This window comes from Pogona vitticeps, chromosome 5 (assembly GCF_051106095.1).
Source record: "Pogona vitticeps strain Pit_001003342236 chromosome 5, PviZW2.1, whole genome shotgun sequence".
NCBI classification, from domain to species: Eukaryota; Metazoa; Chordata; class Lepidosauria; order Squamata; family Agamidae; genus Pogona; species Pogona vitticeps.
Genome location: NC_135787.1, coordinates 151,818,170 through 151,890,258, shown reverse-complemented (window position 1 = coordinate 151,890,258; position 72,089 = coordinate 151,818,170).

Genomic DNA, 72,089 nt, shown 5'->3' with positions numbered 1-72,089 from the left:
GAATATTTTAGACAAAGGATGCAGAAACTGCAACCCTCCAACTGTTGTTGAAATCCAGTGCTTTCCTACCGAACTACCAAGGAATCTAAGTCTGCTTAGCTTCTGAGATTAGATAAAATCACCGTGTTCAAAATGTTACAGCACCCCTTCAAAAATCAGTGATTGTAGGAGTTATAATACCAAATATCTCAAGGGCCATAGATTTTTTTGGTCAAGATTTGATATTTTTTGTGTTAAAATAATTAAGGGGTGTGCAAAAAACTGCAACACCCTTATAATATTGTTTGGTGTTTGAGTCTGTAGTCCATCACATCTTGCCCTATTAGTGCATTGAAAATATTGTACCAAAAGCTGATATTTTAAATAGGGGTAGGAGCAAACTGGACTTCCAGGTTTGGCTATTTCAGTAAGTAACAAATCAATAGCCCCATTCCCCATTGTTTAAGTAAGTGTCATGCATGATTCATTTTTCAAAGTGAGGAATTCAAAACTCTGTGGTCCAAAGAAATGGGACTGGGTTTTAGCAGACAATATAATCAACAGCTCTGATGATAAGGCTCAGAACACTCCATTCTGCTCTCAAGCAGCAGTATGATTATATGATATGACCAGCCATTAGAGAAGAATGAGAAAACTCTCTTATCTTCCTTTTAAACAAAACAGAGACACAGACTTTAATTCACCTTAACAATATGCCAAATGCTATTTTTAAAAGCTTAGTTTAAAATGCCAAATACTGTTTTTAAAAATGAACATTTGTAGACTTTTTAAAAAGTTTACTACGAAAAATAGACACCGGTGATGGTGAGGTGTGTGTGTGTGTTTCTTTCTTTTTATTTCCTTTACCAGTTTTAGTCTGGGTGAATTACTGCCTTGAATTACATACAGTACTTGTGAAAATGAAACTGCCAAAGAGACTTTAATTAAAGTGCCATTATCTTGTGCCACTAAGATAAATTTAACATCATAAATTGTTCTAACAGATTAGAGTTTTGACACAAATCAACAGAAGGATGAAAACCAAGTGGAGGCCTACTTTTCACCTGCTGCTGTGACAAAAGAGAGATTATAATATCTGAAGTTTTATTTATGCAAAATTCACTACAAAATATAAAGCAGAATAATCTGAATTGATTTCCCATTCAGATTCTTCTTCTTTGTCTTGAAGCAAATAATAAAAAGAGATAATAGCAAAGTTAACCCTTTCATAACGTCAAACTTGTTATCTAAAACCTCTGTAACACCAAACATAATGAGTCCCAGGATGCAATGGTACGGTGGCCTTGACTCTGCTCATGAACCGAATTCTGTCCCAGTGGATTTAGGTAGCTGGCTCAAGGTTCACTCAGCCTTCCATCCTTCAGAGGTCGGTAAATTGAGTACCCACCTTGCTGGGAGTGGGGCAATGTGTAGCCTCCATAACTAAATTGTAAACTGCCCAGAGAGTGGTTTAAGTGCTATGGGGTAGTATAAAAGCAGCACACAATAGTGGTTAATGATAGTTCATGGTTTTTCAGTATCCATGAAAGACAAATCACATTGAATTTGTTTTTAAAAAATGAACTGTTTCATGGTTAGTTCAGTTTGAGCCCGTCTCTAAATGAAGAGGGAGCTTTTGTGTATATTCAGCTATACAAAATGTCTCCCTTCATGAGCCTCAGAACCTACCTTACTTGCTTTGGGCTTCCTCCACCACTACAGTACTGCCGAGCTGAGTAGAACAATAGGATATCTGGGCCTACTTCCTTCCCCCAGGAAGGCTTAGGGTATTGTGGGAAGTGCAGTTTAGTGAGGGTTCTGTATATATGTCCAAATGGGCAAGGAAACTACACTACTGTCATTGCCTTTAGTCTTCTGATTGTCAGGCTGAAGGTACAGTTTGAACCCCTGAGACCAAAACCGATGGGGTGTTATCACACAGGAAGTAAACTGCAGTTTAGATACCTTGTGGAGCAGTCTGGTACAATCTATTTCATGGTGATCAAACAACATACAGGGAAATGTGCTCCAGCCTCATCTGGATACATGCTGTAGGGCTTCTACCTTTGGGGGTCGGACTGGAGTAATTCCCCAGGAGGCAAAAAGATCACTTTAAGGGATACCACTCCTTCTAAAGCAGTGGTTCCCAACCTTGGGTACCCAGAGGTTTTGGACTAAAACTCCCAGAAACCTTTACCACTAATTGCGCTGGTCAGGATTTCAGAGAGTTGTAGTCCAGGAACATCTGGGGACCCAATGTTGGGAACCACTGCTCCAGAGTGACCCTTTTCCATGTTCTCAGGCGTGTGCCTTTGCAGCCATCTGATCACACCCTAACTGTAGAGTGGAGAACTACAGTTAAGCCATTGTAGAGTTAATGATGATTAAGCAGAAAAGTGGAAGTATCAGTAGAAGAGGCTGTTGTCACCATAGGAGAAGACAAGTGCCAGCTGAATTCCTCCAATAAGGCCCAAGACCTCTTCTGGATGCTCCACCCATTGTGGCACTAGGAAGGCTTAGACAGAGGTAACTCTGCACTATATATCTCCTTTCAGGAAATCTATTACCCATTTCACATAGGTTTAACACAAAACCAAATATTTTGATCATTGTTGCTAGCTAGGTTTCCTATTCTAGAACATCTTTTTTGGTTTCTCATCTAGCTTACTTTAAGAAGTTTGCTACTAAGATTGATTGGGTGTGACAGACTATGGATACATGGCTATGTTCCTCTTGTATGAGGTTTTATGGCTAGGTTAAAGCTGGTGTGCTGTTATCTTGCTTTCTTCCCTTCACCTCTGCTTTATGGTATCTTTAGATGGTGGAAATTATAACATCAAACTTGTTATCTAAAACTTGCTGGATTTTGTACAATTGCTAGAAGCGTGTCTGTCTGCTCACCCCCAATGACAACTTGATGAAATCTCCATCCTGGTCATAGCTGTTGACAGTTTCTCATTTGGAAGATTTTATTATTTCCCTGCAATCCTGAAGCACACAAATAATGCCACCGATGTGGGTAAGGACTGAGTTAGAGTGTTGTCAAAAAGAGAGAGAACACAATGTGGAGTCAGTCCTTATCTGTGCATACTTATTCAGGTATGGACTGGGTCAGGGGGTTGTGCACACCCTTAATGTTAATGCAGGAATGTATCTCATGCTCAAAGTGCAGGGCAGATCTTGGATCTAGGCTGTAAGAGACTTCTAACTGGGAGCAAATCCCTAGTCAGTCATTACTTTCCCAGTTGTAATTAACAGACTTAGAGAAAAGTGGCTAGTCCTTCCCCTATCTGTTGTTGATTTCTTCCTGTGGATCATGATGTGTCCAAAAAGGAGACACTCCTGCTAACATGTAGACTTTATACCCAGATTTTCCATAGTTTCTGCTCTTATGCAGAATCTAGAACTAGAAACCCTTACTCTTCAGGTGCATCAGTCATCACATGAAAGTGCCAACAGGAAGAGGAAGGACTAGTAACTCCTCTCCAAGCATGTTAGCAGAGATAATGGGGAGATAATGCCTGAATAGAGGTGAGGAGAATGATGAATCAAGTCAGGAAATAGATATTGCAGTGGCCCTGGTTTCTTCATTCTCTGTTCTGCTACCTGACCAAACTTTACTTAGAAAGATATAGACCACATTCATGTAGCTCCTCAATTTCTGCACTACATTTAATAACCAGGGATATCATAATCCATTTTCATCATTTTCAGGTAGAGCGTCTTCCCCTTGCTATCTGCCTGGTGCAATCTCTTACTTACAAAGGATCATTTATTATGGTTTTCAAAACCTCTCCCTTGACACTTTGAGAAGATGTTGTAATTTCAGTTCTTTTGCAGAAAAGCCTAGGGGAAAAGTTATATCTTGCAAACAAAATAATGTGTGCTTCCAGACAGATGCTTCCTTCAGCTATCAGTCAAAAAACCTTGCACAGCTATTCTGTTTTTTTTCCTTCTTAATGGATTATTTTGGAAGGGAGGGGAAGACAGGGGAGGCAACAGGAATCCCTGGGGGATTCCTAGTGGAAGCCTATGATGTATGGAGGCCCTGTAAAATTCCAGACATGAAGCTAGGCATTTGCATTATAAAAATCTCATCTGGAAACATCTTCCCAAACAGTACAGGGTTAAGATTTCTGATAAATCTTTTAACCTAGAATGTGATTTTCCTCAACCATATTATCTTGCATTTAGTGTCCTTGGTTTCAGCCATCTGATCAGAATGGTTATTGGAAGGTAAACATGGACTTAATTTGCAAGACTGATTGGTGAGGGTGTTTATCTCTGAGGAAATCCTGTTGGAAGAGAAAATATGGGTTAATTACATGGAATACACATTACTGTTCAACATATAGTTTGTTCCAATCCAAATGTCACCGTTTAAAAGAAACTCATTTTGTTACTGCTTTGGAACAGTAGTAAACCATTATTGCTGCCATCACCCCACCAGCAAAACAAAATCATTGCTTATTGCTATTTCATTATGGTTATTGGAGCAGCCATTATAAAAATTCATGAAAATTCTTGCCAGTTCCCTCAAGTGTCCAGTTTTGCTTACTATACACTTAAAATGCTATTGCTTCTTTGACACTTTCTTCCAAGTTGACTTGAACTACCAGCGCCCCCTCCCCATTGGAGATGGGATGGGATTTGCATCAAGAAAGTGTCAGGTTTGCTTAGATTTTATAAGCATGCAATTCTTATGAATATTAATTTAGTAAACTAGCTGAGCTGTCATAAAAAAGTAACACCATCCATTCTTGAACCTTTTTGTGTACATTAAACAGGATGAGCACTAGGAATTTAAAATTATGTCCATTTTGGATCGGTACCAAACTGGCTGGAAGAGTTAAAGGAGGGCTTTCCCAATAGAAACTTCCATGTTCAGAGTCAGCATATCTTGGAACACCAGATACTATGAATAGCCAATGTGGGAAGGCCTTTCACAGGGAGCCTCCTAATGTACTGTACTAGAAAGCTGCTTGTCTACCTTTCATACACTCTAGAGATTGATACGGTTCTTGATTTGATTTGATTTGCTTTGTTTTCCTAGTTTGCTTACTCCATGTATCCTATGGAGGACTTGCAAAATACATCCCTAACTATCACCTCCATTTTGACCTTTGCCCACCCATCCTGGAAATAATGATACAAGATACAGGTTTTGGCTTTAAAATTTGGGCCACAACTATAGTAACTATTTAAAGTCATATTCCCCCAAATGCAAGGGGGCCTACCATAGTGCGATATTATTCAATGTCTGGATAAGCCTAGATCTCTGGACATTTCCTATAGCAGGGCGAGCTCCTATTTCTAAATCGTGCTGTCCACTGTACAGCACACCTTCAAGTGGTCTGTGAACTGGTACCCCCCCAACCAAATCCTCCTGTCGAGCCTTGTGACCCTAAGTGGGCAGCTGGCTGCGAGATTGTACCATGTAAAATCACCTCTCATCTGATAGCCGATTGTCACAACCTGACAGAGAGATGGCCAAAATTTTGGCACCACGTGTCAATCCTGAACTCTCCCAAGCTGTTTTATCACACTATGCAAAGCTGTGAGTGAAAGGAATTTTAACTAACCATTATTCCCATGGCATTTATAACCACACCCTGTAGATAAGAATGGGATGGTGAAAATGCACCTGCAACTGACTGCCAATTAGGATGCAGGCCAAAAATTCCTATCCGGCACCAAAGACAACCAGCTAATCTCACTCTTAATCCAAGGGTTGGCAGGAGGACTTGCAGAAAAGGCAGCAAAGAAGCTGTTGTAGAGGGACCCAACCTTCTTAAAGGCACGGTCCCTCCTCTCATCAGAAGATTGTGTCACCCATGACGCTTGGCTCCGGATGGACGGGCAAAGCCTCCCCACAATGGCAACCCAGCACCATCTCAGAGAGGTCATTGATGTGACAAAGCATAAGTGGACATAACACATGATAGTGACTCTCTTTCAGTTAAAACCAACGACCTTGCCTGCACATCAATTGGCCTTAACAATGTTAAAAATGCTAATACGATACTACATTTCTAGCCAGTATTCCACCCCACTTCTCCACTGTGGAGCAGAATGCAGTGGACTCCCCACTAGCTGTGTACATATATATGTGTGTATGCATGTGCGCGCACACACACGGACTCTCACAATCTCTCCTGGGATCATTCAGTTTATTGAAGAACCTGGCTTAGGATATGATAGTCATGAAGAAAATAGTGGTCTCCATCTCCATCCAATGAAAGAGGTGGGTTTTCCTTCATTGGATATTTAATAGAAGTTGGATGGTTCTTTGTCAGCAATGCTTTAGCTGTGTATGTTTTGGTTTTGGCAGGATTTGGACTTGATCATCCTTCTAACTCTAGAAGTTTATTTGACAACTTTTCACTATCTTGGATAAATGTCAACCTAATACTATGTAGTTGCCTGTAACATTTCCATTTCTTGTGTACAATCAACCCTCAACATACAAACGGCCCTAGTTACAAACATTTCAACTTACAAACTTAGATTCGAGTTACGAACTGAAAAAAGTGCAGGAGGTGGGGAATGTGCGAAATTTGAACTTTCAGTTAACCGTTGGCCAGTGAAGAGGGTGCCTGTCTGCTTCCTCGCGCTTCCCAGCATTTTGAGAGTAGATTTGGAGACAGTCTTCAGACTGCCTGGTGCTGCCTGGTATTGCCTGGTACAGTGCTGTACGGACTGTATTTTTATTTTTTGGCTTTTTAAAAAAAATTGTTTTTTTGGATTTTTAAAAGGTGTTCCCTCCCTCCTTTGCTGCCCCTCTTTTCCCCAAAAGGTGCTTGTATTGGCTTGTCTTGATTGAAAAGGTGCTTTTCAAGGTGATCTGTTGTCTGAAAGGTGCTTGGTTTTTCCCAGAAGGTGCTTGTCTTGGCTGAAAAGGTGCTTTTCAAGGTGTTCTGTTCCCTCCTTCCCTCCCTCTTTTCTTTCCTTTTTCTTAACCTAAGTCATCTTAGGTTCAAAGGGGAAAAAAATTAAAAAAAACCTGCCCCTAGTGGTAGGAACAGATTAACCAACTTTGCATTAGTTCCTATGGGAACTAATGATTCAAGTTACAAACCATCTCTCGACCTAAGAACCAAAAATAGCCAGAACGGATTAATTCGTTTTCAGTGCATTCCTATGGGAAATGCTGATTCAACTTATGAACTTTTCAACTTACAAACTTCCTTCCAGAACGGATTAAGTTTGTAAGTCGAGGGTTGACTGTATATCTGAGATACAAAAGTAATCAGTTCCTTTATAGCAGTGTAATAATTTGAATTTCTTTGTTATTTGATCTTTATATCTCTCTCCCCACCCCCTGTTACTTCGGTGCATCTAGGAGCCTATTTTCTCTCCCTAGAGCCTGCCTCAGGTTGCTATAGCTCCACAAATGTAAAATTAGCAACAGAAAAAAGAAAAAACCCTGTGATGAATTAAAACTGAAAGAAGTTTTAACTCCATATCCAAATTTGTTTGTTGTGATGGATGGGGCAAAATATTGCACAAGGGAGGCTGTGCCTTGATTGAGTGAAAAAATTCCAAGATACTTCCAGGAAACTGACATTTTTAAACTTTTTTTTTTCCAGTGAAGGAATTAAAGGAAGGAAGGAGTGGCTTAAAGATCACTAAAATAGCCTTAGAATCATACAATACAATAGGACACCTTACCTACAGGATCAGTATCTGCTGTTTCATTTATCCATGGTTTGCAAATATTACACTAAATATTAAAAGTATTAAAAAGAAAAAATGTCCATGCTTTAGCAGAACTTGTCACTAGAGGGAGCCAGAGAGACTTTGCTATGAAGAAAACATACTCTCTGGCTGCTTAAGGCCTTTTCTCTTGCAAGCCTCTCTAGGGAGGCAGTGGAGGCTCCTCCTGCCTGCTGGCTTACCAAGAGGGAAACAGGACGGGGGGGGGGGCAGAATGTTTCTAGCCAGCTTGCTTTGCATTGAAGGAAGGACATGTTTGCTATAATTTGTGTTTTTCAAAATCTACACAGGGAGGGCTTGGAACCAATCTCCTGCTGATATGGTCCTACTGTTATTGGGTTGGAAGGGGCCTATAAGGCCATGAAGTCCAACCCCCTGCCCAATGCAGGAATCCAGATCAAAGCAAATCTAACATGTGGTTGCCCAGTTTTCTCTTGGATGCCTCTAGCATTGGAGCACTTGTTGCCCCTACACTGTATTTTGCCCCTAACTGTGTTACACAGAGAGCGAAAGATGTCAAAGTTGACAAGTAAAATTCTAATGATAGATTATTTAGTTTTACAGCATATGTTTCTGGCTTAAATCCAGTTAGCCATCCTGCCTAGAGTAACTTAAATGAGTTACTGACTGGTAAATAATTGAGACCTATGAGCTTTGCAAACATTTTTAGAACTCCTAGTCCTAGATACGGAAACAAGTCTGTAATGCTAATTTCTTTATTTTTATTTTGAATTCAGTAGTTACCAGCATCAAATCTGCCTCATCTAGTTCATAGCATTCAGATAGCACACACTGTTAGAGACACCGAAGGACAGTTTCAGCAATTTGTGAATTGTGGCTTCCAGCCCACATGGCTCTCATTCTGTATCACAGACACATGGTCATGTTTCTTGCGCCCACCTTCAAACATTCGTGTGCTTCACACATCTTCACGGGAGGCAACAAACATTATTCAACAATGACTCCCCATCAGCACTCAGATCCTTACACCTCATTGAGAAGCCAAGTGAGAATGATGGTATTTGACTCACACTCGAGGGAATGGCACGTTATGACAAATATAACCAGCAGTTTGTCCATTTCCTGAGGGCCTTTAGGCTGTTTGGCATGGATGCCTGTGAACAAAACAGGGACTATCCAGGTGAAAAAACTACCAACCTGATCTATTTATTACACTGTGACAGAGCACATAAACTGTGGCGAGATGATGGCCCAGTGGCCATCTCATAACTGTAGTGGATTTTTTTTTACCATATCCATATAGCATCCAGTAAATGTAAAGAGTATGTGCTGCTTTAATCTAGAAATGATAATGAAATTAGAAAGCAACAAGACTCAATTTGCTCAGTCAAGTGTGGATCTGCATTCTATAGCCTAATATTGTATAAATTCCTATTTTATGTTAAAGGCCTTTAACATCCTGATTCAGTTTGATTTAAAAGCCAGAGGTTCTTAATTTTACAGTGGAGTAGACAATGCTGGGAGCTATCATTGCCACAAGCACGCAAGCTCTTACCGACTACATTTGCACAATCATTATCTTGATCTCTCTTGGCTCAATCTCTTGGCAAAAATCATTGTGCTATTGGCCTACATATATAGCTAATTTTCTCTTGTCTTTGAGGCACAACCCAACAAACGGGAAAACAGAGATGGAGATAATTTAGTTTTAATTTGTATATTGCAGTTTTCCAGAATTAATGAATTTCTTTGTTAGAAAAGAAAGAACCGGAGAGTAAGAGGAACCAAAACTGGCAAATTCAACCATCTAAACCAAGAAATTGAATGCTTAGCTTTTGAAGTTCTGTTGGGTTGGGATCTATTGGAATTTGTGTGACAGACATTGGGGAAACTCAGAGGGACCTAATGATTCCCTGAGATCAGTCAAAGTGCAGAGTCAAGGCAATCCTACTGCCTCTCCATTGGTCCAAGTGGCACAATGGGCCAATAAACATGGGGATGGCAGCTCCCTCCTCAGTCCCTTTCCTCATGCCTGACTTTTTGATGTTCTGTGTTTTTGCTCAAGTATGGAAGAAAGAAAACAACTTCAGGCTGAGCCAGAGATCTCTGATGCCAGCTGGGAATAGGAGTCGTCATCTATGACAGTGGTTCTTAACCTTTGTTACTCGGATGCTTTTGAACTGCAACTCCCAGAAACCCCAGTCAGGACAGCTGGTGGTGAAGGCTTCTGGGAGTTAAGAACCAGTGATATAAGACACCTTACATACAAAAGCCAACCGTTCTCTTCCTCCAGCACTTCTGACCCTGACATTTGTTTGCCTGCCTGGAGAACCCAGGAAATGCAGCAAATCCTTGAGATTTCAACTGGCACCCTTGGCTGGCAACCCTGTCTTGGATGGTTGTTTTCTGAAAGCTTATACATGAATTAATAACCTGTAATCTGAAAGATGACATATGCATTCTAACATGACTACATGGAGTTTAAAAATGTGTACAAAATTCTTATAACGAATTTGCTGGAATAAAGAATCATTGTTTATAAAACCTGTGTGCCTCATAAAATGTTTTAAGGATCCATCTTTCACCTCCTTCCCCTCTTCTGCTTCAAAAGTCCTGCATTGCTTCTGTTTCATATGTGCCATCAGATTGGAACCAATTTATACCAGTTCTCATATGTCTTTCAAGGTAAGTGAGACATTTAAGGAGTGACTCTGCCCGTGCTACCGCTCCCATGAGTTGCCATAGTCTAGCAGCGATTCAAACTCAGGTCTCCTGGTCCATTACACCATACAGTCCCCACATGACCAAAGAATTTGACTAGCTCTAGATCAGCACCTAAGATTCCTTGGTAGGCAGCAAGATCTTATTAAGCCCACCATGTTGATATCTGCTCCCAGCCCTCAACATGAAACTGTTGGGTCTACCAGCTGCTGTTATAATTACTTCAAGGGCTCTTGAATTACCTTGCTTTGCAAACTCTGGGGCATTGGAAGAGATTAAAATGGCATCTACAAAATAGTATTTGAGTGCTGCTGTCGCTGCTGGGTACATTGAGGGGGCCCAATGAAGGCATGACACTTTGTTACAGTTCAGCCTGATTTCAGAATATATTTGTAGTGGGATAAGCACTATCATTATCAAGTGGAACTGAAATATGAAGCTGTCGTACAGCAAGTCAAGTGACGGATATGTCTAACTTTCATTTTTGTCTGTACTGTCTGGTTTTATAGAGTTTCAGACAGAAGCTTTTCCTGGAAATGCAAGAGGCTGATCCTAGAACCTTCCACAACCACAGCATCATATGCTCTACCACTGAGTCATTATACTTCCCCACAAAATAAAAGCTTCTAAAACAAACTCCTGAAGTGCTTTCTATCTGATGGTCCTGCATTTCTCTGATTCTGCACAGGGGATTACTCAGTAATACGAACCTTTACATTACAGAGCCATTGAAACTTTCTTCTACAGCTAGCAAATTTCTTTCAATCATTTTCATGGGAGCTATATTTCAGGTCAGATGAAGTAGCTTGGAAAATTTTAGATCTTGCATTAAAACCTGTCACACACTATTAGAAATAAAATTGTTTCACAATTGCCAAAGAAGATCCAAAAATATATCTCCAGTCTCTTCCAAGTGAACTTCTGGTGTCTTACCACTTCATTTTCTCAGTTTGTCCTCTAACTATACAGGCCCTTGCTAATTTTTCACTTGGATTCCTTTTCTCTCCCTCGTGACCCAAATTGAAGGTCCATCTGTTCAGCTCCACACATTTATGAGGAACTGATTGAGTGCAGAAGATGAAAGAATTCTCATAAGCTGTCCTGAGTCTGCAGTAATCTGTTTCTCAGGAAGCAAAGTTTTGCTCTCAGTGAAGCCTATACTATTCTTATTCTATTTTGAGTGGAGCATGACTCCAACATATCACAAATATGATGAACGTGTTCCCCCAAAAAGTGTGTTTTAGTTTTCTTGCATTGGCACATCCCGTTGCAGCAATTATTATGGAAAACATTGGTCAATGACCCAACACACAAGTGGCCAAAGACATTTCTCTGGTGTGATGGAAATATGTGATGAACAAAACCTGGATATCTCAGTGGTTTAAGTAGAGCCAGAGGTTGGGAGTTCAATTCCCATCTGAGCCTCCTTGACAGGGGCTGGAGTCAATGATTCATAGGGTCCCTTCCAGCTCTGCAGTTTTAAAATATGATGAGTGGAGTGCTGATTAATTTTTACTTCAACGTACTGGTGATCTGTAGTCTGAAAAAAATGAATGATTCACCCTGCAGCCTCAGAATGTAGTCTCCCATCTTCTTCCCAGCACTTGAGTCGCCACTTTTCAATAACATCCCCCATCACACCTGAGAGCAGCATGCCATTTAGAGGATCAGGACATTCCCCACATTAGCTTGGGGGCTCAGCAGGAACATCCAGAAGACTATGGCTGTTGTTCTCCAGCATCTTACAGTTGGAAAGCTCATCCTGATAAAATGAAATGCATGGGTTTCATGCTTGTTCCCTGATTATATTGATTTTTAACATTTTAAAGATAACGTTCTTCAGAATCATTTAATATCCATTTTCTCACAGATCTCTATCTGTCTGTTCATGTGATCTTAGAATGGCTGTTTTCTTTTTAGATTCATTTTATAGACTTCTGGCAATGATGAAGATGCTTAAAGCAAAGAGAAGATATAGTATGTTGACCCAGTGTTTCAGAGACATTCCCTGTGTTCGTATGCAGCACAGGAAAAGGCTCAGACATTCACTCATGGGCCTCATGTAAGCTATCACCACATCATTCTAAACATATGGCAGACCAACAAGGCTGCCTTAACTCAGGGGTAGAAACTACATTTAACGAGGTTCTGGATTTCTTTATGTGACCCACTATAATCTTCCTCTTTGCTTATCTTACAGCTAAAGCAGTGCATCAGATACCATGACTGACAGAAAATCCCCCTGCCATGAATATAATGAAGAACTTCATCTCATATGTCACCTTTACAAATGGCAATACACAAGCATCTATACTGTTAAGCATGGTTGCTTGGTTACCACATGGCTATCCCAGCACATTATTTAACCAACTTCACTGTACCTCACATCCTTTCTCTTTTGCTCTTCATTCTGTTTCAACTTTTTTTAAAAAAGTGCTTTATAGTTCACTGAAAGAGCATGAGCACACAAGCTTTTAGTTACAAAACATTTAGTCTTTGGAAGCTCTTTCTTGGTTTGGAAAATGCTTACAATACTTATACCGAAACTGTATCTGTCAAAGATTTCCCTTTGAAACTGCACAATGGCCGTGCCTTCTTTTGCTGCTTTTTATTGTGTTCTACTTTATTTGGTGCTGCCAACTACAATTTCATTCAAAGGCGATACACATCTACTGGTAATATACTGAAATATTTTATGCTATTCACCTTTTCTTCTATTCAGCTTTTCACAGGCAGTCCAGAGTTCATACAATTATCACCTAGTGAGATGTTGTCTCTGTTTTTTTTTAATATCCTTTTGTGGTTTCTTTGCCTATAAATGGCTTTTAGGAAAAAACAGACATGCTCTTTGCTCTCCTATTACTCTGTTTCTGACAAATAAACATAGTACTACTAAAGTGGCATGAAGTTCAACAGATCCTAATCACCATGGTCATTGCTGCATACATATATAGCGTAGTCAGGTTACTCCTTGGCTATTGCGGGCAAAAAAAAGCTTGTGAAGCATGCCCAGTCAAGGTGAGAGAAGCATCAATGGATTGGAATGAATTATTGAGGTTGAAACAGGGAAGGTATGGGTAAAATGCTCCTTCAGAAAAATGCAGGCAAAGAAGTGGGTCCACAGAAGCAGTTTCAAGGAGAAAAAGTCTATGCCCTCATAGGCAGTGAAAGCCTATGTAAGCCGCAGAAGGACACATATGAGAATTTTAAAAAAGGAAATAGGTGCTCACTGGCACTCTGTTCATCTGACATTTTGTAAGTTCTTGTATGGTAAGCAAAACAGACTCTAATTATCAGAGGAAGCCAGGAAGGCCAAGGGTCCACTACACATGTGGTGCCTTTCACCCCTCCAAAGATCCTGACCACATCGTCAAGCAACAGAAACTGAAATGTATCTATTCTTCAAAGACAAGCAAGGACATCAACAGGACCTGCATCAACTACAGCATCTAAGTCAAATCAGATGCAAGCAACTTTATCTGCAAAATGCCCTTCGAACTCTTCACAGTGAGCCATCTGGTTCTTGTCTGGAAAACAAAGCAGATGGGAATCGATCACAGTCTCCTATATTTCACTCACCAACACAAACTGTAACACAAACACATCTATACAACATGTACTGGTCAGAATTCTAGTGGTGTTCCTATATGGCTTGTGTAATTTGCCACAGCTAACTGCAGATAATTGTTGAGATGCCAAAACACATCTTGGTTGCTTGATTGATGATGAACCTGAAATGTATCCTAGCACCTTGGCAGTTAGCTGCAGTTAACCACAGCAGGATATTAAAAGGTTATCCAAACACCAAGAGGATCCCAGATACTGCTTATATAGGTACCCTCTTTCCACGAAAATAAGACCTAACCTGAAAATAAGCCCTAGTATGATTTTTCAGGATGCTCATAATATAAGCCCTAGTTAAGTGAAACCCTGCTCTCCGCCACTGTGCAGCAACCAGAAGATGACATGACTGTAAAATTTTTAAAATTGTATTCACGAAGGCTTTCACGGCAAGGATCTAATGGTTGTTGTGGGTTTTTCGGGCTCTTTGGCCATGTTCTGAAGGTTGCTCTTCCTAATGTTTCACCAGTCTCTGTGGCCGGCATCTTCAGAGGATAGGAGTAGCACTCTGTGCTCTGTGTCACATTCCTGGGGGTTACAACAGCAGAGTCCGATAAGCCAATCCTATGTCAGAAATTCAGATAATGCAGAGCTGATATCCAGATATCAAAGCCAACTCACACAACATAGTCCAGGGTCAGAGTCCAAAGCCAAGGGTCCAGAGATCAAGGTTCAAGGTTGTCAGGAGCATGGATGCAAGCCAGAGGCTAAACTTTTTGCTTCCATGAACTTTCAGCCGTCTGGGAGCTGCTTATATAGTAAAAACAGTCCTTAACTATTGGAAGCCTTTTCATCCTGTCAGAACTCAGGACTAGTTGATCGGATGTTTCTGCGGGCAGCCTTCAAGTGATCCTCTGACCTTTTCATCATAAGTCTTCCCCGAACCCTGGCCCTCAGCCAGTTTACTGGGGGAGGAGAATCTGGAGGCGATTCAGTTGTTTGTATTTCTAATCGCTCAGCATTCTCCCCAGCTACAGTTAACCCTTCAGGTTCTGGATCTTCAGCTGCACTCATGACACTATCCCCCTCCCCAGGGCTCCCCCCTTTAGATGGGCCAGTTCGATCAGGATAACTGGCGTCCACAACAACCATTAAAAAAAATCCCTGAAAATAATCCCTAATGTGTTTTTTTTTTTTTTTTTGGAGCAAAAATTAATATAAAACCTTGTCTTATTTTTGGGGAAACACAGTAGCAACCTCTCTGTTCCCACTTTAGCATTACAGATGAGAATGATATAGTCTTTGCAGATAGATACTTATGCAGTACTCTGGTCCCAGAAGGCTGAGAGGGAATGCAGTCAGCACTTTGTGTCCTGCTATTGTTCATAGAAGATCCGTTCCTTATATTCAACACTCTTTCCCCATGTATCTTCCAAACTGAATAGCACTCTTTGAAGGGAAAGATTTACACTGTAATTCCATGTTAGGCCAAGTGTTATAGTGAATAACATGCAATAATATAAAAAAATCTACAACTGTGATAAGTTGAATAGCTAAGAAAATCACACAAGCCTGATTAAGTATTCTAATTCCTTCTAGATTGGGTGGGTGGGTGTAAGGCAATAGGAAAGGGGGGAAGGGATCTATTATATATTATTAAAACTGACCACATAGTCAGATGTGTTTCTGTTGAGCTATATTATTGATATTATTATTGCCATGGCATTCATAGAAACTCAGTTTAGGTAAGGTACCTCAGATTGTACTATTAGGATGCAATGCTACAGATGCTTGCTCATCTGAGAATAAGCTTTTATTGAGGATACCAAGACATAACTTCTCAGTAACTAGACATCAAATTGCATAGATGTTCCATTTGTTCCTTGGTGGCAACCCAATGTAATCCTTCTTATGCTATCTTGTGCATGCTTCATTGAGAATAAATTCAGTGAACTAAATGAAATTTATTTTAAATAATCACATTTCAGCATGCAAGAGTAATGTTCCAAAAAACTAAGTGCTTCAAGAACTGCAAACACAGTTGAGGTATGACTTGATCTTTGCCATACTTCCATGGTCTTTTTATTGTATTTCTTTCCTTTGCACCCTCCTCCATAACTATAGTCTCTTGAGCGGCTTGAAACAGTGAAGCCATAGCCCTATTCAGGCATTTAGAAATGATTCATTTTAGATCATGAGCCAAGAATTCTATCACTGCCCCTTGTTACTGTCAAAGGGAGAGGACAGTCTGATGAGGAAAACCTTTTCTATATACATGGTTTCATTATACATTTGGGGAATCTGAAAAGTCAGCATTCCCAATGCATGGAGAGGTTCCATGTGTAGCAGACTGTCTTCTTTTCAGACTGTCCATGGAACTAGAACTTTGGCTTTGCTCACTCATTAACCCATTTTGAACACCTCCCATGGCTTACATTTCTAAAACAATCTCTTTTTAAACATTTATTCCACATGTTTCTTGAGAAGTACCTTAGAATAGTGGTTCTCAACCTTTGGCCAGCTTGATATTTTGGATTTCAGCTGTCAGAAATCCCAGCTGGCATGACTAATAGTAAGAGATTCTGGGAGGTGAAGGGCAAATCACCTACAGAACAAAAGGTTGAGAACCAGAGCTTTAAGAGAAATGGTCCATGAATCATTCAACAACAAGCCACATCTGAAAAACGTAAGTTAGTGAGCAAGGCTGAAACATTTTGAATTGTTTAAGGTTCTTAGATAGTGAAGTCGGTGATCATTCTCTATCCTGAGATGCAACAGGTCAGAAATACTTCAATGAATAGATAAATAAATGATTCATGATTCTCACAATAAGAGATAGATGGAGTATTGGCAGCAGTGAGATTGTACTATTTCTGCACTAATTCCATTCATATTAATTCACATAGAACACTATTTTCATCTAGCCCATATTTCCTTTTTAGGGCTCAATTGCACATAAGAAAAGAACCCCAGTTATATTGATTATTTTCATCCCTCTGTTGTACCGATACATTTTTCTTTTCAGCAGTCTCTCTCTCTCTCTCTCTCTCTCTCTGTGTGTGTGTGTGTGATTGTGAGCATTTACATTGTTTATTTCCTTCTATTTGAATGGTTACAGAAAGCTACACTGCTCTCTAACGTTGTATTGATTCATTTTCTGTACTGTTTCTTCATGCAATCAGTGCCCCCATTGTTGTATGTTTGTTTTTTTTTAATTGCCAAAGGTGATATATTGATAGAGTGGTAAGAGCCTTCTCTTCTCATCCCTTTTCCCCTTCTCTCCTTTACTTGCTCATCCCCTTTTCCTTATTTCCCTGTGTATCTCTCACTTTCAATTTTTGACTTTCATTGTTCTTTTGCAAAGTGTCAGGAGGAGGAAGAAGGTTTTAAAAGACTTGCATAGTATTATGAAGAGCAGAACTAAAGAAAAAAGAGCAAGGAGACATTCATACAACAAAAATGTCATTTTCTTGGTTTAAACTCTCTTTATAACAAGGGAAGGGCAGGGAAGGCTGAGCAATGTTTCTAGTGGCAGCTTTACTGGTATATTTTTGAGGAAAATTTAAAAAGAGTACAAGCACAATGTCCATGAAGTGGCTACAGCACCCCAAAACTCAACCCCTTCAGAAAGGAAATAAATCAATTGCAACATTCACACCCTCTGAAACAATAAGGAATTAAGCAATGTTTCATTAGTACAATTTATAATCAAATAAACCAAATGCAGGGGCAAATGAATCAACGTTAGCTGTGGATCATGTGAATGGAAAATTTTGAAATGATCCAAATAACAGCCAAAATGGAATAAATAGGGTTCTTTCAGCAGGTGTGTCTGAGCCCGTAGGTGTGTTCTTTGTAAGAAACAGCTCCTTGAAAAACTGCTTTTATGCTCATCTGAGGATATTAATTTTTTCTAATACCATGTTTGATACTGTATTTCATTGAATGTGTACTTAAAATTATGACACCTGTTTTTTTTGGGGGGGGGCGGGGATAATCATATAGTAGAACAACATACTTGCCTGAACAATGATGCACTTGAGATCCAAGGTTGTGCCTCCTCCATTCTCCACCCTTCCTTTTCTATCTGCTTCTCTCTTTCTGTTTGAATAGCTCGGCTGCTACAGGCATGCCTCTGATATCAACACCACGAGTGGCAGCAGAAAGTCAAGGGTTAGCAGCAGCAGAGTGGAGAAGGGAGATGTTCATTTTCTGTCTCGTCTGCACTGCTTGCTTCCTGTGTAGGCTTTGCACTGAGCAGACAGGGTGCCTGGCAAAGATGCAGATGGCACTGGGAAGGCTAGAGAAAACAATGGGCATGTTGATTGCCCCGGGTGCTCTAATTACAAGATACAGCTATGCACAGAAGCTCCACCTTTCCTGATCACAGTAGCATGTACATAAGCACAAAGTATGAAGCAGGATGGTTGAGCAAGGAAACACTGGCAATCTGTTTTCCACTGCTAGATTCTGCAGTTCTAGCCATTAAGGAAAAGATAATGTTTACATTTAGAGAGAACTTGAATCCACACTGTAGATGTTTGCTTGGTGATATGAGCTAACTGTGCATTTTCCAGAAAACCAGGGGCTAAATAATCTCCTTAAAAATAAAGAAACAAGGTACTGAAAGGAAACACCAGGTTATAATGCATGAAACCCTTCTATCCACCATACATTGATTCAATATAATGAAAATTTTATTAGACATTTATCAATTTACTTTTCATATAGCAACCGTAAGAAAAGAAAGAAAAAAGAAAAGTCAGGACATCTTTGATTATATAAGAGGTATTGTTATTTAAAACAACAGCAACAGCAACAAATATCGTTTTTAAAGAAAAGTTTTGTCATGGACACAGATAAAAAGAAAGCAGTGCAAAATATAGAACTTATGCCTGGCATAGATTCGAATTAAAGCCATGTATACAATTAAAGTATCCTGAAATATGTGGCAGGAAATAGAAAACATATAAAAGCAGCAGCCTTAAGAGAGAAGCACCATGTGAAAATTAAAATATCTGGTGACTTGCTAAAATGTAATGATCTACTCTGTTATTCACAACTGGATGTAAAAAGGGACTGAATGCAGTTTGAATGAAGATACATTCTTGGTGATGGTGGGAAAACCCTTCAAAATGTTATCTAAAACATCTCCCCCCTCAGCCCTTTATATATACAGTGGTGCCCCGTATAGCGAGGTTAATCCGTTCCGGATTAACCTTCGCTATGCGAAAACATCGCTGTACGGGGCAGGAAAAGCCTATTGGAACGCATTAAACTTAGTTTAATGCGTTCCAATAGGCACCCAAACATACCCCTCCAGCGATGTTTTCGCGGTCCGGCGGCCATTTTGGAGCAGCCAATCAGCTGATCGGCGGCTCCAAAATGGCCACCGGATGCCCCAATCGTCGCAAAGCGAGTGCGGCGATTGGGGCAGCTCCGTATAGCGATCCCCAAAAAGGGATCGCTATACGGATTCTTCGTTGTACAGTGCGCTCGTTAAGCGAGGCACCACTGTATATATTTTGCAGTTGTGTTTACATAGATTGAGCAGTATGATGATATAATGTCCCAATGCAGCCAATAGAATTTGTTTGTATGGTAACACCATTGAGTCAAACCGGAGTATGATACAAGTCCCTTCTCTCAGGAATCAGCAAGAATTCTCATCTATGATTCCATTCTGTACACCCCTTAATTTTCATCAATATGAGATGGATTTCAAAGGGGGCTTCTCCCTCTCCCCTTTCAGATCGACAATAATATGTACAATGCTTTCATATCTGAAAAAAAAATACCAACATAAGTTCTGAGTGGAGTGCTGAAAAGCATTTTAAAAAAAAGCAGAATCAAGCATTTACTTTGGAATAAACCAGGGAGTCCATTATTTAAGTCTCAGTCAAGTTGTGTCCACATATAGCAGTAAATGGACATCTATGGATAAAACAGGCATGGTATATTCTTACTCCACTGTATCTTAGGAGATTCAGTATTAAGAAAGATTTATTTTAAATGGTTATCACACCCAGAACTATAGAGCTCTCAACATTAACACATATACAGATGTATGTGGTTTCATTGCAGGCAAATAGGACTAATGGGTTCAGGCCAAATATTGAGGTTATTTTATGAGCATTCATGCATAACCCTCAACAGAGGTTTTTGTTCTTCTGTTTTTGCCTAGCTTGTATGGTTTCTTCTTCTGGATGACTGCATAAGCTCTAGCTGTGAGCCAAGAGGACACCTGACAGATAACATAATCCTTGGAACAGGTAGACTGAATCCCTCCACCGCTCATTTGATTCTCCAGTGATGCTGTTAAGCAGATTCTGGACCCAAACATTTTGTATATGTTTTGCCAGAACTAACCTTACTGTTGCCAGGGAACCCGTGGGATATTATGTCCTTCTAAGATGGATAGCCTGAGTTGCAGAAATTAGATGACTGCAAACCTCCTGAGTTTGTTCGATACTGCAGCTAGGTTGTCACTGACACCAGGAACGAAATTTGCAGCTGTGAAAACAGAACCTTGAGGGAGACCATTATTGAATTTGCAAGTACAGTTGGCCTAACTTCCCTGGAGCCACCTGGGATTTCTGATTGGCCAAGGCAGGCAGATGGTAGATAAGTAATTGGATGTTATCGGCTTGAAGATGAGCCTTAAACTCCAGCAGTACGTATTTGTATACATATTTCCAGACACCTGAAATATGGAAATGATTACTGGTTCTGTAACTGGAAACATAGGAAATCAGCAAATGACACCAAAAACTTTTTTAAAAGTATTTATTTAAGGACAGGGTAGGGAATACAAAAAGTAAGGGGAAATAGGGAAGAGGGAAAAAGGGTTAGGGGGGTGGGAGAACACAGAGTATACCATCATCCAATCAATTCATATTACAATAACAAATCAACTTTTTGCTTTTTCACAGTTTGATTACCCTCCTGCTTTCATCTTATCATTTAATTTTAGTTTAATTCTGTGTTACTCCAACACTATCTGGTAACTGCAGCCATTTATACAATAAATCCCATTGTTCAGTTTCCTTTTGAATTGAACAATCTTTCAGCCCATCTGACAGAATATTCATTTTTGTCACTTCCCATATTTTCACAATAAGATTCCCTTTTTTCAGTATCTCTGCTTTCTTGAGATTTTTCACATAATGCTTTTTAATTTTGGAAGCTGCATAGGTCACTGGATAATTCTCTATCCCATGTATGTTACCTGGTGTCATGCCCAATAAAGACGGTTCTAAAGTTTGTGCAGCTTCATTTAAGTCTTGTTTGGCATCTAATGTCCCCTCTTTCATCACTTTCATCAGATCTTCTATTTTGCTGAGACCTTCAGTCACTTGCTGAAACCCTGTTATTACTGTCCTTTGCAAAGTAATCTGCCATTCCTTTTCTATTTCTTGTACCGCTGTTCCAAAACTTTGGGATTGAACAGACCAAGTCTCCATTTGTTGTCTTAAATTTTTGGAGGCCATCTCAGGCTTTCCAGTGAATGGGGTTTGTATAGATAATACTATGCCTATAACCACAATGATTGCCCCTTATATATCCTTCAACAGTTTCCACAATTTTATCAACAATCCAAACCCCTAATCATAAACCTCTCCTTAGATCTCCCTCCAATCTTTATCCAAACATTATAATATAAAAATCAAATTTTAACCCAGCAAATTCAAAATCAAATAGAACAGTGGCACAATTATTTCTTCTTTTCCCGAGTTTAGCAGGCTTCTGTTATCAGTCTCACATGCAGTCCAGCAAACAAAACAATAATCACAGAGTCTCAAACTGTCCAGTCGTTGTCCTTGAAGCCCGTATTATGATATTTCCATTAACCCCTTGATGCTCCTCAGTCCAGTCGACCACATCAGCTCCTTCTTTCTTCTCCCGAAAACAACCAGATTCTGTTATTGACAGTTCACAGAGTCCAGGAAAAGGCAAAGAGAAACATGTCACAGCCTAAGTGCATTCACAAAACTCACGTCTCTTAAATCTTGTTGGATGGTATTACTGTCTGGGATTCTTTTCCAGAAACACAAGATTTATTGTTCCGTCTCACTCTCTGGGCTTTGAAATCAGTCTGCTGTATTAAGAGTTAGTTTCGCTTTTAAGACAGACTGATAAGATACGTTCGCCACTGCTTTTCTTCTTTCAGCCAAATATTTTCATTCTTATTTTCAGCTTAATGGGGCTGTTTCATAAATCAAAGGCTTCAGCTTACTTAGTTGTTATATATTTTAAGCTTATATTGGTTGTTCTCCTCTCCCCTGGTAAAGGGTTACTCACAGCTCCGTGCCAAATATGGCTCCTGCTCTGATCTGTGCTGGGTGATTTCTTCAGAGGGAAGAAGTCCAGGTTTGCCTCCCATTCTTCTCCTTCTGCAGCTCACCACCTGCTTCAGAGAGACTTCTCCTAGACTCTCCTTTGATCCCCATTTCAAAAGGGGGATCCCGGATCAGACAGTTCCAGTTTTTCCAGAGAGAGCTCTTCTCTGGAGCTAAGCACCACAAAAAAGCCCTGCCTCCCTGACACCAAAAACTTAACTGGAGTGGGAGAGGGTGAATGAGGGAAGTAATGTTTTCTTGATTTCTTGATTAATTGATACTACTCAAGGCAGGTTAACTAATTATTATAAATGGCTAATGTAACCATTAACAAGCTGATCTCACAGAAGGTTGTGTCTCAGGGACAGCAAGTCCTGTTGCTTACTATCATCTGTGGTGTTTTTTAAGGGTTTTATTGGTGATGAGTAAGTTGCATCTTTCCAGCCCAATTTATAACTGGGTTTGACAAATGGAGATTTTATTTTAAAGAATAAAAGAAAACACTTTGGTTGGGCTTTGGTGTGTGTATTTGTGTGTTAAGAACGGATCCTGCTATGCTGTTGGCATCATCAAGAACATATCACAGGCTTCTCTCTTCCCACAGCTACTCCTTGACTGGGTCTTACCTGGCAACTGCTATTCTAGAAGCAGCATGGATAAAAGAGTTCTAACCTTATGTCCTCTCCCCTGCTTCATTCCATGATCCTGGAAATGTTCATAGTAGTAAAAGAGGAATCATGGAGAGAGGGGGAGAAGAAGAAGAACATATGAAAGGACAGCTCCACAGAAAAAGCAGCATAGGATATGGTGAGGTTCTTCTCCAGTTTGTATTAAAATAAAACCTGGGTAGAATCCTCTCAGGTTTGGTTGCACACTCAGTTGTACATTTTGCAAAACTGCCTACAATATGCACACAGTATTTTTAGTATCTACTTAAAAGTCCAGGGGATAAAGTTGATTGGGTTTATGAATTGTCGAGATCTGTATTCTTAACTGCAGAATTAGAAACTTCAGTGGAATCAATGAAGCAAAGAAGAAACCTTGTCAGCAAAGGTAGAAAACATATTGCTAAATTCCTTGTTCTCATTAAGTTAGCTCATTGTGACACAATGCTACAATTTAGTAAGGAATTTTCAAATCCTACATGATTTCTTGCCTTCAAACCGAGAGCAAAGCCTCCCTTCTTGTAGGTCTCTTGAATTTGCACAAAATGTCCTGCATTCCTTTCCTTCAAGAAACAAAGCACATTCACACAGCAAGTACAGAAGATGGACTGATTGATCAAAAAGATGAAAGTAATTCATCCAGTGCTTCAGGTTTGCATTAAAATGGCCATTCTGCACAAATGCATCACCAATGCAAGAACTCTCTCAAGAGTACCAGAACCCCATCTGCATCCTCATCAGCAAAGTAAAGAACATTACACCTCCTCTCCTTGCCTACAAGGACCAATGAGGATTTATATCCCTACTTGTTTTTAATATGGCTCTTTGGAATAATCTCACATCCGTTGTTCTCAACAGTAATGTAGAAGGGAATAGAGCTGGGGAAAATTGTACTGAAGTACACTGTAGTGAATGGAAGGAAGAGCTTGACCATAAAGAAAGCTGACCGCCGAAGAATTGATGCCTTTGAATTGTGGTGCTGGAGGAGGCTCTTGAGAGTCCCCTGGACTGGAAGGAGAACAAACCTATCATTTCTAAAGGAAATCAAGCCTGAGTGCTCCCTGGAAGGACAGGTCCTGAAGCTGAGGCTCCAATACTTTGGCCGTCTCATGAGAAGACTCCTTGGAAAAGACCTTGATGTTGGGAAAGTGTGAAGGCAAGAGGAGAAGGGGATGACAGAGGATGAGATGGTTGGGCAGTGTCATTGAAGCAACCAAGATGAATTTGACACAACTCCGGGAGGCAGTGGAAGATAGGAGGGCTTGGCATGCTCTGGTCCATGGGGTCACAAAGAATCGGACATGACTAAATGACTAAACGACAATGACATTGTAGTGAAATTTGGTACAACATTTTTAATGGCATAGATCTGCCTCACTCATTCATTGTAGAATTGTTTTAGAGGGAGTCCCATCCACCAGCTGTTTCCCTTCCCAGCAGTAGGTCCCATAGCTATCAGTTTGCTTGCTTTGCTGGAGCTTCTGCCACATGGTAAGATGATGACAGAAAAACTACCTATGAAATTTCACACTAAGGCTGATTATTGTTTTAGCACTAGCAGTCCAAATGCTTCAGATAAATAACACTATGCCTACGTTAGTTATATTCCTTCCTTTACAATTGCTATACAGCATTTATTACTGTCTTGCATCAACTTGCTAGATAAACTTATTTAAAAGGCTTGTTTTGTTTTGTTTTCTGGTCCTTTTTAGCTCATACTCAAAGACAATCATTGACTAGTAGAGAAGTTAAGAATCTGTGCTATGCACTTTTATTATGCATTTCCTCAGTCTACCCTCCCCAGGTTGGATATGGCTTTGCATTCCTGAATCCATGCAATACTGGATAACTACAGGCATATAGGATAAAATATGCAAATATGTACAGAACTCAGAACTAACATAGTTAATTCAATGAGAGAAATGCATGCAAGAACTGCATGTAGCTAGAAAAATATGAACAAACATACACACATCTTGGAAAAAAAACATACTAAAAAGGGACAGATTTATACCATTAAAAATAAAAATCAGATGGGCATAAAATTATTTTGGACCTTTAATAGATAAGCATAAGTCATGTACGGGCAGCCATATCCTATAGACTCCTGCAAGTATGGTTCAATAACTTATCAAGCAACACCAGCACATATTCTAAGTATAAAAAATAAAGAAGCACATATTTGTTTCACCATTTGTGAGTCTTCTTTGTAGCCATTGTACAGCATCTTCCTTCTGAGAATTGTCCTGTAGCAAACATGGGGATCAAAACAACCGTAGGAGTGACATTTTCCTGCACTGGTGAGAAGGCTACTGTGAGAGTGCATATTCTGAAATCATACAAACTGTCCATGAGCATTGGATCCAAAATTGTTATTTTTTAAAAAAATCTGTCTCCTAAACTACTGATTTTTTTTGAAGAAGTAAATTAATCAATAGAAGAAGTAATAGATTGCACTGATATTTGAAAAACAATCCCTTGGGTTTTTTTTTCCTTCCTTGTTGAGTGTTTGTAATATATAACAATTAACACATATGGGCTTCAGTTTGCAGGAGATGAGCAGGGCAGTTGAGGACAGGACATTGTGGAGATCATTTATTCATAGAGCCTCTATAAGTCAGAGGTGACTTGATAGCACATAACAACAGCATACAATATACAGTACTCAGCATACAGTTGAGTGACATAAAAGTCAAGGGGAAGAGAAAAAAGTTATAACACTGTTGCCTACTCCATTCCCTTAAAAAAAGATTATTATTGCATCTGTGGAGATTCCATTTGTAAAATTAAATTTGCCTGTGTTTAAAATTGGATAGATAGGATATGTTTAAATTAGACAGTTGAAAATGCCTTTAAAACTTGGTGTTTTAAAAACAAAGAAAGGATTCATGTAATCACATTTTCTTTTGCTTACTTCAGCTATAAAATGCATAATCTTTGTCATTTGGACATATAATCATCAGTGGGCCATAGACGATGGATCACCTGAATACAATATTTGTTACAGTCAATTGCGCATCCCATCTACTCACCAAACAGCTTAGGGTGACATAAATGGCATCTACTGATGTTTTCATGACACCCATGGACAACCAGCCTCTATTTGTTCTCCCCCCCCCCCCGGTTGCCCTAGAAACACAAAAATTCCTCCCAACCCTGGTTTGCATTTACACATTTGTCTGAAGACAGTGCACATTGCCTAGTTTACATGCAGGAAGTTTCTGTTTCTGCCACTGGCATCTTTGGTAAAGAAAGGTTGAAGTAGCAGGTGAAATGAATGGCATCTGCTAGAGAGCCTGCAGATGCACTGCTAGTCAGCGCTGGCAATGATCAATACGATGCCTTGAGCTCACTGAAGGAAAGAAAGAATAGATATGTCGCATGCAAACAAAACAAGCAAGCAAACAGAAAATAACAGGTCTGTGCCCACTTTATACTAGGCAGTTTTTTCTCCTATGCAGTCTGTAGTGGACTTCACACAGAGACTTAAGGAAGTTAACTTGTGGACTGCAAATCCCAGATTCCTCCATTCAGATTGTAGGAATTATAGTCCAAAAAAGTAACACGTCAAAGCTTTGATGTCGCTTCTCTTGCCACGAGACTTACAATTTGTAAGAGAGTGAGATCTTTTAGTCATCCGCTGTGAAAATTGTTGAAGAATTTCATGGAGTTCTAAAGCTTATGATCAATGTTCTTTCTAATTCTACTAGATATTTAAAATTTGGTTCATTTCCATGGCTCAAAGTTAATGAAGTGTAAAGGAATACATTAAGCTTAGCTGAGATTTAATTAGGACATCTGAATAACGTCCATTCCTCATTAGCTACAATGTGATTAAGATCTATTCATATTAGTATTCATTTCTGGATGGCTATTTGTGAGGTGACTTTGGATTAAAACTGTCTTTGAAATATAGGAATGAAATAGTTTAAAGTACTTTTTCGTTACAGTATAAATGCTCAGCAGAACAAACTGTCTCATTTATCTTGGAGAATTGTCTGATAAATGTAAGGATAATGAAAGTCATACTTTGACTTCAGACATTTATAGTTTATCAAGCTTTCAAAGAAGGTTTTGATTGTACTAAGGAAAAGTGTCCAATTCACCATCAGCAATGGTGTATAAGTTGAAGTATTACCAGTCATGAAGCTCCCATGTGATTTTACCTCAGTGAAGGAAAGAATGAGATTTAACTAATTTGCTCTGCCCCTATTGTCATAGGATCACCACCACTCTCCACACATTGGGGAAATTCTGAAGTGAACACATAAATGTACACATACAGGCACCACACAAAGGGAGACCATGATCCAGACTTTGTTCCACCACCTGGGAAGAACAAGGATTGGAGCCAAAAGCAGATGCAAGACAGTTACCAGCCAATAAATGAGGCCCTTACTATTATCCTCTCATAAATCTAATTGGCCTCAAACTGAGTTTAATCATGGGGTTATTCATATGTCATCTATGTGCAATGCATTATGGAGAGGGAAAAGTATATATTATAAACTGACAAAAATCACTTGTATTGGTTATTAGGCAAATCTGCTTAGTAACCTACCCTCATTTGGTCTGACAAAAAGCCCTCATATTATTTACTAACCCAATTAAAAAGAACAGGACTGTCTCAGATCAACTAGTCTGCAGACTACGAATCCAATGGTACTAAGAAGAGAATTTATTGTGAGACTGCTTTGACCAATTTGACAGCGAGCACCTGAATAGGAAAATTGTCACTACCCAAATTATCTGCCCTGGTGCTGGGCAGACGGTGCAACCCAGTCTGCCTTGCTTCGAATATAATCACAAGGGGTTTTGTGCTAGGAAGCCTTGTAGATTTAGGTACAAGTGCCTTGCATGCGGTGGGCACCATCCGAATTCCTCCTGCTTTAAAGCAGTGGCCCAGAGACAGTACAAAGGTGCAGGGGGTGACAAAAAGCCAACCGGCAGTGGGGGCACCCCTGGAAAGGGGGCCCAGTCCAATTAAGGCTGAAATTTTGGAAGACTGGTTAAGGTTGTACCTCCCCAGGGCCGATGCCAGGTATTTATCAGAATAGATACAGTTTAAAGGTTTAGATGCAGTTTAGAATCCAGGCAGCAAGGGAAAGTAAAGTGTTGGTAGCACAGAGGATCTGATCAATATCTGGCATGGAAGTCACTGTCGAGAGTTTTCCTCTGGGTATGGTTCCCAAGAAGGCCCTGGGTGAGTTCCGCCTGATACATTACCTGTCCTTTCTGCAGGGAATGTCAGTTAATGATGCTACCCCTCTGGAATTGGGCATGGTGCCCCTAGCCAAGGATAAGACCGAGAGACCTGCGGGTTGTGGCGCCAGGCCTATCAGTACTCCGGCGCCTGGGTGATGCCATGTAGGGTATGCATGAATCACTGCACAGAACCAAAATAACTCATGGTATGAGGAAAGATCTCCTAGTACTGAGTTGATTTTGGAGAAATTCAATTGGAGTTCATCCTGGAGAAGGGAAATAGGCTTGAGGGCAGATTTCCAAGTGCACTTGGATGCTTCGGGAGCACTTGAGTTCGGAATCTATGTCCAAGATAGATGGTGCGCTGGAGTATGGCCAGAGGAATGGCTCCAGAAAGGCATTACAAAGGACCTGATATTCATGGCTATTGTCCGATTTTGGTTACACTATGGCTTTGGCGAAGGAATGGTCAAACGTGGTAGTCTGCTTCTGGTGCACCAACCAAGCAATTGTTTATATTATAAATGACCTCATGTTGCAACCAGAACGGGTCATGTTGTTTGGTCAGGGCCTCTACTTTACAGGCATTGTAGTTTAACATATTATGCAGGCCCGCCATGTCCCAGGTATAGATGATGGGACAGCTATCACTCTATCATGCCAACAGAGTGACCTGTTCAGGGAGCTAACACCAGAAGCCAGGGAGCTGCCAGAAGTTCTTCCTCTGGAGGTCTGGCAGATTGGTGTGAGGATGCACCCATAGCAATAGTTTTGGCCCTGGCATCACAAACTAGAAAGGGTTTCTCAGCCATGAACATAGAATTTCAGGAATTTAGGAAGATGGTTGACTTGCAGCAGGCTTGGCCAGCTCCAGTTGAACACCTCTAGCAATTTATGATGTATCTTAATAGGAAAAGGTATCACCAGGTACTATCCAGGGAAGACTGTTGGCTCTGGCATCTCATGCAAAATAAACAGTTATAAGGATTTTCAGGGGATTAGTGAATTAGAAAAATGTTAGAGGGATAGTCCAAGGAGATGGGGAGAGTGATGGACACTAGAGCTCTCATTTCCCCTCCTCTTGTGGAATGCATATGTGAGCACTGGGTGCTCCTGGAGCCTTATTACAGCCTGGAGGAAATGAAACACTTGGGCCGGTGGTCTTCGTTAAGTTATAAAAGGTACAATTAGGACATTAACTAATGTGTAGGCAGGGGCCTGACTTATGTCTTTTCAGGTCCTCTCAGGTCTGGTGGATGACGGCACATAGGGATCGTCGGACATAGCTACATTATGCGACAGAGAGCTATGCTGCCACATCCCTATGGGGATGCTCTTACCCATGGAGAGCAATCTAGAGGCGTCTGCAGCTGCGGCCTCAAATCGGTGTGGTCCACGATCACTCCTTGGTTAGTCTGGTGAGGTGCCAAGAGGATTGGTGATGTTCACAAGACCCGGCAGGGTGTTAACAGGAAAGCATGTAGAGGCATCTGCTGCTGTGGCCTCAGATCTGTGTGGTCCATGATTAGTCCTCGGTTAGCCTGGCGAGGCTTATGCCGCCTAGAGTGGTTGTAATGACCAGATAAGCAGGGTATAAATAAATAAATAAATAAATAAATAAATAAATAAATAAATAAATAAATAAATAAATAAATAAATAACTGTCGTGTTAATAAGGCTGGAGGGGACATTAACGGAAGTCTGTAGAGGCGTCTGCAGCTGTGGCCTCGGACTGGTTATAAGTCACGTCAGCATTCAGTTGGAGAAGCCTGAATTGTTCAGGAGGGATGGGGTCCACCTGTCTGATTCAGGTTTGGATATATTTTAGAAGACATCGAAGGGGGCCTGCTTGTTGAGCTCGGGTGGCTCTGTGGCCGGCATGGGACATAGCATGGCTAGTCCCTATGCTGTGGCGGGTAGTGTGGAAAGAACAGGTATTTTCAGTGTGTCCCAATTGTAATCTCAGGTAAGCCAACAGCACATCCAACCTCCCGGCACTGCAGATTGTGTGATTACAGTGCCTGTGGGGGGAAGATGCGCTAGGCCACTTCCAGACCAACAGTCATCAGCTAAAGATGGGCTGAGGTCTGGGGGGGGTGTTTATTAGTGGCTGGCCGGGTTCCTGCTGTCTGGTGACCACTGGAACTTGGGGCCAGAAACTTGCCCGTTTCTTGATCAAGGGGGATTTGGATACCCCTGCCTTTTCTCTGTTTCCGCACTACAGCAGGCCCCCTCTTTTGCCAAAGGACGGCAAATTTCATATTTGGATGTTATCAATAAAGTGTAGTCCATATTTAACTCATATTACTGTCTCACATCTTTATTCCGGGATTGGGACAGCAATGGCTCAAAAAATTCCCTGGTGTACATCTGCTCCCACTTCCCAAACTGTCCACAGTGTTTTAATTTTTTTTCATTAGAGGGGACAACAAGTCTGAAGAAGAAGAAGAAGAAGAAGAAGAAGAAGAAGAAGAAGAAGAAGAAGAAGAAGAAGAAGAAGAAGAAGAAGAAGAAGAAGAAGAAGAAGAAGAAGAAGAAGAAGAAGAAGAAGAGGAGGAGGAGGAGGAGGAGGAGGAGGAGGAAGAAGAAGAATTTATTTCATAAGAAAACTATTTAGGCTTCCAAAGTGAACAAAGAGACTTCTGGAAATTGCCCACCCTTATCTAAACAGTAACTGGTTGATATTGTCATCTGTTTTTTTATTTGCTTCTTTTAACTGGGAAAAATGGGTCGTGATGTCATTCAATGTATTTCTTCACGCTTTTCTAGATGTTCATTTGATGTTCAGTTTAATTAATAACTATACAAATTATTAATGGTTATATCATATTCCAAATGAATAATTAGGAACAATTCAGAGAACATCACATGGCAGAAATACCATTTGGTGGGTAGTTTCTAAGTCAGCTCTACAATGATTTATCTTAATACCTTTGGCTGAGGAAGAGCAAATGCATAGAACTTCTGTAACTGTAGCAAGAGATAAAATGTGGTTTTACAAAATATCCTACTCTAGTCTTGAAAGTCTGATTCTTTCGAGTTGAACTAAAGAGAAACAAAAGATCATAAAACCCTTGCTTTCCCTATATTCTCTGAAAAGAACTTAAGACCTCCAGTAATATCTCCTCTTTGCACAACTTTCAGTTTTCCACTGAACTTCATTCATGGAGATTATGCCATTGGAGAGTCTGCTCAAAGTATAACACAGATCCTTCCTTGTTTGAGCTCCTTGGAGAGCTTTTTTCCATGGAGCAGTCTCATCACTTTCATACCTAATCCCTCTTGAGCAGAAATAAACTGCTGTTTCTTTTCTGATCAGAGAAAATACTGAAATCTTTTAGGCTTCCATCTAACAATCACTTAGACTGGTGAAAGCTTCACCGAGTTCAAGAGGACTTACATCTAAGGAGACATGAATTAGATTGCACAGTTAAAGAACTAAGGAGATACACCGACAACGGAGGACAAAAGAGGAAAGTGATTTGCATAAAATTTCATAAGCTAATTTATATGTGCAGAAACAAAATTAGAAATGATTCCAGTCATTTACATAGAATTACAGTATATCTCACTCAAGTACAGAATACAGTAACCAAGTAACTTTTGTACCTGCTAAGCCTGCTGTCCTGGTGGTCACTATGGATGGGCAACCTTATGGTCTCTGATCTCCTTGCTTTTGGTTCTTTGCCTTTACATCAGCCCAGTTGGGCTACCCCTCAAAAGTCTAATTGTCCTTTGTCAAGCTTTCAAAGGGAGGACAGTCCTCTTTTACAGCGGACGCATACTCCCCAATTCAAATTGCTGTTTATAAGCTTCTCATAAGCATTGGGACATCCCAAGCAGGAATAGAATGCTTGGCTAGAAAGACCATTGGTCCGATTAAGCTTTGTTTCTCTTGTGCTGTTGTGTTCTGGTAGCTACAAGTCCCTAATATTCGCCAGGTAATTGCTGCTGTCTTGGGAGCTGGAACAGCTGGCCTAAGTGATTCCCTTTGCCTTCAAACCTGGGGATGAGAAGGAAGCTTCAACACACTGCTCACAGACTCTCAAGTTCCTTTGGATCGTGCATTGAAACCTGAGCCAAAGACATACTGAACTCTTCCTTCTGTGTTTCCCCATCTGTCCCTTGTCCTCCCACTTGTCACCTCTAATCCCTGCCACCCAAGCTTGTTTTTTTTTCCTTCCTTCTCTGCTAATGAAGAAAGGGGGGCATAGCCCTCTCTCCTTTCAGATGTTTGGCATCGCCTTACATCAGATACGAAGTCCACATTCTAGAGTCAAATTTGAATTAGCATTCACCTGAATGATATCGTAAAATTGACATTTCTGAGGTACATGAATTTTATTTTACTTTCATGTGGGAACCTTCAGTTTATATATTCTCAACTCTTGCTTTCTTCCCCAGAAAACACATGCATCTCATTTATCAAAATCATGTATCTACCCGAATGTAACATCTTCATTGAACATACTTGCTTTCAAAGCATTAAAGGTTGCATTAATTTCACAATGATATGCTATAATCTGTCAGAAGGGGTCCTCAGGCCACCTGCTGCCCATGAAGGCAGTTTTTAAGATTGGTCCTGAGACCTGAAAAAGTTTCCCGCCCTTGCTTTATCACATGTAATTTGAAGAGCAATCAGCACTAGGGATGCATGTGTGCACAGTTAAGAACAAATAGCACCCATTCTTTGTAAAGGCCCTGATCCTTCTTCACACTCACTATTTAATATAGTTTGACACAAGGCCTAGCTGGATATACTACAGCAGTTGCATCTGCTACACCTCCCTTCTTCTGAGAGAAGAGCTCTTTGACCAGACTGGCAGGACACTTTATATTCTTAGACATGAATATTGCAAAACAGGTCTTGTTTTGTAAGATCACACAGCAGGAATGGTGTAAAGTATGCTTGGGTATCACCCAACAAGATTCTCTGAGCCTGATTTTAAGACTATGCTGGCACTGTTTCATAAATCATGCCATTAAATTGTCATTGCCGGTATATCAAGACAGGATTATATTAGGTGTTTATAAGGTCTATATGTTGTTTTGGTTCAAAGGCCATTCAAAACATTCTAAGAATGTGCAAATAGGCCATTTACAAATTATTACACTGGCAGGGGAGCTTGCTGGGATACATGAATGAACTATCCAGATGGGACGGAATAGATACTATCAGTCTTTCCAGGACCTGGAAAATTTGCTCTCTTTTTTGAATCAGGCTGGCTGGGGAGATTCTTGGGAGTTAAAGTCCAAAAATGACCTTATAAACTTTTTAAACTCTCTCCATGAAATCAACATGCTGCATGTACATGTGACTTACAGATGCGCATAGGCTTTGCATTTAATCTCCCTACCCACCCGGCAGAAATATCACAGAAAATTATATGGTATTTCTCCAAGGTTTTGTAGAAGAAATGCCATTAAATGAGACCTTTCAATTCCCATGCAGAACTGGCATCTTCATACAGAGGATTCACAGGAAGGAAGGAAGGAAGGAAGGAAGGAAGGAAGGAAGGAAGGAAGGAAGGAAGGAAGGAAGGAAGGAAGGACATGGTGAAATTTTGATGATATGGCAAGATAAGATTTGGACAAGAGTGAAAAATGTTGCAAGTGCTCATCACATCCCAAGTAAACACGACACTGACTAGAAAGTGTCTTCCAGCTAAGCCAGCTTGCAATACAGCATTTCCTTCTTTCCAGTTCTTTCCAATAGGCAGTTTTATATTGAAAGCATACATTTCCAGTTTTGCAATTTTCTTCACTTCCTTAAGTGGTTTCTTAACTAAATTGGCCCAGAATACGGATCCTGGGGGACTGTTTATTAGCCTAATATACCACAGAGTCAACTGGCCATTAGTGTAAAAAGAGACTGGAAACAGCACTTACAAAAACTGTCTTTCAGCTTCATGCTTGTTCCGTTTGAATGCCTGCACTAAGGTCCTAGATGTCCATGCCAATATCATCCACCTTGCTATTTATTGCCTCATTTCCATTGCCAATTTCAAAAGAAACTATCCATGCAATATAGACCATTTCAGATGGATGGCTGTGTCTTATGGGGGCTGTTTTAATTCTTTTTCTCCGTTTATGATAATTATATTTGATAGATCCAGTACTCAGGCTCTTTGTTGTACTTAATCTATCAATGTAACTTATAAAGATATAATACTCCATCATTCTGTCACACTCTTTCATTTGAGCAGCTGTATTGAATGAGTGTTTACACAGCAGATTCTCACCACCATCATATGCAAAGACCTTGAACTGCTGATTTTTAAAAGTAGTTCATTCCCATTCCTTGTTATAGTATTTGAAAAGTAACTTTTAAAAGTTTTTTATCACATTGAATACCACAGAGGAGATTGGTTTCACATTTTCACTCAGCCATGAACTTCATGGAGCCATTTATTGAACCTATCTCAAAGGGTTGTTATATGAATCAAATGCAGGAAAAGGAAGACCCGTGTTTACCATCTTGATTTCTGTAGAAGGAACGGAAGGGATTGTTTGTACAACACCCCTGTAGAGTCTCACTCTTACTAAGACCTCTAGGTGCATGCCACAGACTGATTTAACTGGAAAACATGTCAGGCCAAAGACAAGTATAGGTTAAAAACAATGGTGGAGGATAAATATGTTCAGGTACTGTATCAAAGTGAGCCAAACCCCCAAGAGGAAATGACAGGATTACAGCTCTAAACAACTCCTATTAAAATTACATACAAGACATGATTACCCCAGCCAAAGAGTTGTCTCACAGAAGAGCCCTCCTGTGGAGAGACCATATAGATTAGATCATCTTCTTTTATTTTTATGTTATATAAGGATTGCCTGGAAGTCTGGGAGAGCAAATCCCCCCAAAATGTATTCTCGAAGGCTTTCACGGCTGGGATGTGATGGTTGTTGTGGGTTTTTCGGGCTCTTTGGCCGTGTTCTGAAGGTTGTTCTTCCTGACATTTCACCAGTCTCTGTGGTCGACATCTTCAGAGGAACAGGAATAGGAACTCTGTCCAAGAAACAACATCAAACTGAAGAGGAAAAACAGCTCCCACAAATAAAGTATTTCTGCCATACATCAAAGTGGTCACGGACCGCATGGAGAAACATTTGAAAAAAAACAACAACCTACAAACAGTATTCAGGCCCACCACAAAAATACAAATGTTATGGTCAGCAAAGGACAAAAGGGATCCCCTCACCACTGCAGGAGTATACCAGATACCTTGCAGTTGTGGACAGGTATATATTGGAACCACAAAACACAGCATTCCCACCAGAATCAAAGAACATGAGAGGCACTACAGACTAAAACAACCATAAAAATCTGCAGTAGCTGAACATGCCCTAAAACAAGCTGGACATGAAATTCTATTTCAAAATACTGAAGTACTGGACAACACCAGCAGTCATTATGTTAGACTGCACAGGGAAGCCATTGAAATCCATAAATATCAGCATAGCTTCCACAAAAAAAGAGGAAAGTCTGAAACTGAACAATGCCTGGCTTCCATCACTGGAAAATACAGCCTGCAGAAGGTCAACGAACTCTACCCAGCCACAAGCACCAGGGATCATTGCACAAAAGAGACCAGCTAAAGACACCCATCAACCACAGTGACAGATAATCTCTCCCACTTATCACAACAATATATCCACAACAAAAACACGCTGATCACTCTATCTCCTGAAAAGGACAAAAGCTGGTTCCACAGCTATAAATACTCAACTATCCAACAAACAGCAACAGAGCATGGACAGAGTTCCTACTCCAGTCCTCTGAAGATGCTGGCCACAGAGACTGGGGAAACATCAGGAAGAACAACCTTCAGAACACGGCCAAAGAGCCTGAAAAAAAAAAAAAAACCCAAATGGTCTGCATTTTTGTAAACAAGAGTTGCCCATCTTCTTCTTCCTATGCATTGCCTTTGGGCCATTGGGTAGGATTAGTCATTTGGGCAAATGTTAAGATCAAGACAGAACAGGGCACAAGACTAACGAGGGGCCAGATCACTAGTCAGCCTGGCCAGAAACCAGATAGAAAGATACAGGTTGCCTTTCAGATAGAAAGATGCCAGTTTTTAATTAGGTGTTCTGGGGGAAACTTTCAGGATGCCTCTTCTTTCTGTGTCTATCTCTGCCTGAACCATGTTCTTGATTACCCCTACCAAGCTTCTTTATATTGATTTTGATCTGAAATCACTGCCCCCTGCCCCAAATCCAGGTTTTAACCAGAGACAGTCTTACAAGATTAAGGAGAGGTAATATTTGTCACCCCTAATCCATCTTCTGGGAGCAATACATTCCCCATACATTGCTGGGTCCCCTATCTACCCCCCTTGTGCATGTGTTTGTGTGTGTGTGCCCTTCCTTTCCTTACTCTTCTTATCTTTTTAGCACCTCTTCAGAACAGCTTGAATTTCAGAATCCTCACAGCCATGGGAGTTTGCTTCTTTTGAGTGAGTTTTTCCCTATATTAGTTGTGAATCTGTTCTATGTTTAATCCTTCAATAAAATTCCCCTTGTGAATAGTTATGGAATGAGATATACTCAGTATGTGAAGACATACTATTGACACAGTTCAAATATTTTTTACAGATGTATATCTGAACATTTGTTTGCTCTTACATGTACTCAGAGAGCATATCTGATAACAGGGTACAAACATACATGCATAAATAAATCTACACAATTAGAAAGCACGTGGGCTATATGATTCCTACTGTTTTGTGCAAAAGAACCAACTGGTTTTTTTCTATTGTAACATTCCCTGCTTTCATCTAAATGGTTCAAATTGTTCAGATGTTCTGCTGCACCCCACAAGCATCACACATTTCCAATTTTAGGCAGAATGGAAAAACAATCTTATTGATACCTATGTATCTCCTACTTATCACTGACCATTTATCTCCTAGATTTCAAATCCCCACTTGACCATGGGAACTCACTGACAGAGTAGAATTGGTAAAACCACTCCTTAAATATCTCACATTGAAAACCCTATTAGGATAACTATAAGTTGGTTTTGACTTGATGGAACAGAACACACCCACCCACCCACCCACCTATATTCTAGATGTCATTTTCACTGCTCTCTCCAGCTGTATTCAGGCTTCACAAAATGGGTTAAAATCATCATGTGATGATAGAGGCACTCTAGTCCAGTCCATTCCTAATCTCTCTCTATGATTAGACAGTTTGAAGGTGACCATGTTTTATGCAAATGGAATCTCCATATCATTAGGAATACTGATCTTTCTGCCTCTGCATCCTTCACATCCTCATTCATGGGCTGGAACCGGAAGTTCAAAATTGCAATTTACAATCCTTGTCACACAGAGTTCTACAGAGGGGTATTAAAAAGCTGCTTTATAATCTTGGATCTTTGGTTCATCTAGCCTAGTACTGTTGACACAGGGTGGCAATTACTCTCCAAGGCTTCTGTCAGGAGACATTCTCTAGCCCTGCCTGGAGATGCTCAGGACTTCTGTATGCAACCTTCCCTATAATGGCAGCTTTAAGTAACTAAATTGAAGGGAATAAATAAAAGCAAGGATCAATATCTAAATGATGTACCAAGACTTTTAGATCAAAATCCTATTCCAAAATACCACACACATAAGAGCAACCATGTCAGTGGTTTTCTTGTAATCCACCTGGAAGTGTGACCAATTGCCCAACTGATTATGCAATGCTGACATGTCTGAAAGCACAATATGCATTGCTTGTGTAATTATCATGCTATGCTTCACAGTCCTGACAGGATTCTGGCCCTTGAAATGCTGATCCTAACATTTGTGGGGGGAGCTCAACATGATCTACAGGGACTCACAGTGGCTTTTCATGGTTTCAGTTGGCAGTTTTCCCCAACACTGCTTATATATGCCATTGCCAGAAACAGAACCTGGGAACTTTATCATGTAAAGTGTGACCTTTCACAACTGGAACCATCCACTAGTACAGTTAAAAACAAAGAAACAAAAAGCCCAGTCTAGATCGCTGGTTCTTAACCTTTGTTACTCAGATGTTTTTGGACTGCAACTCCCAGAAGCCTTCACCATCAGTTCTGCTGACTGGGGTTTCTAGGAGTTGCAGTTCAAAAACACCTGAGTAACAAAGGTTAAGAACCACTGGTCTAGATGATGAAAGACTTTCAGCTCCTTAGGTAGCTCGTAGTCTTTAGTTACCCTGCTGTATTGCACTCAAAGGTACTGCATCCTGATTTTGTCCATCTGAAAGGTCACTGAACACAGATGGCCAGAGAACTGGACTCCTAATTTTTCAAACTAAGCATATTCATTCCAAGATTAATCAGGATCCACTGATAGTCTTATATTATAAAATACCATTCACAAATTCTCTTCTGCAGTTGAAGAGTGACTACTAATTATTTTTAGTATAAATAAAAAGCCACTTGAGAGAACAAACAATGATAATATGTCATTTGCAGAAGAACATCTCATTTAAAAAAAAACAAATGCAGGCAATCATTTTAAATATATGATGGACTGAATATATAGATTCATGCTGGATTTCAGATGATGAAGTATCAGAATAACAGCTTGTCAGTGAATGGTCTCAAGAGTGGTGTCATATTCCTCTAGAGTTCCTGGAATACTAGATATCTTGGAATACTGATATCCATTCCCCCTCATCTCATGATAAGATATTTTTAATGCCTCTCTCTTTTGCATCTCTCTTGCTATGTTTCTCATACTTTCGGAGTTTTATGATGAAAACAGATCTTCACTGGTAGTTTAAAGTAATGGGAATGGTATTTCAGATAAAACAGGAGATATAATGTTTAACTGATGAATTAAGTTCCTCATGATGATGCCATAATCCCATTCTCACTGTTTGCTCTATTCCTGTTGTTATGCAGCTGGACCCATGTATTGTATCTGCGTGTTACTGAGAGCAAACTCCGGGAGGCAGTGGAAGACAGGAGGGCCTGGCGGGCTCTGATCCATGGGGTCATGAAGAGTCGGACACGACTTAATGACTAAACAACAACAAATGGTCTCAACCTGAGTTCCAGTGCAGTTTTTCCCCAGAGATGGGAGAGGATTTTGTTTGATTCATTCACCTCCATATGCAAATTTATTCATAAATTTGATAGAAGAATTTGAGATTTTAGACATCCAAACATAGCAGAAGGCAAAACTGAAAAAGGTATCTGTACGGACCACTTACTTGGTAAGTTTTTTCTCCCCTGAAAGGTTTCTTATCTTTAACAACAGTATGGCAGACAATTAACAATGTGGTTCTCTTATGCTTGGAATAACTATACATGGTAAGAGCAGGTATCAGACAATTCCATTAGCTTCTTTAGAAAAAAAAACTTAAATGTTCTGATTTCTTCATGAAGTTGACAGGAAGATCGATTTTTAAGCACTTGAATGTGGGAGAAAACTAAACTGAGCTATTTGAGACATAATCCCTAGTTTTCAAAAGTAGGAGCTTCTCTTCAAATCTTCCTGCCTGCTCAACAGATGAATGTTGGGGTGGAGTGAGTCTAGATGTGCCATCTAAAGTGTGGGTTAATTAGTCATTGTGGGAACCCGTTTCAGGTATATAATCTGTGAAAAAACTGACAACCATTGTATTAACACCTTCTGAGTGTATAACTGAAGAGGACTTATGTCTGTGTTATTATTAATGCCACTGAGCCATTTACCAGTCAGGATTGTCAGAGTGGGGTACATAATCATTGTCTGAAACACCAGTGCAACAGAACACATAGAGAGATTGTTTAGGAAATTTCAAAATGAAGCTTTTTGAGTGTCAGTAGAGTTATGATCTGCCACAATGGTGGGTTGTCTGCCAGATGTATCAGGACAGAATGCAGGAGATTTTCTTCGAACTAAAAAAGTTTATCCCAACGGTGAAACTTTAGCCTCCAGCTATGCTCTATTTGTGCTTTGATGCAATGGTTGGCTAAGGTTCCCAGTGTGGTGTAGTGGACAGAGTAAGGGTCTAAGTCAAGAGGCTTAGGTTCAAATCCTTCCTCAGCCATAAAAACTTACTGGGAGTGTGGAACTGGTAAAGACACTCCTTAAATATCTCACTTACCTTGAAAGTCTTACTAAGATCAAAAAAGTAACAATTACCTTGAAAGCTTTATTAAATAGCACATAAAAGGTGAAGGTACTTCCCACTTGTAGGCTAAGCCAAAGAATCTCTCTTAATTTTACAGAACTTTTTGAAGATCATGAATTTTGACTCCCTCTCTGCTGCCTTTTCAGGGTATGGTATGAGCATGGGTGATTTTTCCCCACTATGCCAGGAAAGTGGAAACAAATATCTTCTATATACAATAAACTTCTCTTATCTTCTGCTGATCACAGTAAGCCATCCTGTCTTGTGGCTGACAACAGATGTAGAAGAAGCTGACTTAAGCTACATTTAGGGGAGGACCTGGGGTGAGTATTTTGTTCTACCCTTCAAAAGTTGCACTGAAGTACTATCTCAGCGATACTTCCATCCAGCCTTTCCCTGCAATATTCTTTGGTTTTCAGGCAATGAATAAAACACAATGAATAAAACTAATCCATGGTAACCAAATACAAATAAAAATGTTTTTTTAAATAAATATATGTTTGAAAAAGATCACAATATTAACTACCTTAACCTACAACTATGGGACATGTAGTGTGGTCCTCGTATCTACTATAGAACAGTAAACTCATTTAGTAATTAAACTGCTTGTTGGTTTAGCAACAGCAATTTAACAAGAAACCCCCCCTTCAGTTCAATTTTCAGTCTAAATCTAAATTCAGTCTTTCATCATAACCAGAGAGCTGCTATCTTGTAGAACTGCCTGTCTTTGAAGATAAAAATAAAATTCACCAGATGGCAGGTGCATTCAAAACAATGTGGATTTAAATGAAGCTGTCTGTCACATAAGGATTTTTGATATTATTTCCAAATTACTCCTTTCTTAAAACTAACTCATCTGGTAATGTTCTTATACTTACCAATCAATCATAGTTTCAACTTTGCTAAGGCCCTGCCATCCCCTAAATGTTGCTTCATTTTATAGTAGTTCCAGTGCAGCATAATTAATACATCATAACTGTATTAATTTAAGTCTTATTTTGAAAAAAGAATCATGAGGATCTGAAACCTAGTTCAGGACAGGCATACTGTTATTTAGCATTTACACTCTAAATGCTGAAATGTTGTGGGAAGTGAGGGATAATTGCATATGCCAAGGAAAGAGTTCAAGTTTTTGTTTAAATAACTGTCAAATATGGTTCATGGTCACCATTGCCAGACATATCTAGGAACGACCATATTTGGTGTGCTAATTCAGCTATGCAAAGATCCTCTTGTGCTCTGCCAAATTTTGGTGTCTTGACCATGGCTTGACACAGGAGTGCACCCCAACTATAAACCTGAGTTTTTAGGGGGAACATCTGAAATCCTGTTTTCCTGTTCTATCATTCTGCTGACCATTGTTCTTCTCTGGATGACATTTCAGATTGTTCACCCTTATCTGATCCATGACTGACACCAGGCATCGGTTTAGAATTAAAACAACTTTCTTGACCTAAACAGTTGTGTTTCAGATCTACCTTCCCACATTGTCATTGCTGTTCTTCGCTGAATTCCTTGTCCTTTGTCTTCATCCAGAAGGAAGGCTAATACTAAAAATATCACAATGTTTAGCAAATATGAAACCATAGGCTGTTACTAGCAGCAGCTGACTTTCAGTAATTAAAAACTTCCTACTTCTGTCCTGCAGCTTTTTGGACACCTATCCTTTTCATCACATGGAAGCCATGTGGGACAGAAGGTGGAAATCCTTAATTACTGGAAATTAACTGTAATGGATGACATTCATGGCAGGCTGAGATTTTTAGTAAATAAAGGTTTCATCTTTTCATTGTGCAGCTCCCATGGCTTCCCAGCAATTAAAAAGATAACTCAGGAGTCAGAAAACTCATGGAACAGAAGTACAAAGTTTTTAATTAGCAAAAAGTCACCCCTGCCAGGCATCATTGCCCTTCTGCAATTACACAGCGCAGTTTCAACCAATATATTTGTTTGGATCAATAAAACAAATTGAGACCAATTTCTCGGCCATTGAGGTCAATACTGTAATATTTTGGAGGCAGGAGAAAGCATGCAAAAGTTTCCTTCTATTTAACAGCAGATGATAATTTTCCTCTTAATTTTTATCCTGTGTTCCATTGAATAAAGTCTTATAATTACATGATACATATTGCTATAAAATGAATGAAAATAGCACTGTTTGTGTGGATTGCAGCAGGTTCACAGATCATTGAGCAATCCAAGAGTAAAATATCCAAAGGGCAATATTAACATTTAATCTGTGTTTTCCTCTACCTGACCAGACTATTCAACCATACTTTTCAAGAATGTCACTTTGATATTTTTTTAAAAAAATAATTCCCCATCATTTCTTAACAACAGAGACCATGACTGAAACTTTCTTGTAACCCTCTTCATGCTTTCAGCTATGCATGTGCCTTATCTTTAGGTAAATGTGTGAAAATGAACTGAACTCAGGCCATGCATCTGTTTCTTAGGGAAACATGGGCTGGAGGCGAGATCTCAGAAGCATTATGAGGATGAATCCCTTGCATTAAATCTGGCACTCACACATCATGATTAGAAGCAGGGAAAGAGAAAAAAATCACAAAGATAAAGAAAAGTATGTATGAGGGTTTTAAACTTAGAAATGAATCTTCCTTGATTGTTATGCTGTAAAGTAATTGATTAAATTATAGAAATCCTGTGGCCACATCACCACTATAGTTTCCCATCCTTTCTCTCTGCCCCCACCTTTCAGATCCAGGAAACATAAAGGGTGTGGGCAAAGAGAAAGGATGGAAATTATGAACATTAGGTTCCATGTGCTGTCCTGTAGAGAGAGAAAAAAAATCAAAGATCTGTGTGCCCATTGCTCTCTTACAAACCTTCCCTCATTCCCTTTGCAGTGACTGTCTTAGGAAGTGAATAAGGGAATTGGAGCCATGCAAATAATGTCATAGGCCTGGACATGTATCAGGTCAAAATATCACCAAAAGGGCAAAAGGTAGTTAGCCTCCTTGGGTATGGAACTTTCACACATGAACTGGGTTCAAGGCTTTCCATAAATCCTTACTTCTAACAAATGAATTAAAAATGAGCAATAAACTACAACTGTACAGTGTTGCATCCATACAATTAGTTCTAAATGGTTCAGGTAGGTTTGTGGAAGAGTCCTGTCTGATGTTTTGATGACACTCAGTCCAGGTTATGCTGAGGTAAGTGTTCCAGAAGCACATTTTTCATAAAGCAGTTCCTTATGTTGTATCTGCCTGTCCTGCAGCTGTTAAAGATGAGGAGCCTCACAGCAAAAAGATGTGGCAGCAAACTTAATTGAGTGGGAAAACAAAGAGACAGAAAAATATTTCTCTAATTGCCTACATTTATTATTCAATTATGCCCATTATGTTTCAGAAGATACTGTTCCCTTCATTGGGGCAACAATAAACAGAAATACAAGATTTTAAAATGGATTCTTATGGAAAATTATTACTGCAATTGCTGATAAAAGCATAAAAAAGATAAATCCTTCATATATCCCATAAATATTTAAAAGCAATACATCACTTTGGATGTTCGTATTAAATAAGCATTTCTCAAATATATAGGAAGAAAGGGAATGAGAAGTAGAAATACGAAAAGTCCTAGTTAAAAACAACAGCTGAACCCATCCCCTGTTAAAAAATTGTAGACAAATAGATGGGATTTGTTTGTCTCTCTTGATTTTGTTGTACGCAGATCTTTCCCTCCTGCTTTCTGATCTAAACTTAACTGAACACCACAACACTGAAAGAATATCGACAAGTTCAAAGCCCAGTATTTTAAGAGCTATGTACTATAGCAAGTTATGAACCAAGTAGGCAGGCTCCTTCACTCAAATCTGGAAATGAGTCCCACTCCTTGGTCCATGATCTGCTAGTGTTAAGCACTCAAAGGCCTCCTGAGTGGATGAGTAAATCTGTCTGTTTAGTTAAATATTATATCATTCCATTTGTCTTTATGAAGAAATTTGCAAATTTGTGAAAGTTCTCTCAGACAGTTCAACTGAACAAAAATATTACTCAGCCCTATCCATTGTTGCTGTGTGTCTGGTCAGTGAGGAAGCAGACAGACAAACTTCCACAAAACAGAATTCCATAGTTTGGGAGAGGCAACAAAAAGCCTTGTCTAATCTTCTTGCCAGCTTCACTTGTCTTCAAATGGTTGTATCTGGACCTCATTCCAAGACCCCAGAAACAGCTGGAATGTGCAGGAACAAACAGTCTTGTCAATCTTGGGATATCCTGCCTCCACTTCTATATTTATTTCTGAATTTGCTTTTGCCTCTGAAATGTACCTTAGCTGCTGACTCCCAGGTCCAGCCCAGGACTGATTCTAGAAGCACAAATAGTTACGAGCAGAAGTGGTGGATGCCAGTGATGAATCTCTGAGCTCTTTCTGTCAGTGTTCCTTGATTCATTCCAGTCACATCGTGGCATCAGAAAAAAAGGGGGCTGGGTGGGGAATTTATGCAATAATGTTAGTTTTCAGAGCTCTGTAGGCTGCATCTCATTTGAAGGAGGGCAGTCTTTACAGAAAGTAAATCTTTACAAAAATTTACTGTGAGAAAGGGAAATGCCAATGACCTTCCATATTTTATTTGTTTTTGTTCTGACAAGTGAATGCCTGTCAGACCTGCACGCATTACAGAAACAAATTTCACCCATTAAAAAATCTTCTCTGAGTTCAGTGTCCATTTATTGTTCAGAAGTTCTCTAAAGACAATGAATCCATTGAAACTTTGATAGTAAAAACAAAACAACAAAACAGGCCTCTAGTTTATAGCCTTCACTCCAGCAGTGCCACCAATAGGAGATGGATACTCCCATACATACTCTACTATCACCACATCTGTCTTGAATTTTGCTCTAATCTAATTCAGTCACTCTTGTGGAACTAATACTTTAAGAATTTTGCCCTAAATATAGCACATTGGAGTATTGCTTGTGCCACTTCACTCTATAGAAAGAAAATGAAAGATATAATTAGAGGAGAAACATGCTTTGGCAAATCAAAATCAGTTTCACCAGCTTTTTCTGTTTTTAAAAATTGTAGTTTTATGCATGCACATGGGCACAACACACACACACACACACGTGTGTGAAACATAAAGAGAAATTTAGACTTGGGGAGTGTCTTCTGTTCACCAAATCTTAAAGAGGAATAACCATGATGATAAAATGGTGGAAGACTGAAGAATTATATTCTTCAAGAAAGTAATTCTAGCCTTCACTTCTTGAACCTTTGATGCATCATCCATTGAATTCATCTTATTATCTAACACTCTAACATGGTACTTTTCAGTCAAGGCTGCTGAGTGGTAAACCATTGAATGGTATCTATATACATGTGATTTCACTTGAGATGGGGGTATTTGTATTTGTATACGAATATGAATATCTCCGAATAGCTGGACTTAATGAGAGTCCAGCCCCTGGGGCCAGACCATCCACTCATGCATCTACTGAGGCCCTGGCCCCTCTCATCTTTCCAATCACACCTGGAGGGCTGCTCTCTTCCCACTCAGCTAGCCACTCCAGGCAGGGAAAGGCAGGACACTTTTATCTGCATGGCTGCTGAGTGGCCAGCTGTGTGGGAAGAGAGTGGTGCTCTGGGCGTGACTGGAAGGATGAGTGGGGCTGCTGCCTTAGCAGGATGCATGAGTGGACAGTCTGGCCCTAGGGGCCAGACCCTCATTAAGTTCAGCTGTGCTGTGATATTTGTCTTTGTATATGAATATCCCCATCTCTAGATTTCACTCACGAACACAGAAAGAGATTGAATTAGCATTTCCACAGGTGGATGGATGGATGGATGGATGGATGGATGGATGGATGGATGGATGGATGGATGGATGGATGGATGGATGGATGGATGGATGGATGGATAGATAGATAGACAGATAGAGAGAGAGAGAGAGAGAGAGAGAGAGAGAGAGAGAGAGAGAGAGAGGTGCCCCGCATTGCTACGATAATCCGTGCAGCAAAAATCGTCGCTATACGGATTTGTCACTATGCGGGAAAAAAGCCCATAGGAATGCATTAAAACCTGTTTAATGCATTCCTACAGGCAAAAAACTCACCTTTAAGCGAAAATCCTCCATACAGCCACCATTTTCGCTGCCCAGTAAGCGAGGAATCGGCGCAAAAACACAGCGGGTGGCCATTTTTTTAACCCGGTGGCCATTTTGGAACTGCCGATCAGCTGTTCTAAAAACATCGCAATGCAAAAATTGGTAAGCGAAACAGCTTACCGATCATCACAAAGCGATATTTTCCTATCTAAACCATCGCAATGCGATCACTTTTGCGATCGCAAAAATTTAATCGCTATGCGGATTTGTCATTAAACGGGGTGCCCGTTAAGCAAGGCACCACTGTAGATAGATAGATCCAGCCAGCCAGCCAGCCAGCCAGCCAGTCCACTTACCACTTACCACTCACCATGCAGCCCGCACAGTCATCATAATTTGCAATTTGCTAGTTGTGGAAGTAGTCTGTGGTGATGCTTCTGTTGTGTTGCTTAGGTAGGAGAGGAACTTGGAAACTTACCTTTAAATAGTTATCAGTTAGATTTATAGCTGGCTGGATAGCTCAATGAGATGCAGCAACTGGCTGTGGAGCCAGTGTTGGGAGGTGGATTCCCCACTGTGATCTGAAGGGAAAGAGTGAGACTGTGTAGTCTTGGGCAAGCTGCAGAGTTACAGAATGAATAAGATCATATTACCTATGTGGGATTGGTTCCAAGTCAAATGCTGTACATTAAATGGCCTCTGGCTCTCTCTAGTGGCCAGTTCTGATAAATACACCTTGGAAAGATGTATGAATATGTATTTTGGGGGCAGTATTTAGTATTTTCAGGCAGCGGATAGGTGAATCAGTGGATACTGATCCTGCAGATGGGGTCCTACTCTATTGTAGGGAAAGTTCATTCCTAGTTTCATTAGCAATGGCTAATATGCGTTTATGCCAATTTCTAACCTGGCTTAAGAGTTACAAAGTAACACAATAGAATAAATGAAAAGAAGGGAGTTCAATGGTCAGGAAATTAATATAATGCCTGGGCTTCTGATATTTCTACCTACTTGTAAGCAGAGAGTGAACCAGAAGTGTGAAGGCCGTCTCTGCATTGTTCCAGCTAAGGCCCTAACCTGATGGATGAAGAGGGGGGGAAAAGGTTAAGAATGCCAAGATGGAAGCAAAGTCAGACTTTAATGGCTGACATGCCTTAGTTACAGAATTTTCCCTCTGTTTCTCACATGGGTGCATGATAGATAGTATCCTGTGAAAGAAAGGATCCATCTGGGCAAGAAATTTGGGACACATTTCAGCAAAGGGACAGAAGCCAACATCCTTTTCTATACTTATGCACACAGAGTTTCTACTAGAGAAGCTGCCTCAGCAATGTTATGAGGTCCCAGGTGCACACAGTCACATACCTGGTTACATTGCTACAGCAGCTCCCACAGTTAGAATTCAGTGTTCATAAATGTTGACTAGGATGCCAGCCAAAGTATCCATATGAAAGCTATAAAGACCACCCCTACTATAATGGGTCTACTAATCTTCACCGTACATGACTCAACATGATTAGCATCACAATGTTTGGCTAACTCTATTCAATGGATGCTATGAACTGAGGAATGCCCAAACTGAGTTCAGATGATCACAGGAAAAAAGATATGTACAGATGAAGTTCAGTGGAATAAGTCAGAAACTGCAAAAAAGAAAAAAAAAAGAAAAAAAGCAAGAACTAGAATGAAAATTGTAGGATGAGTTCACTGATCTGTCTTGTGCGTGTTGAAGGTGTATCTGCTGGTTCAGATGTATGTGGGAAGAACATGGGAAATTTGACAGGGTTGCACTTCAACACTATGTTCATTGTGTAGCATGCAAACATCTGGGTGATCCATGTTTGAGATATAAAATTCTGGGCTTCAAATTGATACTCTAAAATATTCATGACACTGGGCCATCATAGTGCTTATCTAAAGAATTCTTTCATTCCGAGCTTTCTGATCTGGATGGATATATTGTTGACAGTAGATTACTAGGCAGGCAGTTTGATGAAATGCCCTTTTCAAAGGAAAAAATTGTGATTGATTTGACTGAGCAGAACAGGGCAATGCATTAGGCTGAAATGTCAAGGAGTAGCAAGCCAGTCATGATAGTCATTATCTGAAACTGCAATAAAAAAATAAATTGAGCAATTCTGGTGTTTCCTTAGGTATATAAAACAGATGCCTGAGATACTACAAAGGCATGGAAAGATAAAACTATAAAAATCTGTCACGGAATTGCTAGAGTAATAAGAAACAGATATTCTATATGGAATGTTACTTGGATTTATGTTTGGCATCTGTAAAATTCTTCAGTTCTCTGTGTTACAGCTGTGACTGATCTTTTACCCAGTGTAGTTTAGGTTGTTTGGCAAAAATTGTGTAGACGGCAAAGGCTACTGTATTCATGTACAAAACTTCCAGATCAACTACACCCCTGTGTAGCTACTTCAACACAAGTTGCAGACTAGCCATGAAGATTGAAAAGTTTCTCCACTGCTACTCAGTGTTCCTGAATCCTTTCATTTTTAATGTAATGGTTTCTATCATTTGGCTTTCTACAAACTAATAACTCTCTTATTTGTCAGATGCAAATGGAAGAAAAGCATTGTTCTGTACTATTGTACAGACCTTGGACTCAAACATGTCAGATTTCAGCTATTTTGTTAATCGGAGTAGTTGTTAAACTCATGTTTCCTTGTGGTCTGAGAGTGGGGAAGAGCTCAACCCACCATTTCAAGGTGATGCGTCCCTCCTACTGTGGTCATGAGCGGCCTGTGTTGATGGGTTTTCTTCTACAACAGTGGTTGGGGAACAGGGGTAAATTACCCCATTTGGGGTAAAAATGAAAATCCTGGGGGTAATGAGGATGTATCTCATTGTTAGGAGTTGCAAGAAGGGCCTCCTTGGGATTTCATTGCCTGTGGGTGTATGAAAAAGAGCTTCGTCAGATCTTGTCTTGATACAAGGCCTAAAATTCTGTTAGTATAAGAAAATTTCAGTCTGAGCAGGGCAGGTGAGGACAGGAGTTTTTTGAGATTGTTAATTCATAGGGTTAACATAAACCATAGCTGAGTTGACACAATTCACATTACCTTTATGTTTTGATGAATTTGAGGGTGGGGTTAGGAAGCATGATCAATAGATATTAACTGATTAATTTAATACAGATACACCTTGATGAAGATGTTGTAGAAGATGCATTCTGTATGTACTAGTTGCTTATTACTTACTCTCATGACAGTAAAATATTTTCATTTGTGTCATTTGCCATCACATTTGTTCTAAACAAAAGAAATGAGAAAGGATTTTAAGTCTCCAAGGAAACAGTACGTACAAACTGTTTTTCAGTGCTCATTACATGTGAATGCTAGCAGTAGGTTCAAGATATCCATATTAAGGTCATATACTTTACAAAGAAATTTGAGTAATCAGATTACATGTGGTGCCTCATTTTTGTTGTCATTTCTAAAAGATACAATCTGTGTTACACACAACAATTGAGAGGGATGGCTGTGATCTATAAGGGCTCTTCTAATTCTCTTTCCTTCCACCCCTCAGTCCACTGCAGTTATATTGGGATTTGATAGAACCAATGTTCAGGTGCTTTCCCAAAGCAGGGATGGGGAACCTCCAGAAGTTCAGATCCCCACCCCCATATTTTTGTATAAAAATTGTGAATGTTAACCACAAGAGCCGTTTAGTGGCCATCCCAAAAAACAGAAAACAAAAATAGGGCATGGGAAGGCCTGAGAGTGTTCTCCAAGTGCCCCACATCTTCAAAGGCCAAAGGGACTTGTCATTTTAGGGGGTCTCCAAGCAGTCTACAGATTAGCCTGACTTAGGGTAACGATTTTTCCATTCTCTTTATTTATAGTTTATAACATTGCATCATTTTCCACAGCCTTTCACTTGACGGACTGTACTGCCTGAAACTACGAATGGATAAGAATGGGTAATATTGGTGGAATTTTGTGTAATACTGTACAATACTCAACAAATTTGGGCCTTCCTTGGTTTTCCTTTAATGCTTGGTGTTAAAGTGGGGAGCATGCCCCCTTTCTTTAGTACCCCAGTATTTACTGCTTACTTAACTTTAGAGAATTCTTCCACACCACAGAGTTCTTAAGACTTCCCCTCCCTTCTATAAACTCCTTTGTTAGCTGCTTTTCCACTCTCCTTCTTCTCTCCTCCATTTCCTGCCCTCCAGAGAAAGACATGTAGAGTTTGTAGAGCTATACTGAAGGAAGTAACAAAAGCATGTATTATACATAAAATGTATTTGTTTCATTAAACTAAGAAGCATCCAAACTGATCATTTTTGCTTTTCCAAGGGGAAAGCTGTGACCAGGCCTATCCCTCTAGGCTCCCCCCACCACCAAAAGGGAATAATCAGATTCCAAATCCATCTAACAATTGTTAAATCCTAATATACTCGGCATTTTTTGGTTTATTATTTATCCTTCCATTCTCCCACTTGTGCACAAGGCACCACAGAAAGCTTAACCACAAAATCTTCAATTCAGCCCTTCAGAAAACAAAACAAAATCCTTGGATTTATTAATGTGGGATGCTGCTTGTGTGTTTGTGATTCAAAATCCCGGGAAACAGTCTGATGTTGCCTTGCAATATTGTGTTCATGGTGCCAGCAGGAAAAAGGAAGCCAAGCTTTAGGCAACAGAAGCCAGCCTGAATGTTGATAACACCAATGTCAAAAAGATCTCTCTTGTGCTCCCTACCATTCAGAAACAAACACTAGGCAAGAGAAAATCCCAGAACCGGGCTTCTTTTTTCATTAGTGAACTATTTCTCAACCAAACACAAAGTAATTGCTATGTCTTTTTTTTTCCTCTTCTGTATACTAGAGATGGGCATAATCCACTGGCTTGGCAGTTTGTGACATTTCATTTATCGTCTGAAGAAGTGTGCTTCAAAGTCCTGCCTCCTCCAAAGTCAACCCCTTGGGGCAAGGAAGCTGGGCCACTGCCTACGAGTGGCTGGCCACTAGAGGAGGCTGGGCTTAGAAGCACCAAACACCTGTTTAGCTGATAAATGAACCCATCTCTAATGCATACCAAAAAACAACTTTAGGTTTCACAGCTGCTTTTGCTGAGGGGAAATAACATATCTATTTATTTAAAATATTTTTACCCTGACTTTCCCCTACAAAGGATCCAGGGTGGCTTACATCATTAAAAGACAATATTTAAAAGCTAAAAACCATAAGTATAGAAATATTTTGAGAGATTCAGACAAATGTCACACTAAAAATGGTAAACATAATCAACCGCAAAGCAACAAGGCACAACAATCCATTTAAAAACCTCTCTCAGACAGCCCATCCCTGAGGGAAAGCATTCCTGAAGAGAAAAGTCTCTGTCTGTGAAAGTAAGAACCTATATTGTTGAAGCTGGACTTTAATCCTTTGCCTCTATGTGGTTCATAAATGAATTTTTATACTGATCCACCATTCTATGTGTTTCCAAAATATTATTCTATAAACACCTTAGGTAAAGGTAAAGGTTCCCCCTTGACAAATGTCCAGTCATGTCCGACTCTAAGGTGCGGTGCTCATCCCCATTTCCAAGCTGTAGAGCCAGCATTTGTCCAAAGACAATCTTCCATGATCACGTGGCCAGCGTGACTAGACATGAAACGCTGTTACCTTCCCACTGTGGTGGTACCTATTTATCTACTTGCATTTGCATGCTTTCAAACTGCTAGGTTGGCAGGACACCTTAGGGCCTCTTAATCCCACAGAAGCTGTGGGAGCTGTTTTACAGAACAGGTAGAGCTTTTATGGCTTAACAATTGCAGATAAGTATTATAATATGAGTAATTATACTTAATTGACCTCATAATGTCTGAACATTTGTTCAAGAACAATGGGTACTGCCCACATATATTTTTTAGAGTTTACAATGAATAAGCATGCTGAAATGTCTGCCCATTTTGTCCTCCCACAGAGTAACTTTTTTATAGTTTCTGAGGACTGTCTTCATAAATGGATCTATTGTTTTCTTGTAGTTTGAAACCCAGTTCTTCCATGTTGCAGAGTGGATGGGTCCCTTAGACAAGTGGCATATTTAAAAAGTCATGAGGGTTTTGAATATTTAAGGACTTGCTTAGCTTTGTTTCAATCACAGGGATTTAAAAATAATTGCTATTTCAGATCACAAAAATGATTTGCTTTAACACTGTCTACGGTTTCTTTTCTCCCTTAGGGTCCCTTTGGCCCTAGGGAAGCCTAGTCTTAAATGTCTGCAAATCACTACAAGATCTCCCCACAGCCAAAGGGATCTTAAGGGGGTCAAGGAATCTTTGGGAGACGGAAGGAAATTTAATTTAAATATAACTGTCACAAATGATGTCATCAAACTTACATGGCACAACTTTACATTATTGGATTTCAGCCACTATATGTATGTGAAATCTCTTAAAATTAACTATTTACGGCTGCATTCAATACACATTTACCTGGAATCAAATCCCACTGAAAAGGGTGAGATCAGTCAAATATATTTGCAACTCTGCTGTAAATCTATTAGAATTCATTTTAATACTATCATGAATTTAATAATGATGCCATTAAACTTTTCAAAAGCTTAAATAGTATATTATAGATCCAACTCACATAACTGTAATTCAGTCAAAAATATACTTCAGAGGAAGTATATTCCTTTAAGCCATTATTGATGGATTGATTTGCAATGTCAAACAAAAATTAATCAGTATTTTTTAAATGAGACAATATTTATGAAACTAAAAGGGTCAAATATAACATTGTGCAGATCTCTTAAAACAAGGATAGGAAATAGTTTTTCCTCCTGTTCTAGTCTAAACTTTTGCAAGACACATACTGGTAGTGGCAGATATAGCTAGAGTTAAGAGTGGTGGGAGCTATAGATGTCATGGCTGGAGCACAGCCCAAGTGGGCAGACCTAGAGATATATGGGTAGACTTTGCAATGTGGGCAGTGTTTGAAACTAAGCCAAGGACCATATGTAGTCTTTGACTGAAAATCTTCAACCTCAATCTTAAATAAATTTTTCTGGGCAATGCTGTACCAAAATCTTTTAAAAGACCAAAACAAATGCACACACAAACAACAAAACCCATATAAAGCACATTAGAAAAGATGAAACCCTTGTCTACCCTCCTCTACTCTCTTTCCACAATGATCAACCAGATTCTGAACTAGTTGTAACAGCACCATCTCTCTAATGTTTTCCACTGAAGTCACACTGTCTCTGACACTGAACTTAATATAGCCAAAGTGGCCGTGACCCCATATTTCTTAATGACTATAGCATTTTCTGTGGCTCCGTTAGCAAACACAGATATCCAGGTAAACCAATTTACAAACCTGGGGTAAGTAAGACATGGCCTATGGGCCTCATGCACTCCCACCTGATTCTGTGATCCAGACCTCCCTGAATTTTTCTATACAGTGGGGTCTTGACTTAAGAACGGCTCGAGTTAAGAACATTTTGACTTAAGAACCGCTCTCACAGGAAAATATTGACTTGACTTACGTACTTAGATTTGAGTTAAGAACTGAAAAAAAAAACACAATGTGAACTTTCAGTTAACTGTTGGCCAGTGAAAAGGGTGCCTGTCTGCTTCCTCACTCCTCCCAGCGTTTAGAGAGTGGATTTGGAGTCTTCAGACTGCTGGACTGTATTTTCCCTGCCTTCCCTGAACCTTTCTTGACCTAAGAAAAAAAAGAAACAAAATATCCCCCTCTAGTGGTCGAAGGCGGAATAGCAGCTTCCCATTAGTTTCTATGGACGGAAAAGAGCAGATACGGATCAAATGGTTTTCAATGCATTCCTATGGGAAATGCAGATTTGACTTGAGAACTTTTTGACTTGAGAACCGCCTTCCAATACGGATTAAGTTCTCAAGTCAAGACCCCACTGTACCTGCTGGCTATTTTTTCCTCTTTTCATTCTGTAAGGTGAGTGGCTTGTTTCAAAGCCTTTACAAGTGTTTGTTCTCCTGTAATGTAAGTGCAGGAACTCACATTGCTGTGTATGTGCGGTTGTCTGGCTATTTTGTATTGGGTTTTTGTTTTGGTTGGGTTTTTTTTTTAGGTGGACAGAATTTCTAAGGAGGGGGAACATAAAACTCAAACCATTTGAGTAGAGGTCCAGTGGGTTCTGAGAAGGGGGAAATGGTTCCCCACACCTTCTGAAGATGAAATTGCCCACCCCTGCTTTATGTACTTTTCTTGGAATAAGACTTATTTAATCCACTGTTTTCATGGTGATAGTGACTGAGGGTGTTTAATATAACCTTTAGAGTTACTACCTTTCTCAGGTCCATCCTGTAGTTCTCACTGGAAACACAAAGACACACACAGACACTGTGGGCATTCTTGAACTGAATGGTTATCTGGCTGACAGTTGCAATGCTAACATTAATTGGAACACTCACAGGAAAGTGAGTTGGTAGTCAGGGAACACTTGAGACCTATGGGAACTTTTCAATTATAGCTTTCAATAAGCAGAATAGGAATTTTAAAAGAAAAAAAAAGCAACATCAACAGTGAATTCAAGCAAATTGACATTACTTTTGTTGGATATGTATTAACTAGCATCTTCATTTAATATAGGCAAACACAATCTTCTATATCCTTGGCGTGTTTAATATCTGCAAACAGTTTATATTGCACCTTTAAAGTATTAAAAATGGATGCTGCATGGAAAGGCCTCTTTGGATGTTTGGGGAGTACTTCTAATGTAGCCATTTTCCCAGTGGCAAGATTCAAAGAATGAGAGCAGCTGTTTTGCAGCTGCACCCACCACAGCTGGTGGCGTCCTTTCCTTGCGCATGGGGCTTGGCTAGAGCATCTACCACATAGTTGATTCCTCTCCCAGAATTCCATCACCTCATTTTTTATTTTCAATCCTTCTATGTGCTTCATGGGAAAACTAGTGTTATTTCTGGAAACTGTCTGTGGTGGGTCCTCCCAGTCTAAAGTAAGAGAACCACATGGAGACCAGATGCAGGGAAGAGAACTAGTGTCTTGGTATAGTCATTTCTACAGAAGTAGTGAAAGAAGTAATGTGGTGATACAATAATTCATGGGTTGGTAACTTACTGGATGTGGGAAATGTTGACTGAAATCCCCAATTCAGCAATCACGTAGGGATATTAGACACTTACGTCAAAGACTTGTGAGAATCACTGAAATAAGGACTGTAAATCATTTTGCTAATTAATACTTTTAAGTTAAGCATACTTAATGGAAGAAAGCATTAACCACTAAACGACTCTATTCCATATTAATGAGCATGAAGCATCTACAATCAAGCATTTTGGAAGCATAAAACAGTTGCATTGTAAAGAGCCTTATTGGCAAAGGCTAGGGAAAGTGTGGCTTTCCTGATGTTGTTGGACATAAGTCCCATCAGGCATGCCAGAGTAGTATATGGTAAGAGGCCACAAGAATTATAGTTGAAAAACATCTGGAAAGCCAAAATTCCTCAGCTATATTACAGGCCAACTTCTCTATCCCCCTCTTGAAGCCGGAAACTCAGAAATAGCACACCGCCAACTGATGGATGCCCATCGTTTGCTTGAAAAACCTCCAGCAAGGGACTGCTGACTTCCCTTCTAGATAATTGTTTCCATTGTCAAGCAACATTAAGAGTCTTCACTGATGTTCAACTACAATGCGTATTCCTGTACTTTGAAATTATTAGAGCACGTTCTGTTCTCTGGGTCAAGAGTAAGCAAATGTTTGGACTATTCTATGCAGTAATAGGAATTTGAAGGGTGCTGCTGTGGGTCCCTCAGGTATGTTCTTCACTCCAAACATACTTAGCTTCTTCCATTCTTCCTCACAGGACTTGCCTTCCACATTATTCTCTTTGTTTTTATCAGCAGCATTCCAGTTTGCCTATATCTTTCTTAAAGTACATGGGCTAAAACCCTATTCCAGATAATCTCTGACTAATACCAATAGGGTGGAATGCTTACCACTCATGACTTAGAAAACATAACTTAATGAAGCCTAGCTTTGTAGTGGTATTTTAGGCATCTACATCACTGGCTGGTAGTCAGCTTGTGATCAACTGTAAACTCTTGATGGTTGTTGTTACATGTTCTATCATGAAACTGCATAAACACATGTGCTATTGCCATTCTTTTATTATTGTTTGTTTGTTCCTTCCTTCGTTTGTTCATTCATTTGATCGTTCACTCATTCACTCATTTGTTCATTCATTCATTCATTCATTCATTCGTTTGTTTGTTTGTTTGTTTGTTTGTTTGTTCCTTCCTTCCTTCCTTCCTTCCTTCCTTCCTTCCTTCCTTCCTTCCTTCCTTCCTTCCTTCCTTCCTTCCTTCCTTTCCCATCTTTAACATAGAACATTGATTTTGTCTTGGTAGAATTTCATTATTAATATCATCCCAATTGTCCCTTTTATCATAGCCATTTTGAGTGTTATTATTATCAGAGATGTTAGTGCCCCATTGTTTTCCATAGAAGAGATCTATGCAGGAAGAATAGTCAATTTAGATACGTTTAAAGGAGTTTAAATGTCGACCAAAGTGCCAACTTTATCCTCATGCTGAATCTACAAACTCTTTCTTCCCTTACTAGAGGCCTGTTTTCAGGAACAATGGGCACCATATTTGCCTCAATGTTTTGGACTATTTGCCAGTTCCTGCTTCCCAAATTTTATGCCTAATAAAGAATTCTGGATAGCTCAAAAGCTCTCTATACAGTATCTGTAACTTTTTAAAGGATCCAATATAGTACTGTACAACCCAGCATTTTGCTTTTACAGATGCCTACTTTTTCACATGGCTACTTTTTTTGAATACAACATTTTATTGTATTTCCCAGCAGAGAAAGGGCAAAACGATATCACTGATGAGGAACCGGAATGCAAATACAATCTATTATTCTAGCAGACACTGTATATTTCTGGCAATAAAATCTCCCCAGAAGAGTCTATACTACTGTATTTAATTAAAAAGAAGTAGTAGTCGTATTTTTTCTCCCTAGCCAACCATTCCAATGCAATATAACAGCATGAATGAGGAATAATACAATGAACACCGGAGGGGGGGGGCAGCTGAGTGTTCCTAATTTAGTTGATGCAATCCAGGTCACAGTCAGAATTCTCATCAAGATTTTCTTTTGTTATTTGTATGGGGAGATTTATAAGGACATTCATCAAGGATTATTCAGCAAGATGACTCAGTGGATAGCACACTTGCAAGATCCTTGTAAGATTTCTTGGGAAACCAAGGGAAGAAAGGGCAGCAGTTTCTCTGCCTCCAGCCTTGGCCTTTTTCAATCTGAATGCTAGTCTGCCAGAGGCAAACTTTGCAAATGGTGTAGTTTCCAGGCTGTCACAATGTCAGCTCCAGTATATAACCTCTTGGTCTTAACGTAGCAACGAACTGACATAAGCAAACACTTAGGCACTGCATAAGATGAGAAAAATTGCTAAAGTAATGCAGCCTTGTCTATAGACACAGTGCTACAAAAATGTTACATCTGCATTTCAAATGAGCCCTTTGTTCCCCGTGTAGCTTAATCATAGCTGGAAAAGTTCCAGATGATTACAGCTAGCTTTGTTTCTGTTAACACCATGGTGCTTATTGGGTTGAGATCTCCATTCCCCACGGCTGCCTCTACTTAGTAAAAGATTGGGAACTAAGCTTACCATATTGGGAAAGCTAAGCTCCTATGAGCTGTAAACCTGCAACATTATGCCCACATCTTTTACAGTTACAAGACTACCATTGTGCCCATCCTGTTTCATTGTTAGTGTCTAGCAGAATATTAGTGGTTGAGTGTAATATACAACATTCACAATTTTGATCAGGATGCTGCTCCTGACTAAGTTTCACAGTTCTGGTTATTTTCTGTTCATGTTGGTCTAATCCTGTATTTCCTACACAGAGATGAAGAGGCAGAATTTCCTATATATATACCAGAGAAAGATATAGCACCTAATGTTGTCTCATACATAGGTGGAAATTAGACTGAATGTTCCCCCTGGTGCACATGGGGATTTAGTGAATTATCCTTAAAGGGTGAAAATTTCTGGATTTTTAAAAAAATTGTCAACCCTAATTGGGCACTGGCTAGATTATTATTGGCTCTTCCCTGACCTGATCATTCTCTTAAAGGTAAAGTTTCCCCTTGACATTTTCAGTTCAGTCGTTTCTGATTCTAGGGGGCGGTGCTCATCCCGTTCTCTTAGGTATGGCTTATTTTTGATGTGTTCTTTTCTTGTTTAATTCCTTGCTGACCTGTCTCTTCAAGTTAAGACAGTCTAAACCATTAAGGGGGAAAAATTAGTGATGGTTCCTTAATGTCCCTGCTATCTCTTTGGCCAAGTTCCTCTTCCTGCTCTTGGCTTTTTGGTGTGTCAAACCCCCATAGGCACAACAGGTAGGGGAAAAAAAACACCTTTATTTTCAGCCAGTGAATCCTGGCCCCATCTGGAAATGAGCACAGATTGATGTCCTGGCTTTGAAGTCACTACAAAGACAAAAATCAGACTTTATCCTTCAGTATTATTTGCCCTGAAATATTTGTCTCTCCTTCTGGGAACCTGTTCCATGTGCAGATCATCTTCACTGAATAAGGAAAAAACAGGGCATTTGCACCTGAAAACAGTGAAGAGTCTGGGTTTTTTTGTTGTTGTTGCTTTTTTTATGTGTGTCTGTAATGGTTCCTGATGTAGACACGGGATTTCTTTCTAAATATAAGTTGTGCAACTGACTCTTTTCCTTTCCTGATTCTTGTTCAGCCTTTTGTGCTTGATTAAAAAGATTAATAATCACTGTCCCTGGCTGTGATCTGCAACTTGCACATTTCCCATCAGTCTTATTAAAGCCAACAGAATTGCCTGAAGCAAATGGCACAGTGGTGTGGTCTACAGCTTCTAGAATCGGTCATTCATCCCTAGACAAAAAAAGAGGGGGGAAACAGAAACAGAAAGCAAAACAACCTTCATAAAGTACTTTGAATGTAATTTGTTACTACTGTACATAAAGGTACAAAAGGCCATTTCAGCAACACATTTCATTAAGATCCCACATCTAAAATGAAGTTGGAATGCGACAGAGATCTTAAGAAATGTTATTAAAAACAATGAAAGAAGCTAATAACATTATCAAGCATAACCATAATTAAATATTTATAACGAAGTTCATTAACAAATATTTGTTTATAATAAGAGGAATCTTAATATAACCTTAATATAAAAGTGTGAGCCACAACTTGTAAGAAACTTGTATAATATTAAAATGCTGGGAGAAAATGTATGGGAAACAAACTTTTAATAAAGCATGCTACATTTTCCACCTTTTTCTGATGTGTTTTAAAAATGTTTTAAAATATTTTTTAAGTGAACGGTCTTTTAATATTATATGTTTAATTGCATTGCTCTATCAGACCTTATATTAGTTATCTCTTTTTAAAATGATACTGTGTGCTTTCAGATTACCCAAGATAAATTTTATTTATTTACAGTCACAACCTTCTAAAAACCTGGCAGATTGAGGAACTCTAGAGTAAAAATTGCTTCTTTTCTCTCCCCCCCCCCTTTTGCTTTGTTTTGCTTTGCCTTTTGCTCTGGATGTCCTTGGAAGAGTTCTGAGTTTATATTATAAGCGGAGGTATGTAACATTTTTGTCTGCTTATGGTTACATTTTTGCCCTGCACCATTCACCATAGGGCACACATCACATACAGTATGTTAGTCAGTTAGTGAGTTAGTTAGTCAGGTAGTTAATTAATTGATCTCAAATATTCAGATGATATTCAGGCATTCTCTAAAAGCCAGTTTTTTAAAAAAATCATTGGGACCAAAAGTCCCTCTGGAATAGTACAGTTTTGCTACCTTTCAGAAGATCAACAGAGATGAAGCCAATTTATCTTCCCTTGGGAGGATCAAGATCCTACTTATCTTGATCCACAAGCTGATCACCTGGAGATGCAACAGGGCCTCTGCTGGGGACATAAAACATGAGCAAGTAAACATAGATGGAGACAGGTCTCTTGGATATACAGTAGATCTAAAACCATCACCTTGAATTGAACTTGGAACAAATTGAAAGCCATGTTGTTGATTTTGGACCAATGTTATATGGTTTCCGAAATATATATCAGACAATAGTCTTCTCATTCCATTTTGGACTATCTGTTCAAAAGACAATCCGAAATATATCAAGTAATTGAATCAGAAGACAATTAAAGTATGGATCACTTTGGTCAAATCTGACTTCCCTAGAAAGAGGCAGAGTTGGTGCAGTCACTGAAGCTGAACAAAAGCACTCCTTCTCATAGCAGCCACATGACTTTCTATAAGGAATACTTGTTCCAAGAATACTCCCAAGCTGTGAAGCTAGACTTTGGTGGACTACCACCCTATGCAGAATAATCTCTAATTCCAATTTCAGATTTGTTGTTGTTTGAGGAAAATTAATTAATTAACCAATAAGTTTGCAAGATAATTTTTGTAACATAACATTTTATATGGTATCTTACACTTTATGCTTGAGGTATAATTCACAACAAGCAAATATATTACATGTATTTTGATCCTGTTTGAAAATATGAATCTTTTGGTCATAATATGATCTTTATTAATGATATCTTAACATCAAAAATACCAGCATTCCACTGAACCCAAAGGTAACTCTGGACTGATAAATGAATCGATACTGAACTGGACTCAGGTCTACTTGCTGGTTTGGAGATGGCTATCGCAACAAAGTGGATGGGAGGAAAAGTCCCTCTCTGAAAATGACTGTTTTGATCATTTCTGGAACATAATCTTGTGAAGCAAACTCATATATTATCAGATTAAGCAAATATATTATTTTCAATGTACATATATTTTTTATGAGTGACAGACTATATTTGTTATACATTGGAATGAGAATATAAGAAACAGAAGATGCCCTTTGGCTTTTTCTGACTTATTACAGAAATTTGTATTTTAAAAAAGGTTTAAAAATTGTATGCTGGAGGGAGATAGAAGTAGGTTTCTCCAAAGGGGAAAACAACTCCAGAGGATTAAATTCAGAAAAATGTCATATGAAAAAGGGTCAAATGCCTCCCTTCCTCAACGCCATAGTCATAATCCAGCTGATGGCCTATGATGATTTCCCTGAATGTTGTTTTTTTAAGTGGAGACCTTGACTTCAAGACCAAAACTGGGGCAGATTTTAGGATCTGAAGGAGAGTAATAGGATGGAGTAAAGGAAAATATGGAAATAGCCCATTTCTTTCCTGGCACTGATCTAACGAGTATCTTTGGACTATCAGTGATCAGCTTGTGGATCAAGACACTTGGCGTCTGAGTGATTCTTGAGCAGGCTAACTTTTTGGCCACTTGCAAAAGCATATTTTTCTCAATGCAAAATCATTTAAACCATGTCCAAATACAGTAATGAAGAGGGACCAGCTGAGATTACTTCAAACAATGTGGCTGATGGCATTATACCCAGAAAACCTTACACGGGCTCAAATAAGTGGAAAACAACTGGATGGCACATAATTATTATCTATGGATTTCTATCTTAAGAATTCATAGGAACTCATGGGGAAAAACAAAAAACAAAACAAAACTGACCAATTAAATAAAAGCACGTGTTAGTTTTTAAGGTGCCCATTTTTAAGGAAGCTCTCTCACTGGTGCTTTAGAAGTGCTCATATTTGGTTGGACCACACTCATTTCCTCTACATCACCTCATACTTTCCGCACTTACATATTCCATGCTATGGTGACATTAACATAACTCTATGTAAATAGGAGAAAAAGAAGTCCACAAATATATTCCATGTACAGTATTTTCTTCATGTCATGCGAAGGAAGGAAGGAAGGAAGGAGTTGAGTTTGGTTTTAATTCTTCACATTTGGGCTTCATCATACATATTGGTTTAAATCCCAGGACTTATAAGTTATAACAGCTTTCACTTCATATAAGAAAAGTTGTCCTTTTCTTCTTTGGTAAATTTTCTGCAGTTTGTTTTGTTTGTTCAGTCAGATTAGAACCCTCAAATCATGCTGGAGCAGATCTGTGATAAAGATGACACCCTTTCTAATTGTTAACCAAAACACAGTATATAGGAGGGAGGTTATATTTGTAGCACCTTTCATCTTCACACTTTTAACCTTCTGTTGAATTAAGCTGTATTTTACTACATGGCTAGATCTGACCATCTATAAATAAAACAAATGGAGTATCATTGGTGGGAAAAGTGAAAAACAAAGACTCGAAGGAATAGAATTCGAATCCTTTAGAATGTTATCCTTGGAAGGTTCTATCGCAGATATGTGTGCGCGCGTATTTTCCAAGTCAGAGAGTATATTAAATTACTATTTTATTATTATTTATTACAAATGCCCCAGTCTCAGAGGGCCCAATGCATGCCTCAGTAGAGTTCTCTTTTTCACAATTAGTTCATCTGGGTGTACTAATCTGCTTAATGTCTATTTATCTTATATAATTTTGTTGAGGAAAAGCATCGTAGCCCTCGGATGTGCAAGTGTGGCTTCCATTAACATAATGAAAGCTGCATGTCTGTGCATTGAAGGCCTGCATTTGTTCTTAAACGTGAGATTTATCAGCAAATTACTGTCTGTAACAGTTTTGGCTCTGGGTTTTCAGCTACGTCGACCAGTTTTATTAAGAAAAGAAAAACTTTGCTGAGAATCTTTTAAAATCTTTGCTGTTACCACATGCTGGAATGAGGTTCAATTATCTCCTGGAATATGCCTTCACTAAACCAAATTTGGTGCCAATTTACACCTATACTGATCTTGACTATTTCCATTAAAGGCCCTCTCAATGACATTGGCTTGATGCCTTGAAATGTCCAGGCCTCACAATACATGCTCCAGGAGCAGACAAATGTGGGTGTGCCTGTCTGAAGTCTCACTGAAGACAACTGTAATTTATGTGGGTGGCCTTTTGTCATAATACCAGTATTGTCATAGCCGGAAAATATTATATGAAGAATTCTTTTCCATGTCTTGTTTCCTTGAGAACACTGTGAGCAAATGCCACAAAGCTGTGATTTTTGAGTTGTGCCCTTATGAGAAGATTAGTTATCAGCATTCTACAATTAAATCTGAGAATCCATCTATCTGCTGTCATCTCTGAAAAAGACTGTGGTGCATGCTTTGCATAAACAAAGCTCAAAGTTCCATCTCTGGGGTTGTGAAACAAGCTAAAGCAAAATACTCTGTTTAATATCTTTTTCTCTCCATGTTTCTGGTTACTGCTGGAAGAAACTTTTAGTGCACTCTGGATTTTGTGAACACGTTGAGTTCCTCACAATCTATACACCGACTTGGTTATGGACAGGCTGGTAATTCTGTTTCCTGGATTGTTACAAAGAATGAATATAATAGCCATATTCTCTGTAAAAGACTCAGAAGGGTGTTTTGTGTAAATGGAGGGAGAAAGGGACAGAGATAATGGAAAGGCAATAGCAGGGAGAGAGTGATTGAAATTGCTATTTTAAACTGTAATACCTAATCACTTTGGCTGTTGACTAATTGAGGATTATAATCTAGGAGAATTCAATACCTACACTCTCCTGCTATCCCTTCACATGCTCTAAAATTGTTGAAACAACAACAAAACCAAAAAATTTTTTTCCTATAGTGTGATACAACTGGCTGGTCTTGCTGTGGAGCCAGAGGCTGAGATCTCAGTTCCCCACTATGCATCCCAGAATGGCTAGCCTGTGTGGCCATGGACAAGATGTACAGTCTTATTATGCCCCCAGAAGAAGGGAACGGCAAGCCACAACTGAGTACTTGCTACCTGAGAAACCCTGAAAAAGGTTGCCGTAAATCAGAACTGACTTGATAGCACACAATTATTATCTATAGTGTGACACACAATACAACACTATACCTATCTATTTTGTAGTATGCCCATCAATTTCAGCAATTTAATCCCCAAGAACTATGACTAGGATCATGCTGCACTCATTCAGAACAAGCTTGTGGTGAAAAACAATACAGAAGCCTATAAAATTTTTATTCCATTCTGACTCCTGATTTCAGAGTTCTGAATTGCCCCCTTACAAATTCTTCATAATCCTACGGTATTCCAAGCACCAAGTGCAACAGTTTGCCTCACATAAATTGTCTTCTGCTTTTCAAATGACCAATGTAATTATCACTATTCATAGAGGTAAAGGAAGCAAGAAACCAATCCTGACATTATAGTATGGTTCACAGAGTGTGTGTGCATGCTATTAATGTGCTTGTACATATTAATACAACCAACATTTGATATAACTCAACATAAAGGCCCAATTTTTGGCATATATTCTTAATGCGTAAGAGTTAATGGGCTGCTACTCACTGATAAAGCACATGTATTGAACACAAAAAGACACACTTGAATCCTTGCCATCTCTAGGCAGGAATGGAAAAAACCCTTGAGATCCTTAAAAGCCATTGTAAGTCAGTCAGAGCTTTGACATGCTCAGTTAAGGTTCCCAGATCATCAATATGTCCTAGATCACAAGCTAAATATGAGTCAACAGTGTGATGTGGCTACAAAAAAGGTAAATGCTATTTTTGTTGTTGTTTAGTCATTAAGTTGTGTCTGACTCTTCGTGACCCCATGGACCAGAGCACGCCAGGCTGTCCTATTGCTATTTTAGGTTGCATTAATAGAAGTATAGTTTCCAAATCCCATGAGGTGCTAGTCCCCCTCTATTCAGCACTGCTTAGGCCTCATCTTGAGTATTGTGTCCAGTTCTGGACATGACACTTCAAGAAGGATGCTAACAAATTGGAAAAAGTTCAGAGGAGGGCAATAAGGATGATCAGGGGGCTGAAAATCAAGCCTGATGAGGAAAGGCTGAAGGAATTGGGCATGTTTAGTCTTGAGAAAAGAAGACTGAGGGGAGATATGATAACACTTTTCGAATTTGAAGGCCTGTCATACAGAGGAGGGGCAAGATCTGTTCTTGATCATCCCAGAGTGCAGGACACGCAACAATGGGGTCAAGTTAAAGGAAGCCAGATTTCGGGTGAGTATCAGGAAAAACTTCCTAACTGTTAGAGCAGTACGACAGTGGAACCAGTTACCTCGGGAGTTGGTGAGTGCTCCAACACTGGAGGCATTCAAGAAAAATTTAGATAATCCCCTGGCAGATATGTTTGATTGTATTCCCATACTGAGCAGGGGGTTGGACTTGACGGCCCTGTAGGCCCCTTCCAACTTCACTTTTCAATGATTTTATGGATATTTCCTATTATAATAAACAATACATTCCCTGAAATTTCAAGCCAAAATCTGAAACCAGAGGGCAGAATCTTTTTTATTTCGCAGAAGTGGGGCAGGTAAGCAGGGATTTCCAACCAGATCTCATGCTTCTCCCACCAGAACCTCTGAATCAAGAGGCCTAGTGAGTCCCGGTGCTAGTGCTCCATCTCTGCCTTGCTCCAAATGGTATAACGAGACCTAACATCAGAGTGCCAAAAAGCTAGAGATGAAGAAAGGGAACTGGAGAGATGCACCTGGGCCTGTTGAGCCACCTAGAAGAACATGACCAACACCTTCACACCAAGCCAGTGAGCCCTTGAGCAAACAGTGAAACAGTAGTGATGGATGGCAAAGCTTTAAAGCTATTTTACAAAATTAAATTTTCTCTTCCTCCAGTTCTGCTTGCCATAAGATTTGTCTCCTGTCCTGGAGAAATGGAGAAGTCTAACAATTCCCCAAGCCTTTGATCAGTTTCTACAAATCCTTTTCAGGGTTTTCTAGTAGAGCATACTCAGAAGTGGTTTACCATTCCCTTCTCTTGGGAGCATCCTGGGACTGCACAGTTTGCTGAAGGCCACACAGGCTGGCTCTCCTCCCAGTGGGGAATTGAACTCCCAACCTCTGGCTCAGAAGCCAGATACATAAACCAGTGAGTCAGCCCCTTTTCTTGAAAAGCAAATTAAAAACAACAACAACCTACAAGCATGTGGATCCACCCTAGTCAATACATACTGACTGGAGGAAAGTCAATCCTACTGAAATTTGGCCTGCATCATGTGGGAGTGACCCAGTGCTTTGAACCTCAACACAATTGCAAGTTATTATTCCATTGATGTTTTTCAAAGTAAAATCTTTCTGTTTGTGCAGTTCCAAAAAAAGAGGTCAGTGGAGGGTCTCAATCTGATGAAGATAGATTCTTGCTGTGGAGTGTGTGCATTCTTAAATAATTGGAAACTGCAGACAAGCAAGCTCCTTTCGTTAGGTACAGAATTTATGAAATCATAACAGTGCAATTGCAACAAATCTAATAAAGATAATATCTCCAGGCCAGGTTCAATGAAAGCTCCATCTGGTTTCTCCATTGCGGAAGCTTATGCAAGGCTCCAAATTTGATTGGAATATGTGGGTGAGGCTCATATTCTTCTGTGTGCCTTTTTTTTTGCACTGAAGGAAGGGGAGAGTTTTTTAAAAAAACATTTAATATGTCTCATTGTTATTATGAGAAAATATAAAGACATGAACATATACAGAGCACTATGCTTTATGCTTTAATCACTGGCAACCTGGATAGTGTTTAAAAACACCCTATAATGAAGGTGTATGTGAAGAAGCTACAGCTCACTGGGGAAGCACATCCTTGTTTCAGCCTCAGCTGAAAATCCCAGCATCCATAACAGGAAGAATCTCAGATAACTGATTCGGACAAACAGCTTGTCCAGGGAATGTGAAGCACTGGTGCTTGTCAGAATACACTGACTCTCTTGAGAGGAAACTTCAAAATAGATTTCTGTCTGTACTAATCAGAACAGAATTCTATTTTTTATTAAAACTATAAACGTTTCCACAAGAAACATAGGGAATTATTATTAGCCAAACTACCATTAGACAAGGGAATTATGTATGTGCTGAGAACATGTGATTTTTGCCACATAACTTTCTTACATCTCCTGTTATGTGACAAATACTGTAGCTTCTTTTGTTTTGTGGTTGGTCATCACAGCCCAAGGTTTTGTTTGCAACTGTGATTGCTTGCACTTCTGGAATCACAACTCTGGGGCACCAGTTCATTTCAGCTTCTAATAACATGCTCTCTGCAATGTATGGTTTGCCCAAAACACATAAAAGTAAATCAAATAGAAGGATAACAGAGAAGGACCTAGTTATGGTAACATGATTTCTTCTTTCCCCACTTATTTATTTATTTATTTATTTATTTATTTATTTATTTATTTATTTTAATGTGAAGAAGAGGTCTTCAAGCATGTGTCAATCTTTTTGGAAGGACGTTATCAACTGCAAAGAGAAAAATAGAGGAGAAACTGATGAACAACGTTGGACACATATGACTCCATATACTTGATGACAGTTGACTAAATAGACTTATTAATGTATAGTTATTTTTGTTACGTTTTCTCAATGCACTAGACCTGACAGTCATTGTTCTTTATTTTGTTACTAATGTAGTTTAAAATAAAACTCTTAAAAATGAAAATAAACAAAACAAGACACAAAATACAGAACAGTGAGCTAGATGGGCCATTTGTTTTAATTTACAAAACAGTTTCACACTTGCAACTGATTTTCTACTGTATACCACATAATTTCAAATTTAACAGTGTTCTGTGTGGATGAGCCATTGAGATAATTGCTGAGTGTGATAGCCTGATTTGGCTGGGACAAATGCAGATTATGCCTTAATTTTTTTCCTTATTTAAAAAAAACTGTCAGAGTTCTAACTCCTGTCCTCTGAAGATGCCAGCCACAGAGAGTGGTGAAACATTAGGAAGAAAAACCTTCGGAACACGGCCAAACAGCCCGAGAAACCTACAACCACTGGATTCTAGCCGTGAAAGCCTTCGAGAATACAAAAGCAAGAAAATTGCAGATTACATTTGCCAGCATCAAGATGCTGTGTATGGCTTTGAAAAGCCTGATGGAACATATGTTTGTTCATGCATTTTCAATATTACATTTGTCTTCCCACTGCAGACAGTAAAACAACATCAACAACTACTGTCAGAACTACCCAAGAGATGGAGATGTGGCCAAATGCCTCCAGCATGATGGAGGCAACTCCCTTCAGCCTTTTTTGGATTCTGAATTTCACAAACCTCAGTTTGATAAAGAAACAAAGCTTTACTATCTCCCTTTATTTTAAAAAGAAAAAATAATAATCTGTTTTTAGTTATAAGAATGGAGAGCAAACAGTATCCCCTGTGGTGGATGGAAAGGAAGTAGCTTATACAGCAACATCTTCTATGTGATGTAAGACATCTAGCTAGCTGTTCTATAACTCTTGTACAGTGTCTAGAAGGTACTTGGCTTGAATTTGGGAGATCCAGGTTCACGTTGCCACTAAACCATCAATCTCACTAGGACAGCAAATTTCATGGCTGAGCTTGCTAAAATCTGTACCGGTTATTTTCCCTCAGTTTGACCTACCTCAGAACCATCTTGAGAAATAAGTGAGAAGGAAGAAAATAATGTATATTACTTTGAGTCCATTGGAATAAAATTAGGACAGAAATGTAACTAATGTTTGAATTATCTCATTTTTCAGGATTCCAGAGGCTTCTTTTCAAGCCACTACTCTAAGGACAGCTGATGAGCCAAATGGAGTTTCTGGTTCACATAAAACATTGTTTTGGTAAGCCCACAAATGAATGGCAGCCCTGAATGCTCTCAGCATCAAGACTTTTATGTTTCAACTCTCCTTTGTCTGAAGTGGTTTATGAGATGGATTATTCAAGATGATATCCTTTGACTGTACCTCTAGACAGAAGCAAACAGTACCCAGATGCAGGAAGAAGGATTTCAGAGAACTGATTGCCCCCCCAAACCCCAGAATAAAGACGCGAGACAAATAATATGGGTTAAATACGGGCCACACTTTATTGATTCAAATTCAAATTCAAATTTGCCATCCTTTGGCAAAGGGGGACCTGCTGTAGTGTGGAAACATGTCAATCACAGAGGTATCCAAATAACCCTTGATGAATAAATGGATGAGGCCTTGGCCCCAGTTTCCAGCAGTCTTAAAGACAGCAGGAACCCGTCCGGCTGCTAATAAACACCTCCAGACCTCAAGCCATCTTTAGTTGATGACTGTTGGTCCGGAAGTGGCCCAGCGCATCTTCCCCCCCGAGGCACTGCAATGACATGATCCGCAGTGCTGGGCAGTCGGATGTGCTGTTAGGTTACCTGATATTACAGTGGGACTCACCGGAAAATACCTGTTTTTTCCGCACTACTTGCCACAGCACAGGGACTAGCTATGCTATGTCCCATGTCCACCACCGAGTTGCTCGAGCTCAACAAGCAAGCCCCCTTTGATGTCTTTCAGGAAGACATCCAAACCCAGATCGGAAAGATGTACTCCATCTTTCCAAAAAGATTCAGGCTTGTCCATTCGGATCCTTTGGTGACCTATCACCGATCTAAGGTCACTGCAGACAGCTCTGCATATTTCTCAGTTAGCACGCCAGCAGGCTATGTTAACATCAATGAGATTTCTGGCACCTCACCAGGCCAACCAAGGTATGATCGTGGACCACAAGATCCACATAGCAGGATACCTGGCATTCAACCATTTAAGGTCATGAATAATGTCCAGGATCAATACCTTACCGTGAAGTTTGGGCAAATCATTTCCGCCAAGATACACTACTAATACGTCTGGTGGAGAATGGCCAGACACCATCAACCTGCATAACTGGTTCCACTGCATACTATGCAGCCCTTTCCAAGTGATGTGCGCTTGGACTCCAAGCCCCAACTCACTCCCCCATGGGGATGCGGCAGCATGATGCTCAGCCTAGTGTAATAACTGTGATTGACAATCACAATTTGCCTTTGTCTTCCAGACTCTAAAGGACCTGTAAAGACACAAGACCAGGCCCCTGCCTTTATGTTAGGTAGGGTTCTTATGTATCTCCTGTAACTTGAAGACAACCATCATCCCAATCGCTTAATTTCTTCTGCGTTATAACTCAGGGCTGCTGCAGTGGGCAGTGGAGGCTGCTCCAATTCTAAATGAATGGGTGCCGAACCTTGTGTCAAGAATACCTACTCTGTTTAATGCTAGGTCTGTTCATTTCCAAAACTGATATTTTGTCCAGGGTCACTTATCAGCATGCTGGAATATCCTGTGTCTTGTCCTCTGACTTCCAAATATGTTTGCATGGCTTTAATGGGGCATAAGCTATTTATGCTGCATTGCTCAAGGGTAATTTGATTGCCCTTGCCTATTTGATTGGCCTTGGATCGCCTAATCAAAATCTGAACTCCCCCCCCCCCTGGACTTTAGTGCCATTGCAGTGCCAGCCTAGATTTGTCTGTTTTTCCTCCAGCCACCAGTTCAGTGATTCTGAGGGCACAAAAAAGGCCATTAGGGAAGATGCTTCAAATAATACTTTTTCATGTTTGTCCCTGCAGAGGAGCACCCATTGCTTACAAATGTGCTCCAATAACGGAGGGGATATAGGTGTCCCGGTGTCTTGGACTCTATCCCTCTCCTTCGACTATCCTTCCAACATTTTCCATATGCGGTAGTCCCCTGAAAAATCCCTATAGCCATTTATCTTTGCATAAAAAGCCAAAGCGGACAGCTTAGCTTGGATAGTGCCAGGAGCCAGCCCCTTTCTATTAAGGTACACTATAAACTGCTGCAGATGTTTGACGGGTGCCGGCCAAACTGGCTCCAAGTTGACCATCTTCTTAAATTCCTGAAATTCTATACTCATGGCTGAGTAACCCTTTCTTGTCCTCGGTGCCAGGGACAAACCTATTGCTCTTGATGTTTCTTCATGCCAATTTGCCAGGAAGAACTTCTGGCAGGTCCCTGGCTCCGTGGTCTAGCTCCCTGAACCAATCGATCTGCTGGCATGACAATGCATCGGCTATCCTATTGTCTAAACCTGGCATATGTCGGGCATGCACCAAAATGTTAAACTGCAGTGCCCGTAATGTAAAAGCCCTAACCAATGTCATGACCCGTTCCGAGTTTCACGTAAGGTTATTTATGATATAAACAACCACTAGGTTGTCACACCAAAAACAGACTACTGAATTTGACAATTCCTTGGCCCACAGCCATAATGTGCCTACTATTGGAAAAAATTCTAAAAAGGTCAGGTCTCTAGTGATGCCTTTCTGATGGCCATGTGCCTGTGCACCATCGTCCCTGGAAATAAATTCCAAATCCTAGAGATCTGGCAGCGTGTGAGTGCACTTGGAAATCTGCTCTCAAACCAATTTTGCCTCTCCAGAAGGAGATCCCATTAAATTTCTCTAGGAACTGGCTCCATACTAGCAGATCTTCCTTCATACCTCATGTTACCCTAGTTCTCTGCATTGGTTGGTGAAGACCCTTTATAGCACCACATAGACACTGCAGGAATGCGCATCCAGGTGCCACCACTCTACAGGCAAAGTTCAGGTGCCCTACTATTTCTTATAATTCCTTAAGTGACATGTTTCGCCCGTGGAATAGAGTTCTCCCCAATGCTGTTTAATATCTATATGAGGCCGCTGGGCGGGGTCATCAGGGGGTGTGGGGCATCGTGTCATCAGTACACTGATGACACACAGCTCTACATCTCCTTTACACCAACTTCAGTGGATGCCGTCCGGTCCCTCCAGTGCTGCCTGGACACTGTACTGGAATGGATGCAGTCAAATGGATTGAGGCTGAACCCGGACAAGACGGAGGTCTTGAGGGTGGGCGGCCCTTCCGTCAGCGGCATAGGTGACTGCCTCTCCTTTGGAGGGACGACCCTTGCCGCAAAGAGC